We start from the raw sequence: 72,089 nt of genomic DNA, 5'->3' as shown, positions 1-72,089 counted from the left end.
ATCCACATGAATGCCAGGACCCAATGTTTCCCAGCAGAACATTGCCCAGAGCATCACACTGCCTCTGCCGGCTTGCCTTCTTCCCATAGTGCATCCTGGTGCCATCTCTTCCCCAGGTAAATGACGCACATGCACCCATTCAGCCACATGATGTAAAAGAAAAATTGATTCATCAGACTAGGCCACCTTCTTCCATTGCTCCTTGGTCCAGTTCTGATGCTCACGTGCCCATTATAAACACTTTCAATGGGGGACAGGGGTCATCATGGGTACTCTGACCAGTCTGCAGCTACACAGCCCCATATGCAGCAAGCTGTGATGCACTGTGTGCTCTGACACCTGTCTATCATAGCCAGCATTACCTTTTTCAGCAATTTGAGCTACAGTAGCTCTTCTGTGGGATCAGACCAGGTGGGCTAGCCTTCACTCCCCACGTGCATCAATGAGCCTTGGGCGCCCATGACCCTGTTGCCAGTTCACCAGTTGTCCTTCCTTGGATCACTTTTGGTAGGTACTGACCACTGCATACCAGGAACACCCCACAAGACCTGCCGTTTTGGAGAGGCTCTGACCCAGTCGTCTAGCCATCACAATTTGGCCCTTGTCAAAGTTGCTCAGATCCTTACGCTTGTCCATTTTTCCTGCTTCCAATACATCAACTTCAAGAACTGACTGTTCACTTGCTGCCTAATATATCCCACCCCTTGACAAGTGGCATTGTAACAAGATAATCAACGTTATTCACTTACCTGTCAGTAGTTTTAATGTTTTGGCTGATAATTTTGAGTTAAGCATCAGGCACAGACAGGGCTAAAAAGGACCTTGTGCTCGAGCCTCTGTGTCCTGCCGCTCCACAAATGCCTTGAAGTCACTCTGCTTACTGTTTTTTTTTTTGGGGGGGGTCATATCTTACGCATCAAAGACAATATATTCATAGAAAAAGCATCCCATTTTAAAAGAGGCGCTATAAAGATGTCAGTGTTGTATGGTTGTGTCAGTATCCCTCTAAAATATCTGTACGCTATCCTGTTTAGCAGCCTTACCTTTAGACACTGTCTGGTACTGATAAGGCCCAGAAAAGTAATGAATCAGGGGTAGAATTACAGCAGTGAATGACAATATCAGACTCCCGCATCCAACAACACGAGGCCTGTGGACGCGACTGCCAAAGTAGCTCACAAACAACACAAGCACAACATTGGCTATTTGAGGGAGGTACATGAATACAGGACATTACAATTTCCCCTAAGCTTCTTTCTGTTGAGAGTCACTGTGTTTCCTTCCTTTTACTGTGTTTCAGTGCAGTATGCGTTTGTAATTTCAGCAGTTCCCAACAGGTGGTGGTGTAAAGTACCTCGTGTAAAGAAGGGATGATCCCCAAGGTTGTGCTGCTGAAGTTGAAGCATCCCTCTATAGTGGAGATGCATCTAGAAAGATGGGGTTGGTAAAGCATGCAGACAGACAACAGGACACTGCTACATGGCATGAAGACCTGGAATAGTTGGGGGGGGGGGCAGACCAGAGAAATGGGAGTAGGAAAAGAGAAAGGAAAGAAAGGAGAAAGAGAGACCTTGACAGGTGATAGATGAGATGAAAGAGAAAGAGAGAGAATCAGATGCATCCTTTGTTTGTTTGACTGGTTTGTTCTCTGATATCATAGAAGAGTGACTGTTTCCTAGCTCAGTAAATATTGTGGTCTGTTTTCTGCAACCATTTAGCCCCAAACTGCACATTCTGCACATTTTGTGAAAAGACCCAAACTGCAAACAGTAGCAGTGAGCATTTGGCAAAATGCTTGTGTTTTGCAGAAACACTGAAACGCTGTGTTTTGTATTTTGCATTTTACTTCAGCAACTGCACAATTTCCAGAACTCAGCATTGTTAAAGTCTGCAACGACAATACTAATCAATGATGAGCAAGGAGGGCTCAGATACTGTAAAAGCAATCAAATATGATTTCAAACATCAACCTGGCTTCTACCTCGGGGTTGTGTATGTTTGAGTTTGTGTTGCGTACAATGAGAATAAGATTTGAACGTGTACCCAAAATCAAGAGTTAAACAATTCCGTTTTCATTTTCACACTAAAACTTGAGATGAGAAGATGAATTTACCTTCATGTTGTGAGAAGACCAAGGACTTTTTGCATGCTTTTTCTTCTCCTCCACACTCCAGAGAAGTTAAACTTCAATTACTTTACATTACTTTTGCACAAGCAGAGTCTATATTTGCACAGTGCTGTACTGTGGGTTTTCAGCCTCAGTCAGATGTAGTCGTGTGCATGGCCATAGGATTTATGTAGGAATAATGTGTACATGAATTCATTATAATCATGTTAATAATTTTGCAGATATTTTAGATTTAATATCCTTTAGTGTTTAGATTTCCCATTTTTGTTGCAGTCATAGCCTTGCTGACATTGAAGCCCAGCAACACGGAATTGTGCACAGGACATACAAGTAAGCAAACCCCTTATTGCATTTTTCTCTTCTCTCTTCACCATACTATGCTGTCACATTACATTCTGCATGGGAAAAAAATAAAATAAAACTGTACAAACAAAGGTGAAAATAATCTATAACCACTTATTTATTTGGAATACATAATCAGCTCCTTTCAAACAGTCGTGCCAGTACACCAGAGGAATATGTCCTCACAGTCCAGGAATTTCATTCACCACCATTTGTCACAAAAAGCAACAGCATATTATAATTTTTAATGCAAAAATATCAAAATAAAATCGCTGCTTTAAACCACAGACTAATGCTCAAAGTCAAACAGCTCTGCCTCCTTTTCTTTCCAAAAGGCAAAGCTGCGATCAATGTATTTACATATCTCATCATTGTTAAAAGAGGAGACATCCGTGTCGCCCCCACAATCATCTGGAGCCGCCATTTGAACGACGACTTTGGGAACAAGTCTGGTCTCCGGGGACAAAGACGATGAAGACGGACAGCGGCATTCTCTGGATTCTCCAAAGAAGCACGTTTTGATGTCTTCGAAGCCATCACACCACTTCCGCCTCCCTGCCTGAATGTCCTGGAGAACAGCTTTGTGGAAGTCCCTGACCGTCTCCCAAGCAAAACTGCTGACATGGTCAAAGACCTCGAAGCAGAGGAGATGCCTCATCTTCCGCTCCTCAGGCGACAGCTCCTGCTCCAATATATGGAAGTATCCCAACATGAAGAGGTCAAGGGTCAAGCTGTCGTGGGTTACTGCCACACCGTCCACCTCTGGCAGGAACTGCTCTGGCGAGTAGGTGATATGCGGCGATGGGGCTGTGCCTTTGCGGCCCGGTCTGACATTCTTCCAAGAGTGAAGCATCCGGTCCACAGCAGTTCTTTGGCGACAGAATCGAAACATGGACGTTATTGTCTGCTGCGGCCCCAATGGTGTCACTGCCTCCTCACCCCGTCTCAGTCGAGCTGCTCTCATTGTAATGGCATATGCAGATTTTTTCCAGTGGCTGAGAAACAGGACGACGATACGCTCCTTCCTCAAGCTGGTGGTCTCCATCACGGTTGTGGCTGCCTTGGCAGGATCGTGGCAGCTCGTTTCACAGCCTGAGCCTGTGTTAGTGAATTGCTTGTTCAATTTGGGATCTTTTCTTTCTATCCCATTCCCCATCTCTTCAACTCCTTTAATGCCCCGTCTGTGTGAGTCACTGACAAACCCGGCAAAGGGATAAATCCCCCCAACTTGGCCTTCAAAGTTTGATCTGAGGTTTCGAACCGACACCCCAGACTGTTGGATCTCCTTCTCCACCCTCTCCCTCTGTGCTCTACTACTGTAGCTGTTGGTCTCTAACCGGTGGCTAAATGCTGATGCCATCCCAATATGGGGTATCCTACATCCGGCCGGTGAGTTGACCCCCTGAGCTGGCTCCTGCTCTTGGCCAAGGTCAAATCCCAAACCATCCCTTGTACCCTCTGTCAGCCCATTCACCGCGTTACTTTCCCCTTCTGTTTCACCGCCGCTCAGACTTATCAGCAGCCGCGACATATTCCTTACAATCTCTGATACGCGGTTGCACCACGTTGGTAACAGCAATCGTCCATCCTCATCCATCTGTTTTAGGATCTCTTTGTTGAGGGAGATGTTGATGATAGGATCGGGTAAAATGGCCCTAAGCTCCTTGGTCAGCTGGGTCAGTTCCAGTTCGTAGGCCTGGCAGCGCTTCTGGAGTGACAGATTCTCAATCTGTCGCTGGAGGTACACCAGGTCCTCCTCAGTCAGTAGCTCCCCAAAAGGTCCCAGTACTGCATTATGGGATTGGGAGTACTTCCAGCCATCCAGTGGTACACTGTTTGTTATATCCTGGATGGGCAGGGTGGAGGGGGTGGGGTGGGGGGGTATGGGAGATTTGGTGCATAATCATGAAGAGGTTCTTTTTTTTTATCTAGAATCTTATTGTCATCATTGTTATCATTATTGTTATTTAATATTATTATTACAGCAGGGCGTTTTGATTAGTTGACTGAAAATAAAAAAAGTGTAAGCCGGCATCGTAAAGCACAAAACTTATGCATGACAACAGACGTTTGATTCCCAGAGCCCAAATTACGCAAACTTTCTCCAGCATCTGTCTCTTCTTATTTGCCTCATCCTGCTTATTACGGGTGGGTATACAGCCACTCATACTACATATCCATACAGTTTCTGCAAACACCTACACAAACCTAAATGCAACACATACACACACACACACACACACACACACACACACACACACACACACACACACACACACACACACACACACACACACACACACACACACACACTTTTCTTACATATTGATGAAAATCAATACCTGTCTCCTTTGCTCTTCCTCATCGTGTAGCCTGACTTGGAGCTGTCGCACCATCACCTGCCTCTTCCACTCCGCTATAGGGCGACCAGCCTCATCGTGGGTGGGCACCAGGGAGTCAATGTCGGCCAGGATCACATCCACAATGGGTACTTCTACACACTCTTCCTGGTTCTCCGCCCGCTGTCAGCATTTAACAGTGCATTTCAGTCAGATTGTGAGAACAATGTGATTTAGTGGTAAAGACCCCTGCGTCTGGAATGACATGTACTGCTGATGGCCAAAAATCTGATTCAGATCATCCCTCCTGTGTTTCTGCTCTTCAACTTTCTCCCTCCAGTGTCATCTTACCATAGGAAAGAAATATAAAGGGAAGTGAACCGCCTACTCCCCTTGACTGATAATGATAAAGAAACACTATTAAAAAGTCACAGAAAGGTGAATCAGTTCATAACATATATTTTATTAATCCCTGTAGGGAAATTCCACTCTGCATTTAACCCATCCTAGCTGTGTAGCTAGGAGCAGTGGGCAGCCGCCATGGAGCACCCAAGGACCAACTCCAGTTCGGTTTGCCAAGCCTCGGTCAGGGGCACAGACAGGATCATTAACCCAAACGTGCATGTCTTTTTGATGGTGGGGGAAACTGGTGCACCCGGAGGAAGCCCACCGCAGACACGGGGAGAACATGCAAACTCCACACAGAGGACAATCTGGGACGACTCCCAAGGTTGGACAACCCCGGGGTTCGAACCCAGGACCTTCTTGCCATGAGGCGACAGCGCTAACCACTGGGCCACCGTGCCGCCCAAAGAGGAATGATGAAATGTTTCTCTCTCAATAAATGTTGTGTCTAGATGAACTGATTCAACCCTCTGTGATTTCCCTACCTGGATTATTGAGCATGCATAAAGACACTATTAAAAACTGCTGTGTAAAAGTATCAGCCTGTTTTGTTATTTAATGACATGTGAAAGTTGGACCTACACAACTCAAAATGTAATGCCTATGACCATCGGTCTGAGATGTGGGAAAACCTTTTCTATGTTTTTATCACTATTAAATAACACAAACAATCCCTGGGTTGATGATCATGAACTTCATATCCGGCCATGTGTTCAACAACCAAAACATCAAGGTCACATCACAGACATATCCACTACTTCAGTTACAAATGTTGAGGAGCATGATGTTTATTGGTCTGATGTGCACAGCCAAAACAGGGAGTGACTTCATCAAGATTTCAGTGAACGTTAAGTGTCGGTTTGATGAATCATTGCCAATTTTTGGTGGATAAATATTCCAACACGTGAAGTTCCAGCCAACCTCTTCTTTTCATGGCCCAATTTCTCTGCCGAATGCGTTACTTGCCATATCTACTGCCGTCACATAAGTGTTCTGTTTCCTCGACAGCCTTGCTTACCACTTGTCCGGTGAAGACCGCGGTGAAGCCGGCATGCCTCAGAGACTTTATAGACTTCATCCGAGAAAACATAGTGTGGTCGCTCTCCAGAGGCTTTCGGTGGCTGAACGATGTCACCACTGTAAATAAAGGCATCAGTATATTTGTATTCCTGATATGTTGATATTGATACTTAGTCTTAATGAACATCGACATTTGGCAGCATGGCTCAGGAGGTAGAACGGGTTGTCTAGTAATCAGAGGGTCACTGGTTCAATCTCCCAGCTCCTGCAGAGAGCGTGTCGAAGTGTCCTTGAGCAAGACACTGAACCCATAACTGCTCCTGATGAGCAGGTTGGTGCCTTGCAGCTTCCTCCATCAGTGTATGAATGTGTGTGTGTGTGTGTGTGTGTGTGTGTGTGTGTGTGTGTGTGTGTGTGTGTGTGAATGGGTGAATGTGAGGCGTACATTGTAAAGTGCTTTGAGTGGTCGGTAGACTAGAAAAGCGCTACATAAATCCAGTCCATTTACCATCATGTATTTTCCGTAGTTTGTGCATTTTGTTGTGTCAATCTTGCATTGTTTAAATGCTCATTCTGCAAATAATAATGATTTAAATAGTCCCTTTTTGTTCATCTATTCCCATTTATTTTGTTAAGTAGGTTAGTCTGTCGCTATCTTGGCCTTGCTATCATGACTCCTCTTCGACAGCACGGCGGTCTGTTTTCCTAGTAATCACTTCATTTAGGCATCAACTGTGCAGCACATTTGGCTGTTGCTGTTCGTCTTAAAGCTGCGTGCTTTCACTTCTTTCTTTCTCTACTGACATGACGTTATGTTACGCCTGATTGTGATGGACAGGTCGGGGCCCTCTTTGACCATCCTGCATTGGGGCCCGGGCGCTGACTCGTTACGCTTGTGACTACACCTGTATGGAGGCACCTGCATTCATTACGTTTCTCCTCTCAATTTATTCAGGTTTTACCTTTAATTTGTCCCCCGTCTGAATATATACAATAAAATATAGTAAAATAGTCTGTCTGAAAAGACCATTTTCTTACTTCTTTCATTATTTAATAACATAATTTCTACCTGGGTTAGCTCTGTTGCTATTTCCCATGCTTTGTTTGGTAACTTGCTGACCAGAAGAACTGTTTTAGCTGCTCACCTGAGGAGGCAACCTGTACATGCTGGATGGAGCCTGCGCTGTGTTTTATGGAGGCGGTGGAGTTTGCGGGTGAAGAGGTGGCTGGCGGCTGGATGGGGAGTCGAGGCTGTGGGGACACCTCCTTCACTGGCTGCTGGGGACATACACACAGCTGGAGTGAGGCAGGAATCAACAACTGAGTGAATAATACACACGACAAATACAAAAAATGCAGCATAGCTGGAGCATTTCCTGTCTGTTTGTTGAATATTCCAGCGCATTTTCTGATGCTGAAACATTTTGGCTTGTCCTAAAGACCTCACACTGCTCGTAATTAAAGTATCTCAAAAGTACTGCACTGACTTTTACAGAGGCCAGTGTTGAAATGTGAACATGGTGAATGTGATGAGATGAATGATGTTGACATTTTTGTTTTTCTCTTGACCTTTAATGCCAACCCCCCCCCCGCCCCCCAAACTTGCATTAACAACTAGAGTGAAATGTAGGTGTTTTTTTACAGGTGGTCCTTTGTATTGATGGTTGGTCACCTTGCTGATCTCCATGTTGGTTCTGCTGATTTGGACGCTGCTGTTTTTAAGGGGGCAGGACGGGTCGCTGCTGTTCCTGTAGATAGAGAAGACTCATGTTAAAAACACTCAAAACACTATTCCGATGCCTGCCAGCACGGGGATCGCTGGTTCGAAGCCGGTTGTGGGTATGTGTCCCTGGTCGCTGCACTAGCGCCTCCTTTGGTCAGTCGGGGCACCTGTTCAGGGGGGAGGGGGAACTGGGGGGAATAGCGTTGTCCTCCCACGTGCTACGTCCCCCTGGCGAAACTCCTCACTGTCAGGTGAAAAGAAGTGGCTGGTGACTCCACATGTATCGGAGGAGGCATGTGGTGGTCTGCAGAGGGGGTGGAGCAGCGACCGGGATGGCTCGAAGTGGGGTAATTGGCCGGATACAATTGGGGAGAAAAGGGGGGAGGGGGCACTCAAAACACAACATACAACAGCAGGTTTACAGTCATTGATTGTATGAACTATTCAAGAAGTGACTGATTGATTGATTGATTGATTGATTGATTGATTGGTTGGTTGGCTTGTTGATTGATTGACTCATTCATTCATTCATTCATTCATTTTTATTTAACAATTTATTCAATAGTTCATTAGTTGACTTACGCTATGCTTACACCACCCAGATATTATCAACCAATAACAAAAAAAACTGATACCAACATGTTTCGAACAACAGAAACAGGATGAGGAGGATGAGCACAAGTTGCCCCACCTGGAGAGAAACATGACACAGAAAACTCAGCCAGCAGTGAAATGTGTAGGGGACTGAGAGCGAGACCCCCGGAGTGGCCCTCACATAAGCACTTCGGAGAACAGAGCACAAACCACAGCCACATAGGGCACAGAGAAAAACAACAAGGACTGAAACTGGAGCCGGGTCAGCATACCCCCATGGACTTGGAGAGAGATGGGCTGCATGTTAAGAGTTCAATGAGACTTGATATCTTTGCTTCAGGTAACCTTACTGATCCATAGGATTTCCTAACCATCTCGTTATTTTTTAATGGCCTTAGGGCCGCATCGAAAATTACAATTACCTGTCCATGTAAATGAAATGGATATTATTATTTGAGAAGTCAGAGGACATTTAATTGGCAGGCAACTTTGAAAATGTCATGCAACTTGCACTGCACTTTTACCAAGGTTTAAAAAGGCATGCGGTCGTTACATTTCCCACTGAGATATGTTAACCTTATTTAAATCTGGCAAAACTGTGCAGATCAGTACGACAACATGCAACTTTAGACATGTGGATGTGACTCAAGCCAAGCGGTTATTTGTATTTCGTTTACAAAAACTCAATTTTCCACTCACCTGATATGGGCATCATAAATAGTGTTAAGGCTGTCATTTACCCCCCCCCCCACATACACCCCTTTGAACAATGCCTTAACATTTGTTTGTATATACTAGTCTTGCGTAGAGCTGCCATATTCAAACTCAGTCACGAGAAATGTGCACAGCACTTACAAAATGGCTCGGTAGCTGCAGGATCTCCCACTGTGTGACGCTGGCTGAATCCTAAATGTGAAGTTTGAAATAAAAAAACAGGCATCCCAGAAGTTCTGGACAGCTAATAAATGCCAAGACCAAGGAATACCACCACCTGCACCCAAACCTCACATGGGGGGCCTTCTTAGTGTGCATAATTAAAGAGGTGGGATAGGATGACCAGTAACTGGAAGTATAGACGTATGGCACCCTGAATGTATGTGGGGAAACACAAAAGCAGGTGGGGTGGGGGAGTGTGTTTGTGCATACATGTGTGGTGCATGTTTATGTGTGCGGCTTGCAGACCTGTGTGTGTGTGTGTGTGTGTGTGTGTGTGTGTGTGTGTGTGTGTGTGCAAACAATAGTTCGTTATGCTCCCTGTTACATCGGGGCACAGTTTAATGTGTGTAGCCACGGAATAAAGTCCCTTTTTTATTTTTACATGCACTGTTAATAAAGGTCACTTTTTCTTTAAGCGACTGATAAGACGAGGAAACACATCTCCAGGTTTGTGTTGCTGATCTTCCTTCTTGTTGTTTTTGAACCACAGGCAACCATAGGAATCGACTTCCTATCAGAGACGATGTACCTGGAAGACCGAACAGTAGGGGGCTCTGATTGTCTTTCAAAGTTACATGCACACACACATTTATTAATTAAGTAGCGTACTAGCCTTGAGGGCAATTTGGATCCCTGGGTTTTGCTTTGGTATGAAATTGTCTCCTCTAACCTTTAAATTAATATGCTTCATCATTTTGCCTCAAAAACTGGCACAATTATCACCAGGTTGTGTTTCAGGTAGCAACATCCTTGGTTCTGACTGTGTGTGTGTGTGTGTGTGTGTGTGTGTGTGTGTACACGCAAGTTAATTCATATTACAAAGGAAGACAGTAACAGTGCCATGTTCCCTTGTAGCATCTATTGCTGAAGGCTTATGGCCCTGACATATTTGGAATCCCAACGGGACCGACCAAAGGATGTTTGAGTTTACATTTTAAGTGGTGACGACCGAAGAACACAGTAATGTGTAATGTGACATATACTGTATATGTTAAAAGAGGTTTGCAGGGCATCCGGGTAGCATGGCGGTTTATTCCGTTGCCTACCAACACAGGGATCGCCCGTTCGAATCCCCGTGTTACCTCTGGCTTGGTCGGGCGTCTCTGCAGACACAATTGGTCGTGTCTGCGGGTGGGAAGCCGGATGTGGGTATGTGTCCTGGTTGCTGCACTAGCACCTCCCCTGGTCGGTCAGGGCGCCTGTTCAGGAGGGTGGGGGAATAGCGTGATCCTCCCGCATGCTATGTCCCCCTGGCAAAACTCCTCACTGTCATGTGAAACTCCTCACGGTCAGGTGAAACTCCTCACGGTCAGGTGAAAAGAAGCGGCTGGTGACTCCACGTGTATCAGACAAAGCATGTGGTAGTCTGCAGCCCTCCCCGGATTGGCAGAGGGGTTGGAGCAGTGACCAGGACGGCTCAGAAGAGTGGGATAACTGGGCGGGTACAACTGGAGAGCAAAAGGGGGAGGGGGGGAAATATGCGACACGAGCAGGATTCATTTCAACATTTATTTATTTCATTTAATCCATTTTTTTTTCTTGACAATTTTTGTTACGTGTCCACAAACATGAGAAGACACCAGCAGAACTCCAGCACACTCAAAGATAAACATGAGCACTGAAATTAATTCTTCATCACAGGCTGTGTGACCTGTAGTCGTCAAGCAGCTCAAAGCAAGGGTGCTGACCTGGTATCATTTACCGGATCAGCGTTGACCGTCTCCCCTGTACTGACCTGAAATGTGCAAATCTGACCCTAGTTCAGCACTCCTACCACCGAGAGGCCACTTGACACAGTCGCAGGCTAGGTTTCTTATCCAGAACGGTACAAAGAGGAAGAGAGAATAGAGAGTTAATATCATCTGTGTGATAGGACCCAACACGGCAATCTGGTTTTATATACAAGACAGTGCTAAGAGGGACGTTAACCATTTTTCATTACAAGGATCATGGACAGCAATACTTTACAAGCAGCACTTTGTGGGGAAAAGCTGGCGTTACTGGCAAGCGATAAGGCAGGAGGGAGGGACCAAAACAGTACAGTGGAAGACAAATGGATCTGCATGCTTAGACCCAAAACGATACTAGTTAGAAAAGCAGCCAAATCCGTAAAGTAAACAATGCATTTCTCTTTAGATAGCTACAAGCCAGTACACAAAGCGATCATCTCTCAGATTTTTATAGAGTTTAACATTCCACTTTTTCTTAAAGTTATGCACTTGGAGCTTGCCGGTAGGATGCAATTGAAGTCATCAATCTGTTGCTTGGAAACATGAATATGTGATCTGATGCAGTGGTTGACCACTAAAGCGACAATTGCAGTTTCAAAGCAAAATCCTTCCCTTCTGTCGAGTGGGGGACATGGTGCATCTCAGCCCATCCCAGTGTTTCCAACACTTTTCCGGCTTAAAAGAAAAAAATCACATCTAATAAAATGACTTGCGCAGTCTTAAACTTCAATAGATAGTGCAACACATACTGAAATGACCCATCGCCTGCATTACTTCATAAATAAAGCTTTCTATTTGTCCTCTGTTCCAGCAGGCAACATAAAAACAGTGACTTTAAGCATTCTGCAAGACAAAATAAAAGTCCAAATACCAAGGCGACCCGAAAACCTGTTCAAAAATAGTGATAAACAACAGTATGGTGCAATCCCAACCAACCAGAAATAAATTCAGACCAATTTTTTGATAATAAGCTAAGAAATTCTACCCAAATGGGCTATCAATAATTTTAAAATGTTGCATGTTTCAGTCTTCTAAATGTTCACCTCATAACTTCACCTGTTCTACTCATGTGAATCAGCAAGTTTGCATGTACAGTTCTCCACTTTCGATGCTCAACAGGTTGGCTGGCCTGAGGCTTTTGGAGGCTGACTTTTCTTCTCTTGAACCACTTAAGTCATGTTTGGCTATGCAGACTGAGTGGCCTGTTCACCTTAAGCAAACATAAGCAAGACTTGGCTGTTTGACCAAGGCTTTGTTACTGACGCACATGAGGAATCTGGTTTTAAAACACTACAGTGCATTGTAATGTAGTGCATAGGAATATGAGATAATTTAGTGTATTGGATTGGTGTGCTATTGGTTTTGTCTACTTTATGAGAAATTCTACTGTAAGTCATTGTCAATTTATCATTCTAGCATGCAATAGCACACCTATTGATGAGGGAAATAAGCTAAACCTTAACTTCTCTTCCGGTTGTGGGCAATAATGATATGTCTTTTGATCAGAAGTTTGGGTGACCTTTGCGATGCAGAAAACAACACACAACCGAAAACAACTACATATCAACGGGCACAACATTTCTAATTACAGCAAGTTAATCATACTGTACTGGTTTCTGATACACGCACCTGGCTTTAAAATATTTAGTAGCTACAGTACAAAAGCTAAGCAGGGGGTTTCTAATGCTACATGACAATGAGATTATACAGTGCTATGAACAGCATGTTCTCTAACCGACTATTATATGTATTTATTTTATGGCATCATGGATAATATTCACTCTCCAAAACATTGACACAAATCATCAATAGAAAAAGATCTACAGGTTTTACTAGTAGATAAAAGCTCGCTTTAGATATATTTATGCTTAATATTGGGCTTGTGTCAAAAAAAACATGGATAAAATGTGGTGCAAGTGGAAAAGAAAATGTGAGAAACATGGGCAGAATATGAGAATAGGGAGGCACTATCTGGTGCGGGGACATTGCACTTTCACACTCACAATTCAACGATCCTTATCATTAACAAATTATAGGTCCATGATCAGTTGTGCCTTTCTCAGTGTCGTAGCGTATATGATGATGTCATCAGCATATATAATCTGTCTGAACTACGTGAGTTGATCCAGTGCATTTGCTGCTGGAGGAGCAAGATGATAATTTATCTTGAATGTCAATATCACCTAGCCCAACCCCACTTAGCTGCTTATTTGTCCAGTTGTTCTTGAACTAATTCTATGCAGCAGTCTTCCAGGTGTATTTAACGTATAAAAAAATTTGGGGTCAAGCCTAATTGAGTGCTGGTTAGCAAACTAACATTCAACCAATCTTGTTGAAAAACTGCAAATGTTACCACAAGTGCACAGTGAAGGGGTTACAAAACATTCCAGACAATACAGAAATGCTTTGGTTAAAACAACTGAGTAAATGTGAAAAAGACATCAACTCAACATAATAAAGTGCCATGCAACAACACTGGTGAGCGTCTCACCATAAATAAATTGCAATTCAGAAAATGTAAGGATTCATAAAGCATTATGCAATTATGCATAATGCAAACGAAAACAAGGGATATAAGTTGTTCCCACAGGTGGTGGGTTATGTTGCCCTATTTAGCAAACTGATCAGTCAAAGAAAAACCAAATTTTAAAAAGAAGAAATGCTGAAGCCAACAAAAAAAAAAAATCTGTCTAGACCAACAGCTCCTGATCTTTTTGTGTCCAAATGACTGCCACTTGCAACGGCACCTGTCTGCTTTCTGAAACCTCTTTGTTCAACATGTGAAGCGACCACTGTACTCTGAGCTGTATGGTGTGCAGCCAAATCAAAACAAGCTCAATCCTTTGTTGTTTGATGGAGAATGAGTCTGAAGTAAGTCATTGGTTCTCAACCTGAGGGTCGGGACCCCCAAGGGAGTCGTGAATCATTTCCGGGGGCCGCCAGATGGTTGTGGAGAAAAAAATAAAATAACATATTGTAGATTGGGGAATGGTTTTTACATTAAATCGCCTGTACCAGTGATATAATTCACCTTAGAACAGATTTTATTGAATGTGTGTGTGAGAGTCAAAGTGTGTGTGTGTGTGTGTGTGTGTGTGTGTGTGTGTGTGTGTGTGTGTGTGTGTGTGTGTGCGCACGCACGTAAGGTGCTGTTATTTCAATAAATCTAAAAACACTGATTAAAGCCAAAATCGAATTAGTTGTTGTCCTGTCTGTGGGCAAATCAATGGTCTCCCTATGTGAGTTTGGTAGCTTTCCTGTGTTATATTACAGTAATCCCTGAACAGTCTTGGGCAGACAGTTTATGAGTGATCAATGTGTTTGCATCAGGGCATCGTGACAAATGTCTCAGTGCTAGTGGGGGGTGGTGGAGGGGTTGTGAACACCAACCTGATTATTCTGGGGGGGGGGGGGTCACAACTCGAAAAGGTTGAGAACCACTGATGTAAGTAATGTTATCCTCTCTGCACTCAACACTTACAGACACCTATAGAGAGAAACATCTGGTTTGAAGAATACTATACCCTCATTTATAGGAAATCCATGAATGGATGGTTAAGGATTGGGAATCGTATAGGGTTAAATTAAAGGAAAAAAAAGATGGCGGGCAGAGGGAATGACCACATAGTAAACATTAGTTCACTTCTATCTCTCTACAGGGACTTGGTTACTCTATATGCTTTTTGAAACCAGAAAACTACTCACAACTAGTCCCATTGTTAGAGTTAAACTAATTACTGGAGTACAACAGCTAGTCTTTTATATTGTTCTTGTATGTGTAGGACAGGGAGGTACACATCCATGCAGGGCTTGAGGCGACTACTGAGAAAGACAGCAAAAAGGTAGAGGATGGTTTACAATTATTTTGTCTTTTGTGGAGGGGTCATCAAACAGAAGGTTGTTTAAATGGTCTATGCAAAAGTTTGTTTACATGGTCTATGTACATGAGAGTAAGAGTGTCAGTAGAGCTTTCAGATTGTGTAGGTTTGTTCGTCTGATGGCTCCCAACAGGTGGGTTCACCTCTCACATCCTCTGGATCGACTGGGCCGACTTTCTCCTGGAGAGCTTTGACCTGGTGAGAGGGACGCCCCAAAAGAGGAAACAGGATGAGAGAGTAATTTGAATATGATGGAAAAAAGTGAACACGTGAATAAGCGGCATATATTATTGATCCGACAGCAATCACACTGTAAGGATGGTGTTGAGTTTCCATATATCCCAGTGAAGCCAAACTCTCTAAATCTGTAGACGGTATCAACATCAGTAACTGACACATCAGAAAGGGCAGTGATATATGTTACAAGAGAATTTAATGTCCTTGTCACTGTACTCACTTACCTTGTCAACAAGGTAAGTGAAGAGTTTGTCCTCAGTTACTCATAAATTCGGAGTACAATGTGACCTTTGTTCAAAAATGGCTGTGTTCAAATGCACACTAGAAACAGTCACGTTAATTCCTTTGCATGATTTCCATCATTGGGGTAAGGTCCACACCAGAGTCAGCATAACAGGCCTAAGTTATCTAGCTTAATCTTTCAACCTACTGGTGTATGTAAACATTTTAGTAGGGTTTTCTTGGACTTTTTGTAAAAAATGATTAGACATGGTCTACCAGACGTTATTTGTGCAATTCCAAGACTTTAATCACATAATCCAGACCAATTATGAACAGGACCCATTTCTACCTGGGTGCAAGAGTAATTGTTTAACTTTAATTGTGCTACACCATTGCTTTAAACTGATAACTTCCAGTATTCACGGCATGCATGTAAAGACTTAATCAATGCTCTGCAGAACATTTACTGAGAGGTATTGCAGAGTCACTACTACTTACCTGATGGTGCCAGCTAACAGCGGGTTAAAAGCATACAGCCAATCATGCATCTCTTTGTCGTTGTTAGCCTGGAGAAGTATCCCACGATGCTCGGTGCAGACCGCAAATGTGTTGGGAGTCTAGAGATAGCCAGCATGGGGTGTACACAGTTAGTGCGTCAGCAGTAACTGTCAGCCATATGTCAGATAATTGGCATTCAACATGGCATGGATGAGCAGGCATCTGAGTTTTTGCTGCGGTCACTTTGACTATCACAACTCAGAAAATCAGTCTTACCCGGAGTAAGGTCTGCTTATCCTCACTGTATTCCACCTGGGCAGATGACAGGTTGATGACGGCTCTCTCGACACTGTCCCTCTCACTGCGGTACAGGTAGACATAGGGCCGGCGCACCACCACGTAGCGCTTGATCCAACCGCTGGTGTGGGGCTCCAGGAAGTGCAGGTAGCCCTTTTTTGAAACAATGGGGCTGCAAGCAAGATGAAGAGCAAAAATAAAATGAATGAAGCAGAAAAAAAAATCTTTTGAAAACCCCAATTACTTGTGCACCTATTCTAGTCATATTTTCAACGCCAAGAGCACACAATCTTAAGTTTTTGCAGTTTATGATTAAAATGTGTTGGGGTGATTTTTTTTTTTTGTGCTGGTTCAGAGTGGCAGTGAATACTACAGAGGCAGAAACGTTAAAACAGAAAAAAAGAATAAAGCAGAGGAAAGAATTAGGGAGACTAAAATCTATTGTTGACAACTAGGAAAGGGTGTGGGATATTTTTCACAAGACAAGAAGAAATAGTTTAAGTGCAAGTAAAGAAGACGGTTTAAGGGTGTCCAGGTAGCGTAGCGGTCTATTCCGTTGCCTACCAACACGGGGATTACCAGTTCAAATCCCCATGTTACCTCTGGCTTGGTTGGACGTCCCTACAGACACAATTGGCCATGTCTGCGGGTGGGAAGCTGGATATGGGTGTGTCCTGGTTGCTGCACTAGCACCTCCTCTGGTCAGTCGGGGCACCTGTTCAGGGGGGAGGGGGAACTGGGGGAATAGCATGATCCTCCCGCGTGCTATGTCCCTCTGGTGAAACTCCTCACTGTCAGGTGAAAAGAAGTGGCTGACAATTCCACATATATCACAGGAGACATGTGGTAGACTGCAGCCCTTCCCGAATCAGCAGAGGGGGTGGCGCAGCGACTGAGACAGCTTGGAAGAGTGGGGTAATTGGATGGGTACTGTAATGTCCGTAGACGCCTTGTCTTACTGACATAAGAATAATTCAAGAACGAGCCGACTTCGTAGGTTCTTAACTGTGTAGCTTTTACTAGCGTTCATCCAACATACAACCTTCATAACATGCCCGTCTCACTTCCTGTATACGTCACACGCACTGCACGTACACCCGTGAGTAGGTCAAGTTAAACACGTGACCTTTCATTCATTACATCTCCCCCTCTAAGATGATCTTCTAACCTGTATATCACCCCCCTTTTCACAAAAAAAATAAAAAATCCCCCACAGTACACAAGTCCATACGCCTCACAAATCCAGCCGGATTGCAGGCTTGCTCACCCTGCCAGAGCGAGTAACATATGGTGTGGAAGTTGGCATTTCTGCTGCTCGGGACTCATCCGTGTTTCCACTCTCCCCTGGAGTGACATGGTCAGGATCCCTGCTGACAAAGGTGAGTGTTTTAGGTGTGGCCAACAGGTGGCGCCTGTTCCTTCTGTAATGTTCACCTTGAGCTGTCTCCACTATGTAGGATCTGGGAGTGGAGCTCTGACTGTGAACAACTGCTGGCATTGTCCATGTTTTCTGTCCATCAAGTTTGGTGAGTACTGCGTCACCCGAGTTCAGTGGGCGCAGTGTCCGCACGCCGTTCCTGCGGTTGTAGTAGAAAGCCTGCCTCGATTTGGCTGCGGCGTCAGCGGTTTTGATCAGTTCGTCTTTAGGCCAGGCCGGTTTCAGGTTATGCTGCAATGTGGGTAAGGTGGTTCTGAGTCTCCTACCCATGAGCAATTCCGCTGGACTGGCTCCAGTGGAAGAAGAGGGTGTAGCTCTGTATGTCAACAGGGCGAGGAGAGGGTCTTCCTGCCTTAATATGCTTTTGGCTATCTGAACAGCCCTCTCTGCCTGTCCATTACTCTGGGGGTAGTGTGGGCTTGAAGTCACATGGATGAAATCATAATCCTCACTGAACCTCCTCATCTCTTCTGAAACTAGCTGTGGCCCATTATCGCTAACTACAATTTCAGGGATACCAAAACGTGCAAATGTAGCCTTCAGCCTAGCTACAACCTGACTGCTAGTAGTTGTTGGTAGATTTAGGATCTCCAAAAACCTGGAATAATAGTCAGACACTATCAAGTAGTTTTGCTTTTTGTACTCACACAGGTCTATGCCAACTTTCTGCCATGGTCTGGATGGGAGCTCACTTGACATTAAAGGCTCTTTTCTCTGTGTGTTCTTGTGTTCTCTGCAGAATTGACATTGCTGTATCTTTGTTGTAATGTGCTCTGTCATTTTGGGCCACCACACTGACTGGCTAGCTCTCTCTCTGCACTTAACTATCCCCTGGTGCCCGTCGTGTATTCTGTCTAAGATCACCTCCCTCATCTCTGTGGGAATGACGATACGACTGCCTCTGATGACTAAACCATCTACCGCAGATAACTCCCCTCTCACCTGATAAAAGTCTCTGACTGTCTCCGGCACTTTATCGACATACTCAGGCCAGCCGTGTCTGATGAAGCCCAACACTGTCTGGAGCTGCAGATCCCCATCCGTGCTCTGTTTTATCTCCTGCATCCTTTGAGGTGTGGCAGGCACCTGGCACACGATGGCATCAATGTGCGCTGCAACATCATCATGAGAAGCACCATCTCCGTAGCGCTGCTCTGGGCCTCTGGAGAGTGCATCAGCCACAGCTAAAGTTTTGCCTGGTGCGTATTCAGCCACTGCATTGAAACGCATCAGCCTCATTAACAGTCTCTGGCACCTAATGGGCACATTATCCAAGTCTTTGCTCTTCATGAGAGGCACTAGTGGTTTATGATCGGTGACAAGTCTGAAATTGTCAAGCCCAAACAAGTACTTCTCGAACCTTTCACATGCCCAGACGCTGGCTAAGCACTCTTTCTCGATCTGTGCGTACCTTGTCTCTGCGTCACTCAGCCGTCGGGAGCAGTAGGCCACGGGCTTCCAGTGTTCCCCGTGCTGCTGGAGCAGAACGCCTCCCAGCCCGTAGCTGCTGGCATCTGCTGACACCACCGTAGCCTTAGTGACGTCATAAAAGGTGAGTACCGGGGCGGTGGCGAGTGCTGCTTTAAGGTCTTGGAATGCTGTGTTCTGTGCAGGTCCCCACAGCCACTCTGTCGTTGCTTTAAGCAGTCCATAAAGCGGCTGACCTACAGTGGACAGCTCTGGGACGTATTTTGCCAAATAGTTCACCATCCCGAGGAACCTCTTGAGTTCCGTCACGTTCTGGGGCTGAGGAAAGTTCTCTATTCCGGCCACTTTGTCCGGGTCAGGTCTGATGCCTGCCTCGTTGATGATATGACCAAGGAAGCGGACTTGTTTCTGTTTGAACTTGCATTTCGCTTGGTTCAGTTTGAGACCTGCTGTTTCAATGACCCCCAGCGCCTCTGCTAGGCGCCGGTCATGGATTTCCTCAGTCTCTCCATGTATAAGGATGTCATCCATGTACACCTCTGTGCCCTCTAGCCCGGTCAGAGTTTCCGCCATCTTTCTCTGGAAAATCTCTGGAGCACTCGTTATACCAAATGGAAGGCGGCAGAAAGCATACCTCCCAAATGGGGTGATGAAAGTGGTGAGCCCCCTGCTGTCTTCATGCAAGGGGATCTGGTAAAACCCACTTGCTGCATCCAACGTTGTGAAGAACTTTGACCCTGCGAGCCTTGGCATTATTTCCTCCATAGTGGGCAGCACGTATTTCTCACGTTTCACCGCTCGATTCAGCCTCCTGAGGTCAGCGCAGCAGCGAACCTCTTTCTTGTTCGGTTTCAGCACCGGCACCATAGCGGCGCACCATTCTGTGGGCTGAGTCACTTTTTCAATAATGCCCTCATTTTCCATGCGCTGCAGTTCTTTCTTAACCAGTGGTACAAGTGGCAGCGGTATCCGTCTGGCTGTATGCACCGTGTATGGCTGGGCACCCTCCACCAGAGCTATTTTCACTGGGTCTGTTTTCAGCAGTCCACTTGAACCGAAAACTCCACTGACCTCATTCATCCGCTTCACTAGACCCATCTCCACTGCCTCTGGATGACTCAGCAGACAGCTGCCTCTCCCCTTGATCACATACACTGGAAAGGAGTATTGTTTCTCCTTGTAGTTGGTTGTGGCTTGAAACTGTCCTATGCAGCTGATGTTTCCACCTGGGCTTATGAAGCATGTGTCAGGAGGTCCCAGTTTTATGTTTGGCTTCAGCTTTTTAAATGTCCCTTGGTTGATAACAGTAGCGTCAGCCCCCGTGTCAATTTTAAAGGTTATTGGTACATCACTTATTGTTAAACTAACAGTCCAATCTTCCTGACTGCTCTCTTTGCCAACTTCTCCCAGAAAGTACAGCTGTTTAACCTCTTCAGTGACTTCTCTCACCGCTTTAGAGTGACATACACGCTCCCAATGTCCCTTTTTATGACACTTGTTGCACTTACTGTTCGTTGCAGGACACTTCCGCTCATCGGTGTGCTGCGTCTTGCCGCACCTCCCGCATTCATCTACTTTGTTGGTTGCAGGTCTGCTGCCACCATGACGCTGTCCGCCCTTTTTGTTTCGGCGTCCGTCCCGCCGTCGGACAACATTGACGTTAGCCAGCTGGGCCTCTGGTTGGTTAGCTTGGAGGCTGAGCTGCTTTGTTATTGCCTCCGCCTGGCGCACTTGTTCAATGACTTTCACCAGAGTAAGGTCCGCTGTGAGCTGGAACTGACGGGAGAGCACCTTATCTTTTGTGCCCACTACCAGACGATCTCTGATATGTTCATCCCTCTTGTCCCCAAACTCACAGTGTTCAGACAGCTCATACAATGTCCGGATGTACATCTCCGCTGTCTCTCCTGGCTGCTGGCTACGTTGATAGAAGCACGCCCTCTCATGTATGATGTTACGGCGGGGAATAAAGTAGCCGTCGAACTTTTTCAGTACGATATCATAGTCCACTTTATCACCCTCCGCCGCGAAGTCAAACGAGCTGAATATCTTTTCAGCCTCGCTGCCCATTGCATAAATCAGCGAACTCACTTGAATCTCCCCGTCGTCTTTATCCAGCTTTGTCGCGAGCCTGAAGCGCGAAGACCGTTGTTTCCACTCCGGCCATTCAACGGGGCAGTCAAACTTGAATTCACTCGGCGGATTAAACTTCGGCATGACCGCTCGTGTTCCGATACACAGACTATTCTGACACCATGTAATGTCCGTAGACGCCTTGTCTTACTGACATAAGAATAATTCAAGAATGAGCCGACTTCGTAGGTTCTTAACTGTGTAGCTTTTACTAGCGTTCATCCAACATACAACCTTCATAACATGAGTGTCTAACTTCCTGTATACGTCACACGCACTGCACGTACACCCGTGAGTAGGTCAAGTCAAACACGTGACCTTTCATTCATTACAGGTACAACTGGGGAGAAAAGGTTTGGTGGAAGGTTCGGGCCAGAGAAGATGGCATTCTCATTTTACAAAAGAAAATGAGCAGTGACTCTGTAATTCTGACTTAAGTGGTTGAAACACACACTGGGAACATCATAGGAACAAGTGTCCTGACTGTGAGACCACACACCCAAAAAATAATGTGAAATAGCCGTGGGCAGCAGGTCCCATGGCTATTTGATTCTCTCTGTAAGAACTGGATTGATTTATTGACCCTCCAAACCGGAGAAGGAGATTTCACTCTATTTGGCTTAAAAAAAGGTAAAAAAAAATTTAACCTCAGCTATCCTTGAAGATCTGCTAACCTTTTCCCTCCTGTACATTGCTGTGCAGAAACTCCTGCAAAGAAATCCTAAAACATATCACATAAACCAGCCATTCACAAATGTCCCATGGCCCTCTCAAAAATCAGCAGAAAATCCGTGGCCCACCAGCCCATTTTAACACTGCAGTATGATCAATACACAAGAGGGATTTGGCCTGTTTCACTAGCATTACTATTTCATCTACAGAGGCAAGAATTCAAATGAAAATCACATTAAGTCTTGCAAATGAATGAATCCATACATACATCCATACAATCCAGCAACCAACGAATGGCCAGAAAATATTGTTTGGAAATTTAGTGCAAATAGACTGCCACACCCATATCATGTAGTAATCCTGTTTCACACTGGATTTAAGCAGAAACAAATGCATTTTCTGTGAGTTATAGAACTCTGGCATAACAAATCATTTTTTATGGCAGCAGCTGCAATTTCTTATTTCTATTTTGAATTATATTACTTTAAAAGTCGTAAAAACTTTGATTTTTTTTCCCCTCTGGATAAACATTCTTGCATGTATGCATTTTGCAAGTTCTTTATAAAAAAATTTAAAAAAAGACCACTAGTGGACCACAGCCCACACTTTTGGAAATGCTGATAAAAATGGTTCTATGGTTCTTGAATGATAGAGGCCTGCAAACTCGACTGTTTCCTGGAGAATACAAGTTTCATACACATTCCGAGAAACAACCCGATTATGAAAATGCTAAAGCTGTGACCTATAAATCTCTGACCTGACACGAATCTCCTGTATGTCTGGAACGAAGGTGCAACTTCTGAGGGTTTTCTTCCGGTCCACTGGGCTGAAGGGGTCAAGGTCAGGGGTGGATGCCCCTGAACTTGGCTCATTGGGTCTACACAACACAAACAAGCAAAGCTTTATGTTAAAAAGGGACTTGCTGCTTTTTAGTCACAATACAAATTTGCAAAATTGCCTCCTGTAACTTGATTCGTGGGAAAACTGACAATTTTTCTTAATATATTAATCCAAATTAGGCATCCAAATTTTTTCAAGTTGTTCTTCAAAAATGCCCAAGCAACATGTGATAAATTAAAGCACATTCATGGATTTGTTTGATTTTCATTGCACTGAAAACAAATCAAGAAAGCATCATCTGGTCACACCAGTAACTGACCTGAAGTCATAGTGTCCCTCTACCAATGAGGGGCAGGTGGAGGATGGAGTGAGTGTGTTTAGTCCAGAGGAGGATGAGTCTCTCCTTAGCGATGCAGACATCTCAGACAGCTGGAACAAATGCACACAGACACACATACACAAACATGCACACACAGACACAAACACATTCACATCCAAAAAACAAAAAAACAAAAAAAAGCAACAACAAAAAAACACCTCATATAGAGCATAACAAACACACACACACACAAGACAATGCAAACAAGGACAAATACAAACAGACAAAAACATACCAAAGAACAATGAACCACATGCAAACACATACATGCATTGAGAGAAAATTTGAATCAGACAATTTTTTAAAAGTGCAGGTGGTGTAATGCAGACCTTCTCTGGTCAATTATGAGCACACAAATTCTCATTTTGTCTAAGAGCCCCTTGCTGGTTAAAATGTTAAAGGACATGCAGGAGTAGTATCAAGAATGCACAAGCCTTGCATTCTCTAAACAGGAAGGACTGGGGAAGGCAGGAAATAGGTCTGGTAAAGAACAGTGGAAAGGAACAAGGTGGAACAAGATTATTTCAAAGGAAAATAAGAAACAGACAAATGGTGCCTGATACAACAAACTTCGTCCCTCAAAATAGCATTGTGGGCAGTATCAGGAATTTGGTAATATCAATGTTTCGTTTTTTTTTTTTAATTTCTACGTGACAATGCAATAACAGACACATGATCTCTGACTGTTTCCTTCTTAAAAATGTATTGAGTTCGGTCAAAGATCATGGTTTTAAAAGAAATCCCATATATAGGTCATATTTGTCCATAACAAGAAAAAAATGTCTATTTTTATTGGGTTTTTTGCATTACAACCTTCTGAAATATCATGATCCAGGGTTTGACCTTTGAAGGTCACTTGTTGGGGGGTGGGGGGATGTCAGGGTATTAATTATATTTACTGAAAATAGAAATGAGAAACAGACCTAGGTCAAATGTGCTAGTTTGGTAACACCAGATAAGATCATGTTTTAAAACATGGCTAAGGTGATTTATATATAGTATATAAAAAAAAACATGCCAGCTGACTACCAAATACACAACTTCAATTCTGATTTTTCTCTTTTCAGTGTCTTATGTGGCAAACATACCCGTTAGGTACAGAAGGTAGGCTTAAATAGAGGCTAAGCATTATATACGTGGGTACTATTTGGCCCAGGTCTGGATGAAACATAGTTGGAAAAAAAAACAGATGATTGAGGAGCTCTGTGGTGGGCTCAGCGCTTAACGAAAGGATCAACAAATGAATGAATACTGAATAAATTAACAACATGGAGTTAGGGTACTGGGTGAAGGAGTGTGGGACTTGATTAGGCTGTAGAAGTAGAGGAATGTAGGTTCGGTTCAAAAGGTTTAACGGGCCGAGTTAGAGGGCCTAAGCTGGGGCTCACCTTGCTCTCACTGGCACTGCTGCTCACCTGGCTGTAGTCCCTGTTGAAGGTGTGCATCAGCAGACGCAGACACTGGAAGCAGGTAGAAAAAGGGGGAAAATTTGATGGAAGAAGAAAATATTTTTATTCGGAAAGTTAAGGAGGTTCTACATCACAATGCACTACAATTATGCACTTTCTCCGAGATTAAACACCGCAGTATCCCGTCAAAAAAAAAAAAAAAAAAAAGAGCAAAAAGACAAGAGAAAACATGGATACATAGATAGATGTGAAGCACAACTCTTGTGTGACTTTATTGTGAAGAGAATAACTAAGGATCATTGTCTTAAGTTTGTATCTGAAAGTAGGTCTAGCACTGATGGCATATTTTCAACAAGAGTATCTAATGTCACATATCATTTACATAATATGCTGACTGGATGGCTAACATAATTTTGCATAATTTTGTTTGACAGTGCTAAAGTTAGTTCATCTGTATTAGCTAACCCACAAGCCAGAAAGCAAATTGGTGATCAAGCACATCTTGTTTGCATCTCGGTAGATGGTGTTTCTGTGAAATCCTACATCAAATGAAACCATATATGGGCAATACCATATGGTAGAAAAGGGAGATGCTAAGAGAGAATAGTGGTGGGGGGGTGCAGAAAAAATATATATTTGCCAATTTTTTTTACCAGTGAGGATTATAATGTCAATTGAAAAAAATTGCAAAATCCTTCCAACTCTCTCAACAGCATATATTTTTAGATGCTCTAACTCACAAACCTCCTTGGAAGCGTCGCAAACTACCCCCCACCCTCCACCCCTGACTCAGACGCCCCAGACCCCCCATACTGAGTTAGAAGCCAGACTCATGAGGTGCTTCACATTTAAAATTAAAATTAAAGTTTTGATAGCCTCATATTGTAGCTAGGTATTAGCATTCACCTTGGCGGCCAGCTCCCTCTGCCTCTGGTTGGGGCTGTCAAGGGCAGAGCTGCTGGCAGGGCTGTGGCTCAGGATGGGACTCTTGGCAAAGTCGCTGATGTCGTTACTCTTGTAAAGTGCATCCTGTCCTGCCTGCAGGGTTGCTTCCAGCTTCTCCCTCAGCAGCAGGTAGTGCCTGGTCTTCTCCACCTAAAGACACATACGCAGGAAGATGAGGAAAGCATCAGTCAGATATCTGACTCTGACTCTATAGACCTGCTAGCTTTGCAAAGGCAGCCCACAATTTTCACTTCATTCCTTTTTGTCATGCAAGATGACATACAACTGGAGTGCCACATAGCAGGTCAGCCGACGTAGGTATTATGATTAATGTGATCTTTGTAAACATCTCTGATTGAGCTAATTCTATGGCAGCATCACCGCTAACCTCTCCTAGGTCAGCCATTGTTGTCACTTTCAAAATACAGCGCTGTTCATTGTTGACATCATCTAAACTACTCCCTGTAGTTCGCTGACATCTATTGCCTTGTCCACATGTACACAGGTATTTTTTAAAATGTAACTTTTTCTAGGTGTTTTGGCCTTTTTGTTCACATGCAAACTGCATTCTAGGTCACTGAAAATTTAGCTTTCAGAAGATTCCTTCCAGGATGAAGAAGATTTTCAGAACCTCCGTTTTCAGTGTTGACATGTAGACAGGGAAAATTGAGTTTTTGGCTTATTGTTAGCTTTTTTTCAGGATTGGCCAACATGGCTTTAGGGTTGGGGTTATATCACCGCCTGTTGGTTTGGCATGCTCTTGACAGCACATTCATTGTGTTAAGCAGCATGTGTTTTTGTGTTTTCATTTGAACGAAGATTTTTTTTAAACAGTGCTTGTGTGGACGAGATTTTTTTTTTTAAGAATGAAGGAGGAAAAACCCCGTTTTCAAAAATACCCATGTAGGTGTGGGCTAGGCATTACTGACAGGCTTAAACAATTCTCAATGGATGCTTTCCAGACAAATATCTGGCGTAACGAAAACTTGAGCTTGCAAGATTTAGGCTGTCTTAGTGAGGTTTATACTGTGTATCTGCAAGTACTCCCAAGACCTAATCATTGATTTGACAGGTACATCAGCCAATAACCTGCAAAATAATAATATTGACATTCAAGATAACTGCCATTGTAAAGACACACTTTCAAAGTGCCCGCATGCATCATTAGCCAATAAAAATGCAGACTTCTTTCACAGTAGCCAATAAAATCCAGTGTAACAAAGTGCGCTCAAGCATCCCGAGAGGGAATTTATGAGCATGCACGATTTTTATTCAATACAATAAGATAATTTCTTTTCATTGTGCACACACAACGAAATTCCATTTGGTGACTCTCAGACCAGCAACACTAGACAAGGTAAATGATTAAAAAACAAGATAAAAACAAGAACACGCAACATTTAGTTTAAACAAGTGAGGTAGTAAAAATTATTGCGGTAGCAAAAATAATGATGAGACAATAAAAGATAGCAGCGACTTTTCAATAGTGCATGAGATTGCATATAGTTGTCCATATTGCAGCGGCTTTAGTACCGGTTAGTTCTCAGCAGCTATAGGCAGCTATAGGTGTGTGTTTGTGGGGGGGGGGGTTGAGGCTACAGCTCTGGGGAAGAAGCTGTTCCTCAGCCTGTTAGTCTGGGTTTTGATGGTGTGGTCTCTTTTCCCCGATGGCAAGGGAACAAACAGACAGTGACCTGGGTGTGTTGTGTCTTTGCTGATGTTGCTGGCTTTCCTCTGTAGGCAGCCAGCATACACAGCATCCAGGTCCGGGAGCACAACTCCCACAATCCTCTGTGCTGTGTATTTACCACTCTGGCCAAGTCCTTTCTATTCTCTGCTGTGCAGCTGGCATACCCCACTGTGACACATTGACAGAGGATGCTTTCTATTGTGCTTCTGTATAAGCTGACCAGCAGCTGAGAGGGGAGACCAGCTTGTTTAAGTTTCCTGAGGAAGAAAAGCCTCTGTTGTGCTCTTCACCAGGTGGGACGTGTTGAGTGACCATGTGAGTTCTTTGGTTATGTGGATTCCCAGGAATTTGATGTTATCCACAATATGTACTTCTTCACCATCAAAAGGAGGACAAATAGGAGTCAGTCCAAACATTGCGCTGGACGCCAGACAGAGACCTGAAACACCAGGCTGCCCATCCAAAAGTTGGACATATGGCCGTGTTGCACAATGGCCAACAGTTAGGGAAGGCTTAGCCTATATTACCCGCCGCCCCTGATTAATCTCTATTCTCATGACACAGCTTTACCCCAGGGCTCAACCCTCACTCCAACCCCTCACTAGATTCAGAAATTCACCTCCTGCAACAGGCTGAGTTTCTCCAGCTCCCACTGGTGGTCAAGGATGAGGCTGTCACTGCGGGGCCTCCAGCCAGCCAAGTTCTCCTCTCCTCGGACATAGGCCACGGAGGTGTCCAGCACACGCCTGCGACGACGCTGCATGCCTAGAAGGAGATAATACAAACAGAACAAGACTGATAAATGAATCTTTATACTGTTAGGGGAGAAATAAAGCAGGGATGATAAAAAAATAAATATTGAAAAGAGAATAAACACTTTGTAGTTTAAGTTGAAAAGTTGCTCCTCAATTTCATTTGTCTTTATCTGGTTATCTTTTTTATTGGTGCATTTTTTTGTTTGATTTTTTTTCTCTCACCTGGACTTCCGTTGTCTGCCACATGGCAGAGGCTGACCTCATAGACTCCAGTGACACGATTACTAAGAAGAGAGAAGAGACCAAAACATGTCCTACTACTACTACTACTACTTTCGGCTGCTCCCGTTAGGGGTCACCACAGCGGATCATCTGTTTCCATTTTTTAGACCAAAACATGTCCATTGTTCTTAAATAGCAGAGCTAACTTCATATTAACTGGCATAACAGACTGCCAATCATACAAATCAAGTTTGTAATATAATTACTCGTAATACAGAATAAGTCGAACATTTAAACTTTACTTATCCATGAAAGGTTGCGAGGAGTACCTCTCCGAGGGCCTGAAACAGCCAGTGCTGAAAAGGTTCCTGATGGAGCGGGAGGCTGGTAGCTTAGCATCACGGGAGTAAAACACCATGCAGAAGTCTTTGGTGATCACCGTTGGCTGGGTGCAGTTCTCCATCTAAATAACAGGAAAAAAATTTGAGTTTCCTTTATTAATCCCCTTGGGGAAATTCAGTTGCTGCAAATTAACCCATCCAAGCTGTGATCTGTGTAGCTAGGAGCAGTGGGCTGCTGCCTTCATGCAGCACCCGGGGACCAACTCCAGTTCTTTTCCCATTGCCTTGGTCGGGGGCACAGACAGGAGTATTAACCCTAACATGCATGTCTTTTTGATGGTGGGGGAAACCGGAGCACCCGGAGAAAACTCACCGCAGACACGGGGAGAACATGCAAACTCCACACAGAGGACAACCTGGGATGACCCCCAAGGTTGGACAACCCTGGGGTTCGAACCCAGGACCTTCTTGCTGTGAGGCGACAGCAGTAACCACTGGGCCACCGTGCCGCCCATATGAAAAGAAATGAAATATACTATGCCATCTTTGTATGTATGCTAACTATTTGGTTAATTTGTAGGTTCACTGATCTTTGCTAAATTATAGTATATCTTAAGAACGTTTGTTTTCAGCTCTTCAAATATTGAGTCAATTAAAATTATTCAATCAGATTTTCAATCGTCCACTTATTGGATAACATCACAGAAGAGCAAACAAGAGTGAAGTAGGTGTCATGCATATGACTAGTCATTTGTACCGGTACTACCTCAAGGTAAGCAGAGAGGGTGATGTAGATCCTCTCTCCATAGGGAGTAACTCTGTTCAGAAGGAGGGAATTGTGCATGGAGCTATCCCATGCTGCCTCAAACCGGTAGAAAGTCCTGAAGGGGAAGAGAGGTTATAATGTTTTTTTTTCTCTTTTTAATGAAAAAAGTATAATTCTTGCAAAAAGACCTGAAAATGAGGCTATTTTTTCTGCAAAAAAAGATAAGTTGAAAAAAATGGTCAGGATTATACCTATGGTCAATTCCCAAGGACACACTGTCGTTAACAAAGACAAAAAAGGCCAGAAGTTAGAGATTTTAACATTGACTGCATTAGTTTAAGCTCAATAAAAACAATAAATGCATCAAATCAAATTTTGAAAAAAATGTATTACACAAAGCTGCGAGAAGCTTTCTAACTGTTGTTTAGGTATAAACTAAAGTGACCTGTCAGGTTACAAAAAGGTGTGTAAATAGAATGGAAGAAAAAAAACTGGTTCAACTGCTGACAATGTAAAACAGCAAATTACTGTGCACTACCACAGAGAGAGGAAACAAAGCAAGGTGCATACTTGTCCTCATGTTTTGGCCAGAAGTATCCTGAAGACAAGATATTGAGGGAGAGAATATTTGGGTCTATGATGGTCTCATCTGCCTCTGGGGAGTTTCTGATGCGACCTGGGGTCAAAACAAGTCAAAATGAGATAGTTCTGGGAGAACGCCATCCAGATATTTTCAAAAATAAATTTCAGAGTTTTTACAGAAGGAGATTTTGATTTGATTTGAAGTTTTTTTTACCGCTGTTGTCAAATCCCTATCATGAGCCAGTAATACTATATTTGCTATCAGAGTGCCGTTGGATGCTCTTGGTGGTCCTGCAGTACTCACCAACCACCAACTCTTTCACTTCCTTCCATTCGATATCATTTCCTGTTTCGTGTGCTATGGTTACAGTGATCCTCCGCTGAATGCCCTGTCAAGACCAGATGACATAACTTGGAGGAAGTGGGTTTGGACCAAAAGGCGTTAAACGTTTATACAATGAAAAACTAATTTCAAATCTGACTCAAGCAAAAAATAATTAAAGTTAGAATCTGTAATGCTGGTGAATACTGGATACGCGTTACTGAAATGGAAATATGTTAAAACCAAAAGAGGATTCACAGGTGATGCTGCATTTGCAGAATCTTTACAGTGCAAGAAAGTGACCACTTGATTTCCCCCCATCTTCGTGAAATATGAAGGTCAAATATTTAGAGGAAGCGTGGTGTCTTATTGCCTTTTTCATGTGTTTATGGTGTTAAAACAGGTTTCCAAGGATGTACATCATACCATTTGAACGTTGGAGAATTTTCCAAGGATGTTCATAGAGTAAGATGGCAACAATTTTTAAATCTAGACTAAAAGCTCCTAATTTATAACTGTACATTATCTTACATAGATTCTGCAAAAGCTGATCAATATACTCCTGAACAACAGAAAATGTTTTTTAGTTGGACATAGGGAGACAGGGCGTTCGTTACCTGATGCAAGAGGAATGTTCCATGACAGGGCATACCACCTCTGTGGTCCACAACAGCTGGTATATAGCTAAAGATAGGAAAGACAGAAAACGAATCAGCAGGTTCACCAGTTATACCTTCTTTTTTTTTTATTTGATTTTTTCCCCTTTTTTTTCTTCTTCACCAATTGTATTTGGCCAATTATCCCACTCTTCCGAGCCATCCTGGTCGCTGCTCCAACCCCTCTGCCGATCTCGGTAGGGCTGCAGACTACCACATGCCTCCTCCGATACAAGCGGAGTCACCAGCTGCTTCTTTTCACCTGACAGTGAGGAGTTGCACCGGGGCGACGTAGCACATGGGAGGAGCATGCTGTTCCCACCAGTTCCCCCCCCAAACAGGCGACCCCGACCGATCAGAGGAGACGCTAGTGCAGCGATCAGGACACATACCCACATCCGGCTTCCCACCTGCAGACACAGCCAATTGTGCCTGTAGGGACACCCAACCAACCTGGAGGTAACACAGGGATTCGAACCGGCGATCCCTGTGTTGGTAGGCAACAGAACAGACTGCCACGCTACCCAGACGCCCTATAGCATTACCTTTTATATTTGTAATAAATGGACAAAAGTAGCTTGTGTTTAAGAGCTGTATGCTCCAATCTTGCTAGTTACACAAAAAAAAAAAAGCCACATAAAAGTTACAACTCACTCTCCATTGGCCTCCAGTTCACAGATTTCAAAGAAAACCATCAGGTCATACTTGGCTTGACAAGGTCCTGCAGTGGAGCGAGTCAGGGTGTTCAGCTTGGTGGCTGGCACTGTGGTAATGAGAGATCAAAACCAGGGTCAGAATCAGAAAACTTAATTACCCATCACATGGAAAAATGGATATGAGACAAGCGAAATTTTATGAGAAAATGATTACAAAACAGACAACAAAAAGAAAAGAACAGGTTAGAATAAAACCAAAAGGAATGGACAAGACAGACCAGAATAAAAATGGAATTTGCCGTTATTAGCATTAGAATTCGTGTCACTCTGTTCACTCAAGTCATTCACATACAGCATATAACATAATTTAATGTGTACACTGGATCGCTATATCTACTGATTTTTTTATGAATAAATTACAGTTTTAAGAGATACTATACAAATGAAAGCGAGCAAGTGAAAAGTCCCATTTACACCACTGACCTGGTTTGGATAAGGGCATTACCCTGGGAAACTGCCTCCGGGAGGGTCTCATCAAACTATGAGAGAAGAAAAACAAAAACCAAAAGTGAAAATATTGAAGAATGAAATTGTCTTTTCTTTGACGCAAACAAAACCTGGTTACTAATCCACTAGAGAGGGAAAGGGGAAACTCCGCTCTGACCTGATCAGGTCTTTGCAGAGAGGAGGGAAAGGCTGTTTCTGGTAATGGCCGAACACCTCAAAGACAATGGGCTGAGTCTTGATGTACTCCACAAATGACTTTGTAACCTCCACCTTGATCTGACAGAGAGCAGAGAAGAAAGTGAATGACATTTGGAGGGCTAAACCGTGAATCACATCCTAAACATCACCTTGAACTGTAAATATGATCAAGTAACCTGGGAATAGAAATTACATATAACAGTGATGTCATGATGCTGTCTATATGGCTCCTACTGTACACCAATAATAAAAAAAAGAAAAGATGAACACAAGTTAGTTTGGGGAAAAGGCCTTTCGAGATGGTGCCAAGTAAAACCCCACACTACTAACCTAGGAAGGAAAATTGACCAGTATTATGACACGGTAATATCAAAATCATAAGTAATAAGTCTTAGTAATGTGTAACAAGATAAGTGACAAGTAGGAGTTTCATGAGAGTAGATGTCAGGGAGGAACCGTCATTGAAGACCTCACTTACATTTTGTACATGGTAGAAGCCCAGAGGTGGTCCCCTCCCTGTGTTCTTCAGTGGCTCAGTGGAAAATGCTTCATCATGGCGATGGATGAAGCTGAAACAGGTAAAACCAATATAATCATTGATCTCGCAGTCTGCATTAAATCAGCACTATGAATAAACTCTAGATAGCAGGCTGATTGCAGCAGGCCACAGCTGCAGCTTTAGCCAGCAAGGAAAGTCCAGCACATCAGTTTCATTGTCCAGTGTGAACCTCAGCAGTTTCAGCCACATGGTGTAACAAACAGCTTAGATTTTATGCATTCTTATTTTTGTCTTTGCTTATTTTCAGTGAATCCAGTGTCACTGCCATTACACACACCTATTGTAACAGAACGACAAATCCATCTCTGGTTACACTGATGCCATTTGAGATGTCCTGTACAGCTAAGTCATGAGGTAACATTCATGTTTTAAGGAGAGGATTACAGATTTCACAAAAAAATGGGGATACTCACAATACATCAGTGTAAATTCTTGACGAAGTGCTGCTGACTCACTTGAACTGGCAAAAGATGTCGGCGTACTCTGCTGAGATGCTGGAGGCCTGTAGCACAGTGACTCTGAAGGTGAACGTGCTGCCAATCTTCAGGTGGGACAGAGCTTTCTCTTGGGACAGATCCACAGGAAGGTCAAGACCCAGGCCGAGCCCCTTCATAGGGTTGTGGGGTGCTTCTGGGGTGGCTAGATGAGACAGAGGTTGAGTGAGACAAGAAAAGGGAGGATGAGTTACACACACAGACACAAAACTGTAACATGAAGACTGAAACAGCTAATCCCCAAAGTTATGAATGGACAGTTTAGGATCAACTTCTGCCCAACTTCTGCTCTGACTTGATATTATCTTTAAAGGGGAAACAGTATCTGCTGATGAAGGACCTGGGACTAACCTGCCCCAATATTAAGCACATTTATAAAAGCACAAAGTACATACTTTTCTATGATGTTGACGACCATGATGATGATATGATCATGATAATAATGGAAGAACAATGTCTTGATGCATGCTCAATAATCCAGGTAAAGAAATCCCAGAAAGTTGAATCAGTTCATCTGGACACAACATTTATTGACAGAAATGTTTCATCACTAATCTAATGCCCCTTTTCCACTACATGGTACCGGCTCAACTCGACTCGACTCGACTCTCGGAGTGTCGTTTTCCATTACCGTAACAGTACCCCCTAAGTGTATCTGGTCTGCAATGATTTTGGTACCTGCTCCAGTTTTTTTTTTTTTTTTAACCTCGACAAGGGGGGTACCAGAAAAGTGGTAACAGTTACCAAAATGCCAATACTTTCCAGTTATGGAAGATGAAAAAGTCAAGTCGAGTTGAGCGGGTACCATGTCATGGAAAAGGGGCATAAGTGACCTCTTCAGTCTCAACTGAATGCAGGTATCCCCACCCTTATAAACAATACAGTGGCATAATGACCGAAACCAATGATTGGTTTCATATGTAAATTGCCATGACCATTAACTAAATTGGTCCATCCCAAGGATCGGGTCCCCTGGCACAAACAGAGCAATATAGTGTACGCTGTTAAGTGCCCGGAGGATTGCCGTGACTTGTACATTGGGGAAACCAAACAGACGCTGGCCAAGAGGATGGCACATCACAGAAGAGCTAACACGTCAGGCCAGAACTCCACAGTCTACACCCATCTACAGGCCAGTGGCCACTCTTTCAAGGATGAGGATGTGCACATCCTTGATAGAGAGTTTTTTACTGGCCCAGCTAAGAACTAGGAGCTATAGACTTGCCAGTGACTGCAGATGATTTCCTCACCTGCACAGGTGTTGTTGTTGACTTCATCAGCAGAAATTGATATCTCTGAATTTTGTCCTTCTCCTTCAACTATTCTCAGCTCCTCCTCGGAGGTGTTGGAGTGGGGCAGACCACTGGGACATGACTCAGTTTGAAACTAAAACAAGACATAACCACACAGATGTAGAAACTACTGTATGTAGACACGGCATTACAGATCTAGTGCAGGCCAAGCATGCATCCAGATTATGTTTTCATAAGCACCAAGCCCCATGTAATAGTACCAATAAGGCCAAAGGTCACAATGGGAAATCCCATTTCAACCCTTTTTTGGATCTACAGTATTTAAACATATAAATGAAATGGATGGGGGAGGCAGTTTTAATATTTTTATATGTGACTTTTAATTTGGTGGGAAGAAATTCAGCCCTCACAAAAGAACAATCACTTGTACTTGATTAATAAAGGCCATTCTATGCATAATGCATCCTAAATGACAAGAAATGTATTTAATTAACTATGACAGCTTTAGTGTAAGACTCATATTGGCAAAGCAACTACCTTCTCAAACTGCTGGTCTTCAAAGGAAATCTTTGCAGTGCCTGACTGCCGTACACCAGAGCCGTAGTCAGGGGCTTCCTCGTCAGCTAGAGAGACAGAAATAGAGGAACAGTCACATCTAAGAGTCTTCCCTTTCTTTGATTTCAAACAGCTCTTGAGCCTTCTTTTAGGAATTTTTATGACAATCTTAAAAAAAAACAGCAAATCCAACCCAAATTTGTACCTGAGATGGCCTGCACAGCCACCCTGAGGAAGCCCTTCACCTCTCCCTTCTCACTGACGATGGCCACGCGGTGTACCAAGGGCACTGGATACAGCAGGTTACTCAAATATACAAATGCCCTGAAGGAAGAAGGGAGAGCGTGAGAAAAGTGTTTCGGGCATTAACAAACCTTTATTATGTAATATTGTAGTATTAATACTGTCCAGCGAAATGCACATACAATGCACATATGGAGAATTTGGTGCTGTTCTTTTTGTTGCATAAAGCTAATGTGTATACACATTCCTTTTAGGCTTGTCAACACTTCAGCGTGGCGGTTAGGGTTAGTGCCAATGTTAAGGCGGTCACTGTGACTGACCTGCCAACGAGTCTAAACCATGGGAAGCGGTCATAGAAGGGATCTCCGCCGGTGAGGGCGTGGTCACAGTCCTCCATAGTGCTGCTGGGCACCTCTGCAGCGCGGTCATACATCTCCCTCATTAGGTCTAGTCTCTGCCTGCAGGGGGCAGTAATTTGGGGGGAAAAAAAGGTCTGAAACAGCCTACTGATGATACATTTTGATGTTGCTATAAGTGTGTCAAGGATGGACACACACACACACACACACACACACACACACACACACACACACACACACACACACACACACACACACACACACACACACACACACATTACAAAATCCCAGTACCTGAGTTTCTCCAGAGTCCAATAATGTGTAGCTCCATTCTTTTGGTCCTGGACTTCTACGGCCACGATGGTCCTGGGGAAAGGTCTTCTCTCCCTCTCTTTGGCCATGCTTGGGGGCAGCAGGTCAGGTGGCAAGGGGGAGTAAAGTGTGTCTGTCAACAAGACAAACTGGAACTGGACCTGGAAATTGCAATGCAATAAGATGCAGGCTTAAATGACACCAGGAACATTGGAAAACATTTTGATATAGCTTGACCAGGTTGGCCCACAGTTAACCCATCTTCCAGTATTAATGGTTGTAAATGTGGAGCAGATATGTCTATGCTAGAATGCCAGACGAATACTCAATGTAACTATGAAAACCAAAAAAAAAAAAGAGAGTATAAAAACAGCTTTTTCCCCTATGCGGTAGATCCTATGAGCCAACTAATTATTCATCCCCAACCGCTCATACTCGCACTCACACTCACACACACACACACACACACACCCTGTGGGTTATTACTCTCTTGCCTCTGGCATCCAGCATCTACTATTCTTTGAAGTGAATAATGTATAATTTGAATACTGAACGACACAGTAGAAAGCCACTATCTCATAATTCTTCTCTGACTGTTTACTTGCAGTACTACAGCTCATATAAAGAATTTTGAACCTCTGATCTGAGGAAAGAATCCCAAACATATTTGTGTGTGTGTGTGTTTACTGCCCCGTCGCTCAGAGGCCCCTGCTGCCGATTGACCCGGTCACGGCTCTTTTCTGTCCTGGCCCCACAGTGGTGGAATGAACTCCCCACTGATGTCAGGACAGCGGAGTCGCTGCCCATCTTTTGGCGCAGGTTGAAAACTCACCTCTTCAAGAACTACTACCCTGTTACTTGCTCTTAGCAATTATTGTATTCACTCATTTAAAAAAAAAAATCTTTCTTACGCTTTTACTTTAGCACTGGTTTGGCTCTTAGATGCTTGTTTAGAGAAAAGATGCACTTATGACCTCTGATGACTAGTAGTTCTCCTGATTTCCTACGTTAAATGCACTTATTGTAAGTCGCTTTGGATAAAAGCGCCGGCTAACTGACTGTAATGTAATGTGTGTGTGTGTGTGTGTAACCCTAACCCTCGCATTACATTCAGCCGGCATTAGCAATGGGATGAGCATCTCCTACATTCGATATTAATTACATTGTGCTCAGTCACCGGGCTATTTCTACCTGCTGCACGTAGAAATAGTGTGAATTAATGTTTTTTCAACCTCTCATCATTTTAAATCCTGTTAGGTTCTTTATAGTCCATGGGTACTAGCATGAGCATGCTACACTTGTCCTCAAGCTGGACTGAACAGCAAACACTCAATGATCAAATGATCAATAATTGTTAAGTGTCAGAAGAGAATTATAACGTACATCATGGTGCTAAAAATTAAGTTTCTTTTATTAATCCCCTTGGGGAAATTCAGTTACTGCAAATTAACCCATCCTAGCTGTGATCTGTGTAGCTAGGAGCAGTGGGCTGCTGCCTTCATGCAGCACCCGGGGACCAACTCCAGTTCTTTTCCCATTGCCTTGGTCGGGGGCACAGACAGGAGTATTAACCCTAACATGCATGACTTTTTGATAGTGGAGGAAACTGGAGCACCCGGAGAAAACCCACCGCAGGCACGGGGAGAACATGCAAACTCCACACAAGATGACCTGGGATGACCCCCAAGGTTGGACAACCCTGGGCTTCGAACCCAGGACCTTCTTGCTGTGAGACGACAGCACTGGACCACCGTGCCATCCATATCATACTATATCATCCAGTTTGTCAAAACTACCATATCTCACAAAAAACATGAAAATTTACAGTAGAATCCTTTGTATTTGAAATATGAAGTAGGTCACTTAAGTTGTTTTAAGACTTCAATTTTGATCCATGCCTGCGGTAAAATATGTGAAAAAATACTGTGAGGCTCAAAGGCTCTGAAATCGTCTCATGAAATAGATTTGTGAAAAAAATAGAAATAACTCACAGGAGTGAATCAAGAAAATCACAACACCGGTGCTTACCTTCTTCTTGAGCTCGACACTGATGGCATTGGCCTCCTTGAGGAAGATGGCATTGCCCCAAAGCAGATCTCTAAGCGAGGTGAACTGGTAGAAACGCCACTTACGAAATGCCCACAAAGCCAACTCAGTCTCACGCTTGGTCCAAGGCACTGGAGCAGAAAATAACACCAGCTAACAAATTAGATTTTTACACTGAGCGGAAACAGCCAGATAGATTTGTTAAGTGGTCAGCAGCCAAACACCATACGGACTTGATTCTTGATTCGAAGGTCACCATTATTGGATATCCTTTCAAGCATAACTCTCCTCCTGGTGGATTGATTTTTTTCTTTTTTACAAGTGTAAAACAAAGTATAAACTACAGCGAAATACTCTTCCACACAATGTAACATGATATTTAATAAGTCAGTGACATTTATTGTCTGACCTTCCTCTTCCGGCTCCTCCTCTTCCTCAGGGGACTCCAGGTATTGAGAATCCACCTGCCTCTGAAGGGCTTCTAGTTTACTCTCATAGTCCTGAGACAGAACATAGCACACAGGACCCATGTCAAAAACACGCTGTATGAGCAGCTCACAAAAACACACTTTTTGTATATTACCCTTAGTGTTGTTGATATTGTTCTGTTTTTGTTGTAGTGGTTATTTACACCTTAGGACATCTGCTGGGTATGCTAATGTGACAGGAGATGAATGCATTGAAACTTTATGCTGCGTGCACACACACACACACACACACACACACACACACACACACACACACACACACACACACACACACACACTCCCTCACCAGTCGCTGCTGTTCCAGGAGGTTACTGGCTTCCTCTCTCTCTTTGCGGTACTGATCCTCCAACTCCTGCAGCCTTAAGGGGACAGAAACACAACACCTTGTTCTACCTAATACCAACAAACTGAAATCCACAGTCTGCAAGATGGGTTTGTGAAATGGTGATTGATTGTTGATGATAACATCTAACAGAATAATACTGCTACTCTAGTGTCACTATTTTCCAGACTTGCTAATTGAGAGTAATTATCATGTTTTGTGTCACACCTCTGCTCCATCTCCTGCTTCATGTCGATGCCCTGTTTCTCCAACAGTTCTCTCTGGGCAAAGGCCCAGTCGACGGGCTCCGCGGGTGTCTCCGCGCATGGTGTTCGTTCCCGCTCCAGGCGGGCCTGCTCCGGGTCATTGAAGCGAAACACGTGGCTCTTGCCCATGATGATGCGGTTCCCTGTGGAGTGCAAAGTTCAAATGTTTGGTGTGTTCCGATATTACTAAGTGTAAATATATGCAGATGAAGGCAGGTGTGGCATCAAAATTTTGATTTATAAATGATATGATAATAACATAATAATGATACAAACCTCAACAAATCTATTCATGAAGGATACATAAAGTGAAACATAAAGGAAATAAGATTTTGTCCTGTCTATTGTGCAGGTTTTGTTTTCTTTTTCACCTGTTTGCCGCCTATAAAATGTCACTGGGGTTCAACATTTACCGGACCGCAGGACAATGGGTGACGTCACTCTCTTCCCATTGACGTACGTCTCTGCTTCTTCACATGGCTCCAGAACAACACTTCCTTTTCGGGGGAATAAAAGTCCAAAATAACAAAAATGTTGAATTTGGCATTCAAACATTTAAAATATGCACATTTTTAAAATGAAAAAAAAGTATACGATATATGGACTTCATGTATGATGTGTATATTTGACTAAGAAGCTATACAAACATAAAGACAGACAAACAAAGCGACAGAAAGTACATATAACCTTTACCTTCTCCCTGGGGGCCTGTGGTGCTGCTGAAGGTACAGTGCTCCTCTTTAATGAAATGACCACTAAGAACAATGTCTTGCCGTGTTTTGGCATCTTCCCGGCCGACCCTGAGGGCAGATAAGATTACATGCGTCACTTTTGACGAGCTAGCTACCTGTTGAAAACTGACAAACTGATTGCTCTTGATATGACAAACACTCTTGGCTATGATATAAACACTATTCACTAAACTAGGATGCCTGTAGGCTGACACACGCATATATCAGCTGACTGCTGACTCTATTATTGGCCTCTTTAGAAGAAAGCATCCGCTAAATGAAAATATGTAATGCAAATCAGGTTAAAGGAATTCCTGTGTATGATATACTATGTAATATGTTAGCCTATCTCTAATACATGATGCTGTGTGGCTACATAACATGCATTTTATATAGTAAAATAAATGTGTACATGCTGGGGATGAAATGTAAGAAATATGGCGAGCCTTACTTCGTGATGCCATCTTTGATGTAATACAGGAGGCACTCAGACATCAGTGGATCCTCATTTAGGTTCACCAGATGAGGTGTCTGACACAAATAGAGGCAGATATCATGTGGTGTGTGTGGTTAATGAAGGAGGGGCAATATATGGCCCTGTATGGCTCAATGAGATGAGTATAGCGCTGACACTACTGGGGTTCAGGGTGCAACTGCAATGGGGGTTGCATGTGTTCAAAATGTACAATATGTCATTATGGTAATATCAGGGAGTATGGAAAAAAGTGGCAAGCTAATGATGTGGTTTATTTGAGATCAGTACTGTGTTGAAATTATGGACATCTGCACATCGGATGACTCTGTATATTGTAGCTGACCTTTTTGGGGGAGAAGACGCCCACAGTACCTCCGTCCTCTCTCATGGCCACTCCCATCTCAGCCAGCAAGGCCTCTCTACAGAGATCAGAGAACAGCTGACAATTGTCCGGCTAGCATAATGACACCGTTGTTGTTCTAGCGTCAAATCTGAGGCTAGCTGTGAGAAGGGCAAAACTTGAAGGGGGTGTAAACTGAGACGGCTTTACTGCTGATGTCTCAAACAGACCATGCATCAGCACTGTTTGCTTAAAAAAATTTCAGGTGGGAATTTAGGGGGAAAAAACACAACAGCACCATTTAAAAAACGAGTTTACGATAGACAAGTAAAGTGGATTTAAGACCTTAATTTTCAGTCCTAAAAATCAGGAATCAGCAATCAGATACATTCATTTGTCAGTGCAACACAAAGAAAAACACACGTCCAAAACCTACAAGAACCCATATATCCAAACTACAAAAAAAAACTACAAAAACATATATCCAACATATCCCAAAAAAATAGAAAATTCACTGTCCAAGAGAGCAAACGCCAGCCAGGATGACTGTTGGAACTGGGTTAACTTGGTTAAAATGCCCTTAAGCTGAAATCAAGGATTTTTCTCCATCGTTAAATAGTTATTTCATCCATCTGGACCACACAGGCAGGTTACATAACATTAACTGGCATCATTGGTTGGAGAAACTCTCCATATACTGGGCAGGATGAACACTGGTGCAGCGGCAAATATGCTCCTACTCAAACAGGAGAAAGGATTTTAAATGTGATAAACGAAGTGGCGATGCTTCTGTTGGACAGGTAATCTACCAATTTTACAATCAGTTAAATTTCAATTGACCTTTCACAAAGTACTGCCCCAGAACGGTGCTTGTCCAATCCTACCTTAGCAATGGTTTCTATGTGAGGGAGGTCCGTCAAGCTTTCAAACACACAGCAAAATGCTGAAACGGTGTGCCTATGGGATCTGCAAATCGGATACTAGATATCTGAAAAGTTTGGAGGGGGTGTCATTTTGTTTCCCTTCCCGAAACCCAGAACGCAAGAAGCGCAATGTTAGAAATAGATTTCACAGTATAGCAGACCCCATGGCTAGCTTAATCCATCCAAAATCAACAAAAATACCTGCCTGCTCCAAGCTAAGCTTGCTACTAGCTATTATTGATAGCTAATACAGCTAACGTATTATTACTGTTACTTTTACCCACACAATTATTATTACCATTATTAACATATCAACGTATTACTGACTAACAAAATAACATTATTAATGTATGTGATGAACATAACCAGCTTAGTCTGCGTCCAGAGATACCTAATTTAATGATAGCTTATGATAGCTAGCCCGAACTCAGCCACTGAGGATGCACAAGCCAGTGCATCCTTAGTGCCGGTCCCAAGCCTGGACAAATGGGGAGGGTTGCGTCAGGAAGAGCATCCGGCGTAAAATCTTTGCCAAATCAAATATGCGGATGATAAATAAGACTTACATGCCGGATCGGTCGAGACCCGGGTTACCAACGACCGCCACCAGTACTGTTAACCAGCAGGGTGTCGGTGGAAACTATGCTACTGTTGGGCGAAGGAGAAGGAGAGGGGGAAAGCATGTCCAGAGGCAGCTAGAGAAGAGGAAGGGTAGGCATGTGGAGGTGAGAGTTGGAACTTTGAATGTTGGCACAATGACTGGTAAAGGGAGAGAGCTGGCTGACATGATGGAAAGAAGAAAGATAGGCATATTGCATGTGCAAGAGACCAGGTGGAAGGGGAGTAAGGCCAGGAGTATCGGAGGTGGGTTCAAACTCTTCTACCATAGTGTGAATGGGAGGAGAAATGGGGTAGGGGTAATTCTGAAGGAAGAGTATGTCAAGAGCGTGCTGGAGGTGAAGAGAGTGTCAGACAGAGTGATGAGTATGAAGCTGGAAATTGAAGGTTTATTGCTGAATGTTATCAGCGCATATGCCCCGCAAGTTGGGTGTGAGATGGATGAAAAAGAAGAATTCTGGAGTGAGTTGGACGACATGGTGGAGAGGGTACCCAAGGAGGAGAGAGTGGTGATTGGAGCGGACTTCAATGGACATGTTGGTGAAGGGAACAGAGGTGATGAGGAGGTGATGGGAAGGTATGGAGTCAAGAAGAGAAATGTGGAAGGCTAGATGGTGGTCGATTTTGCGAAAAGAATGGAAATGGCTGTGGTGAATACATATTTCATGAAGAGGGAGGAACACAGGGTGACGTACAAGAGTGGAGGAAAGTGCAAAGGTGGACTATATCTTATGTAGAAGGCGCGATCTAAAAGGGATTGGAGACTGCAAGCTGGTGACAGGGGAGAACGTAGCTAGGCAGCATCGGATGGTGGTCTGTAGGATGACTTTGGAGACCAAGAAGAGGAAGCGAGTGAAGACACAGCCGAAGATCAAATGGTGGAAGTTGAAGAAGGAAGACTGTTGTGTGGAGTTCAGGCAGGAGTTAAGACAGGCACTGGGTGGTAGTGAAGAGTTGCCAGATGGCTGGACAACCACTGCAGAAATAGTGAGGGAGACAGCTAGGAAGGTACTTAGTGTGTCATCAGGACAGAGGAAGGAAGACAAGGAGACTTGGTGGTGGAATGAGGAAGTACAGCAAATTATACAGAGGAAAAGGTTGGCAAAGAAGAAGTGGGATAGTAAGAGAGATGAAGAAAGTAGACAGGCGTACAAGGAGATGCAGCATAAAGCAAAGAGAGAGGTGGCAAAGGCAAAGCAAAAGGCGTATGGTGAGTTGTATGACAGGTTAGACACTAAGGAAGGAGAAAAGGACCAATTGGCTAGACAGAGGGACCAAGCTGCAAAGGATGTGCAGCAAGTTAGGGCAATCAAGGATAGAGATGGAAATGTGCTGATAAGCGAGGAGAGTGCGCTAAGAAGGTGGAAGGAGTACTTTGAGGGGCTGATGAATGAAGAAAATGAGAGAGAGAGAAGGTTGGATGATGTAGGGATAGTGAATCAGGAAGTTCAGTGGATTAACAAGGAGGAAGTGAGGGCAGCTATGAAGAGGATGAAGAGTGGAAAGGCAGTTGGTCCTGATGACATACCTGGGGAGGCATGGAGATGTTTAGGAGAGATGGCAGTGGAGTTTTTAACTAGATTGTTTAACACAATCCTGGAAAGTGAGAGGATGCCTGAGGAGTGGAGAAGAAGCATACTGGTACCGATTTTCAAGAACAAGGGCGATGTGCAGAACTGTAACAACTACAGAGGTACAAAGTTGATCAGCCACAGCATGAAGATTTGGGAAAGAGTAATAGAAGCTAGGTTAAGAGGAGAGGTGATGATCAGCGAGCAGCAGTATGGTTTCATGCCACAAAAGAGCACCACAGATGCGATGTTTGCTTCGAGAATGTTGATTGAGAAGTATAGAGAAGGCCAGAAAGAGTTGCATTGTGTCTTTGTAGATTTAGAGAAAGCTGATGACAGAGTGCCGAGAGAGGAGGTGTGGTATTGTATGAGGAAGTCAGGAGTTGCAGAGAAGTATGTAGGAGTGGTGCAGGATACGTATGAGGGAAGTGTGACAATGGTGAGGTGTGCGGTTGGAATGACAGATGGGTTCAAGGTGGAGGTCGGATTACATCAAGGATCGGCTCTGAGCCCTTTCTTGTTTGCAATGGTGATGGACAGGTTGACGGACAAGATCAGGCAGGAGTCTCCATGGACGATGATGTTCGCGGATGACATTGTGATCTGTAGCGAGAGTAGGGTGCAAGTTGAGGAGAGCCTGGAGAGGTGGAGGTATGCACTGGAGAGAAGAGGAATGAAAGTCAGTAGGAGCAAGACGAAATACCTATGCGTGAATGAGAGAGAGGACAGTGGAATGGTCAGGATGCAAGGAGTGGAGGTGACAAAGGCATTTGAGTTTAAATACTTGGGGTCAACTGTCCAAAGTAACGGGGAGTGCAGTAGAGAGGTGAAAAAGAGAGTGCAGGCAGGGTGGAGTGGGTGGAGAAGTGTGTCAGGAGTGATTTGCGACAGAAGGGTACCAGCAAGAGTTAAAGGGAAAGTTTACAAGATGGTTGTGAGACCAGCTATGTTATATGGTTTGGAGACAGTGGCACTGACGAAAAGACAGGAGGCGGAGCTGGAGGTGGCAGAGTAGAAGATGCTAAGATTTTCACTGGGAGTAACGAAGAAGGACAGGATTAGGAACGATTATATTAGAGGGACCGCTCAGGTTGGACGGTTTGGAGACAAAGCAAGAGAGGCAAGATTGAGATGGCTTGGACATGTGTGGAGGAGAGATGCTGAATATATTGGGAGAAGGATGCTGAATATGGAGCTGCCAGGCAAGAGGAGAAGAGGAATGCCAAAGAGGAGGTTTATGGATGTGGTGAGGGGAGACATGCAGGTGGCTGGTGTGACAGAGGAAGACGCAGAAGACAGGAAGAAATGGAAACGGATGATCCGCTGTGGCGACCCCTAACGGGAGCAGCTGAAAGTAGTAGTAGTAGTTATGATAGCTAGCCCACTAACATAACTTTGTTATGCTAGTCACAGGTTGGCCAGGTTCCACTTTCATTTCAGAGCATAAAGACCGGCGGGGAGGGTCGGCTGGGATGGTCTCTCGCCAGTCTGACCTCCTCATATCCGGCCTATTTTAAACTTTTCTCCCCCTCTGTGAGCTCCAGGTGGGGACCGGTCGTTCGGAAAAGTCATCCCGCCCACGGGGGCATCTCGTTTGCCTTATTTTGTTGAAAATACCGGTTCTGGTCTGAAGGTAAAAAAAAAATTTTTTAAATCATGTGGCGGTTCCCCCGGCCCCGGGGCATGTCCCTGGCCGCCCTGCGACCCCCCAGTAGCCCATACAGTACCCCCGAAAAAGCCTGGATAAAAGAACGCTATGGGGAACCTTGGCCAAAATCAACACTATAATACGGTGATGTTGACCATGGATTATCAAAAATATACCAATAATAGCTGAAATATGTAACTTACCCTACAGTGCAAGAGAACAATTGGTCCACAATGTGTTTCAGAATTAGTTGATGGGGTTTCTCATTCTTTGATTGCGACCGGTAAGCTTTACGCTCAATTACAGTCACACCCGGCAGCCCGGAGTCCACGCAAGTCAGTTTTACTTTTAAAATTCTGAATGTATCCCGCCACCGCATACTGTAACCCCTTCTGCCTTTCACGGGATGATATTAAGGATGAATTACTCCAAAATACATTACTTATTTTCTCTGGGAATGTGCGGATTTCTTCCTTCATGTTTTGGTGTTTTCCGGCTACTTCCTGGATGGTTCTGAAATGCTTGAAGGGCATAGCAACAGTAACTAAGGGGGGAGGGACTTTGCAAAAGGTCAATTACAGTACAACAGTGTTCCTATGTAGTTTGATGTGGTTTGTAATATATTAGACTGTGTTAGCTTTGGTCTGAGAATGCCATTTTTACAAGGGTGGGAACTGTTTACTGCTGAACTGACAGCACACAAGCGACGATGGCTGCTACACCTTGTTTGTAGTTCTCACTGCAGGAGGGAGTGGCGGACAGATTGGGGGGAAATCACAGATTCAAGCTTTAATTTTCTGACCAACCTCTCCATACGAATGGCCTCAGTACGTCGCAGCTTCTCTTCCCAAGTCTCGTTGAGCTCGGCGATGATTTTCTCAGTTTCCTGTTGGTGAGAGGAAGGCACATTTCTGAAAAACTATAACTTACTTGACATTGTGGTTTGCTGATTCTTTTACTACAAGGCTCATTTCTCTTATCCATCTTCTCTGCCCCACCCCCAAATCACCTCATATCCTCCCTCCCATGCAACTTTCTCTCCTATCCTGGACCTCTCTCCCATTTCTCCAATAACGTCGCTCTTACCTTAAGCCTCTCAATGGCCTCTTCACTGGCAGGACTAAATATACGGTCGTGGAGGTTGGTGATGGACCCAGCCCGACTGGACAAGGCTGAGAGGGAGGGGGAGGGGCTCATTCCCGTCATGGCATTGGTCACTGTGGAGACATCACCCCTTTGATTGACAGCCTGGCGATTATTCACAAAGTTCTTGTAATCGCACAGGTCTGCCAGAGAGAGAGGCGTTGCGTGGAGGAGAGCAAGAGAGAGGGACGGAAGGACGAAAGGAAGGAAGGAAGGAAGGAAGGAAGGAAGGAAGGAAGGAAGGAAGGAAGGAAGGAAGGAAGGAAGGAAGGAAGGAAGGAAGGAAGGAAGGAAGGAAGGAAGGAAGGAAGGAAGGAAGGAAGGAAGGAAGGAAGGAAGGAAGGAGTGTATGCCGGGAAATTACAGCGAGACATTGGGGACAAATAAGTACACGCAGAGGAATGGATAAAAAGGAAAAAGGGAAAATGGGGAGGAGTACAAAAAAAAGAAGAGAAAGCTCAAAGTAATCATAGAGGCAGAGAAATGTTTGCTTACCAAAGCCATAGCAGAGAGAGTAAAAACAGCAACTCAAATCAATGTGATGCCATTTGAATTGAAAGGTAGGGGAACAGGTGCATTTTTTTTTACACTAAAATGCACTGTGCATACACACACACACACACACACACACACACTCAGCGAGCTCACAAGCACTTATGTGGCTAATCAGAAGCACACAAAAAAAAGGGGGAAAAAAGTGTCCATCAATACATTACACAGGCCACAATACAGCCAGAGGTTTATGGACTCTCTTATGTGTGGCTTTGTCAAAGCGGCGAGGGGGAAGTTGAGCACCAAGCCTCTGGCCAAACAGCTCAAGTCTGATGCAAGCGCAATTATGCACCCGACTCGCTTTCAGTTAGCTCCCACATGCAGAGAACCCAATTTCCAGCTATCTAAAATGGTTTCCTTCTGGGCAGTCCTTTCTTTTCTGCTTGCCAGTGTTGTGAATAGAAAACACGGCAGCAGTCTAGCAACGAAGCCTTTGGACCAGGTTATCCAAGGTTAAATTCACATTCAGATTTGGCTCCTTCTCTCGACTTGTCCGCTTTGCAGGACTTTAATCGAAACTGATCGAGGAGACTAAGCTTACACTGTGTCTGTTAACTGTCAACACACAAGCCTTTCAAAAGAAACACGGCCCCATTTTTTTAGAAAGATTACAAGTATTTTATGGTCAGACTGCCCAGCAAAATGAAGAAATATTACTATCAAAACTAAAACTAACAGAAAGAGTAAAAAGGCCATTTTGGAGAAATTTCTGAGAAAAGAATCAGAGCATACTGCAACAAGATTTACTCAGATGGAAAAATACTTTTTGTTTAGCTCTAAATGAGTCACCTTTTCTTTTTTGTCATATCATTATTGATTTGCATTTCTGACTTTGCAAGGTTTGATAGTTAGGTCTCTGCTGTGGTGAATGCTGGCTTGGGATTAATTTCAATTAGGTGCAAAGCGCAAGCTGGTCAGAATGATACACACATTTCAAACCAGTGATGGCAGGATCGGGGCATCGATACGCTGATAGGACAAAGGAGAGATAAGATAGACTGTGTGTGAGATACATCGACACTCCTCATTAAATACTATCACCCCACTTTTTTTAATGTGCAAGACAAAATGGGGCTGCAATAAACGTTGATGTGTACCTGTATGCCTGTGTATGCCTGTGTGCATGCATGTGTGTGTGTGTGTGTGTGTGTGTGTGTGTGTGTGTGTGTGTGTGCGCATTTATGTAGGCATTGAGCATGTGTGTGTGTATGTGTGCTTTCAAAAGCCTCTGATATGCAAATATATGCAAATATATGCATATATATATATATACATACACACACACGTATACATTATATGTATATATAGAGAGAGAGCGCACACACAGACACACATATATGCATATATATATATATATACAGCATACACTACCGTTCAAAAGTTTGGGATCACCCAAACAATTTTGTGTTTTCCATGAAAAGTCACACTTATTCACCACCATATGTTGTGAAATGAATAGAAAATAGAGTCAAGACATTGACAAGGTTAGAAATAATGATTTGTATTTGAAATAAGATTTTTTTTACATCAAACTTTGCTTTCGTCAAAGAATCCTCCATTTGCAGCAATTACAGCATTGCAGACCTTTGGCATTCTAGCTGTTAATTTGTTGAGGTAATCTGGAGAAATTGCACCCCACGCTTCCAGAAGCAGCTCCCACAAGTTGGATTGGTTGGATGGGCACTTCTTTGAGCAGATTGAGTTTCTGGAGCATCACATTTGTGGGGTCAATTAAACGCTCAAAATGGCCAGAAAAAGAGAACTTTCATCTGAAACTCGACAGTCTATTCTTGTTCTTAGAAATGAAGGCTATTCCATGCGAGAAATTGCTAAGAAATTGAAGATTTCCTACACCGGTGTGTACTACTCCCTTCAGAGGACAGCACAAACAGGCTCTAACAGGTACTATTTAATGAAGATGCCAGTTGGGGACCTGTGAGGCGTCTGTTTCTCAAACTAGAGACTCTAATGTACTTATCTTCTTGCTCAGTTGTGCAACGCGGCCTCCCACTTCTTTTTCTACTCTGGTTAGAGCCTGTTTGTGCTGTCCTCTGAAGGGAGTAGTACACACTGGTGTAGGAAATCTTCAATTTCTTAGCAATTTCTCGCATGGAATAGCCTTCATTTCTAAGAACAAGAATAGACTGTCGAGTTTCAGATGAAAGTTCTCTTTTTCTGGCCATTTTGAGCGTTTAATTGACCCCACAAATGTGATGCTCCAGAAACTCAATCTGCTCAAAGAAGTGCCCATCCAACCAATCCAACTTGTGGGAGCTGCTTCTGGAAGCGTGGGGTGCAATTTCTCCAGATTACCTCAACAAATTAACAGCTAGAATGCCAAAGGTCTGCAATGCTGTAATTGCTGCAAATGGAGGATTCTTTGACGAAAGCAAAATTTGATGTAAAAAAAATCTTATTTCAAATACAAATCATTATTTCTAACCTTGTCAATGTCTTGACTCTATTTTCTATTCATTTCACAACATATGGTGATGAATAAGTGTGACTTTTCATGGAAAACACAAAATTGTTTGGGTGATCCCAAACTTTTGAACGGTAGTGTATATAGGTACACTTTTTGTACATTTTGTCTGTGTGTGTGTGTGTGTGTGTGTGTGTGTCTGTGTGTGTGTGTGTGTGTGTGTGTGAGATGATGTCTTTCCCAGTGAAATGCTCACTCTCTATGATGTCTCCTAGTCCTTGTGCATACAAGAGTTCTTTGAGGCGAGACACTTCCTCCTTCAACTCACGAACCAGACGGTTGTTGGGGTCCTCGTTGATAACGGCATTACAGCGGATCTGCTTGGCACGGTCGGCATACCTGGGAGAGCCAAGAGCCACAAGAGGGAAGTATCGAGAAAAGAGAAAGAATGCTTTTTGACAACAAAAATACAATCAAGGAATTATTGTCGCTAAGTCTCAAAGTTGAAAGACAGACGATGGGTTTCTTGTGCACTTTTTTGGGGGGATTTTTCCCCCCCTTTTTCTCCCCAATTGTACCTGGCCAATCATCCCGCTCTCCGAGCCATCCTGGTTGCTGCTCCACCCCCTATGCCCATCAGGGGAGGGCTGCAGACTACCGCATGCCTCCTCAGATACATGTGGAGTCACCAGCCGCTTCTTTTCACCTGACAGTGAGGAGTTTCGCCAGGGGGACGTAGCGCTTGGGAGGATCACGCTATTCCCCCAGTCCCCCCCCCCCGAACAGGCGCCCCGACCGACCAGAGAAGGCATTAGTGCAGCAACCAGGACACATACCCACATCTGGCTTCTCACCCGCAGACATGGCCAATTGTGTCTGTAGGGACACCCGATCAAGCCGGCAGTAACACAGGGATTCAGACGGGTGATCCCCAATTTGGTAGGCAACGGAATAGACCGCCATGCCACCCGGATGCCCCCTCTTGTGCACTTTTGATAAGACGCCAGTGTGATGCATAAAATGGTACGTGGAGCTTCAAGGGGTCAAAAGTTAGTGCAACATTTTTAAATGGGTTTAGACACAAATGAGGATAACAGATAGATTCAAACCATTCACATTATGAGGGAAACTAGCACCTTTATATCTTCCATGGGTAATATGTAAAATAAACTTCTCTGATAATATAATTTAGATTTGTAGGTTAACAGTAAATTTTGTAAGATAAGACAATAAATTCCTCCAGACAAACACTTATTTTAATTATCGACCCCCAAAGAGACCATCCTATATCTGATTTACATGTTTTTAAGAGGAGAGGTCATCTCTATGATTACTTTCACACCTGAGAGTACTGAGGGTCTCGTCATAGTTAATGTCTGCAGGGCTGAGGGCCGCCACCATGGCTGTACGAGAGTTGCCACCTGACAGAGAGGAGGAGAGATGACTCATTAAACAGGCCTTCATTATGAACCAGCCAATTATTTCCTTCATCTACTTGATGAGAAGAAATCAGATTTAAAAAAAAAGATTATCAAGTTATCAAGTAGTAGTAAGACTAGAGGTGATTAAGTCTTCAAATCCACATAGAAAACTTGAATAAAATGAAACAAGAGAAGTGCAGAGAAGTAAAAAAAGAAAACTAAGGATTATTTTTATTCATCCATACCCAAGTTTTCCCTCAGCAGCCATGTTAGAACTGAGTCTCTGTATGGAATGAAACTCTCCACCTTCTTCTTTTTCTTATTCTGGATATTAAAAAACCAATTGACAGTGTACAGCCTTGCAGATCCCCTTGATGAAAACACACTGAGCATGACAAAAAAATGAAATGCTTCACATATTCATTCATCGACCACCAATACTTTGCATCACTCACCTTATTTGGTGCAGAGTCCTGAAAGCAGAGATGTGACAGCACTTGTTAGAAGTGCAATTAAAAAATTTCAGTTAATAAATATTTTTGTCGAGGACTTTAAAGGATTCTTACCACTTCGGCTAAAGCTGAAATTACTTTCCCAAGTGTGGTCAAAGATTTGTTGATATTTGCACCCTCCTGGAAATACGCAGAATACAAAGTTAAGCACATGAATAATTTATACATTCAATAATGAGTCAATTGTTGACATTAATAAAGATAACTACTAACTTACAGTTAATAGTGATAAAAGTTTACAATTACTATTGCTATCGTTAATGAATAATTAATGAATACTATTACAACTAGCACCACTACTTCTGGAAATAATAGTTGTTCTACTACAAGAACAATAACAATGATAATAATAAGAATAAAACAACAATTGAAAAATAATAATAATGATAGTAATAAAATTAACAATAACAATATAAAGATTTAAAGAAATTCTCAAAGCACAATTGACCTTTCACAAAGTCCCGCCCCCCTTAGTTACTGTTGCTATGCCCGTCAAGCATTTCGGAACTATCCAGGAAGTAGCCGGAAAACACCAAAACATGAAGGAAGAAATCAGCGCATTGTGTGGGTAAAAGTAACAGTAATGACACGTTAGCTGTATTAGCTATCAATAATAGCTAGTAGCAAGCTTAGCTTGGAGCAGACAGGTATTTTCGTTGATTTTGGATGGATTAAGCAGGCCATGGGGTCTGCTATACTGCAAAATCTATTGCCGACATTGCGCTTCTTGCGTTCTGGGTTTCGGGAAGGGAAAGAAAATTACACCCCCCTCCAAACTTTTCAGATATCTAGTATCCGATTTGCAGATCCCATAGGCACACCATTTCAGCATTTTGTTGTGTGTTTGAAAGCTTGACAGACCGTTGCTAAGGTAGGATTGGACAAGCACCATTCTGGGGCGGTACTTTGCGAAAGGTCAATTAGAAAATATGTGTGGGGTGTTAAAAATTCAACACTTGACACATTAAAATGCAAAGCAAAATAGTCTCTTTCCACTATATTCGGTCAAACAAAGCAGAAAAACTACAACAATATTACCTTCAGTCTGGTTCCTTTAGCTCCTGTTGAGTCGGCCCTCTCACTGCCAGCCAAGTCCACAAGACTGATTTTGCTGACCTGTAATAATTAACAATGTTGGTAATGTAAAACACACACACACACACACACACACACACACACACACACACACACACACACACACACACACACACACACACACACACACACACACACACACACACACACGAGAGCTAACACAACTATCCCCCAGACATTGGAACAGGAAACCATAGTGAGACAAAAGTGTGGCTCTAGGTCAATACAATAGGCCTCCACCCACTCATAGAAGATCTTAAAAGACACTACAGTCATGCAGCCTCCATTCTACAGCTACTGTGTCGCACCAGTGTTGAGTTCCAGCATTACAATATGAGATATTCATTCCTGTTGCTGATTAGTTCACCTGGTTCCTTTCACAGCACTGCAGTGTCCTTGTTACAAGGCATCTTCTCCTACCTGTTTAGTTAATGCCCTCTTTGTCGCCGCTGAACCCAGTGGCTGAAATTTGCAGCAACATGCATTTGGTGGGTCACGGACCCGTGCGTTTTCAATTTCTTTACCTTCTCAGAGGTGTTGTCCGTCTCCGTGTCATATTTCTTTTGGGTGAAAATTATGTTGAAGACAGCGTGGGAGCGGCTGCTGGTCTCGTTCATGTTTGTCGCTGCCACCGTCCTGACAGAAAGATAGAGGACCTTCATGCGGCATGTTACTTTGCAAATTTCCCGTATTTCTCTCTACATACCCGTTACCTACTCCAATGCATCCCATCCAAATCAGACATTTGTCTGACACCTTTAAGTATTTATGTATTCCTATCTAATTGTTTATTCATCTAGTGGTTTACTAATTAGTACAATCCACTGTCTCTATATAGCAGTACATTAAATTGTGTGGTCTGAACACATCCCAACATCCATCTGCACTGTGTGTCATCCACAGCTGGCCAAGCTCATTTCATTACCTAGCCTTGTTTCCAGAGTCCATCAGGTCCTGAATGTCGTTGTAGGAGGTGACAGCCAGTTTGGACAGGTCCTCTACATAGGGGCCCATCAGAGGATGCTCTCTGACACGAAGGTTTCCTTTGTTCTTGGGGTTCAGCAGGTCACGCACACGCTCACAGTAGATTTCCATGTAACTCACCTTGGGAGGTAGATGGTACAATGACCTTGTGAGTTATTCATAACTGCTGTTGCTAATGGAGTGACTGTAGAATTTTTTTTAAAACAAGCTACCAACCAACCAACCAATCAATCAGTCAATGAAGTTGCCTTTTATATAGCACTTTTCTAGCTGCAACAGCAATCAAATGAACCAAGTAAAAAAGTACATGAACTAAAATATAACCATAACCAACTAAATTAGAGGCATTTTCTACTAATTAACAGGGAGAAATAGACAATTTTCTTCAATTCCATCAGAATTTGCCTCTCCAAAAGTATGCTGCCTAAAAATGAAGGTTTGCATTTTTTAGCATTGGAGCATTGTTTTGCAGCCCCTTGTATGTCTTTTCTTTTCTTTTTTTTCTTCCTTTTTTCCCCCCTTTTTTTCCCCAGTAGTATCTGGCCAATCAGCCCTCTCTCTGAGCCATCCTGGTCACTGCTCCACCCCCTCTGCCGATCTGGGGAGGGCTGCAGACTACCACATGCTTCCTCCGATACATGTGGAGTTGCCAGCCACTTCTTTTCACCAAACAGTGAGGAGTTTCCCCCAAGGGGGATGTAGTGCATGGGAGGATCACGCTATTCCCCCCAGTTCCCCCTCACCCCTGAACAGGCGCCCGACCAACCAGGAGGAGCTAGTGCAGTGACCAGGACACATGCCCACATCTGGCTTCCCTCCCGCAGACATGGCCAATTGTGTCTGTAGGGGACACCTGACCAAGCCGGAGGTAACACAGGGATTTGAATCGGAGATCCTCGTGTTGGTAGGCAATGGAATAGACCGCAACACCACCCGGACACCCTCTTGTATATGTCTTTTCCACTTGGCCTCTCACAATCATGCCGATTCACGAATGCGATCTTTTCCTACTGCTTTAACGTCATTTAATCTGAGCTACATTTGGATAAGGAAGCTCACTGAATGCACACATGTGAAAAAAGAAAGTATTTTAGTGACAGCAATCAGTTTGACTCACCTCCACAGAGTAAGACATGCTGTTGTCATTGTTGCTGTCGTTGATCTTGGTGAAAAGGTCCTCACACAGCTAGAGAACACACAGTTTGGATCAATATGATAGTGGTCACTGTTTAAGAATATATATTTTTTAAACAAATGCATTCAATGTGACAGAACACACTACAAATTAATTGTTTAATGTCCTTGTCAACAGGATTACCTACACATGGTGTTTGTTGTAAATTACATCTGTAATCATTAGAAAACTTTGTTCATTGTCTCATATGTTACCAGAGGTATAATTCCTTGCTGGTCCTTTTCTTGTCGTCCCATCATGGTGTAGCTTTTCCCAGCTCCGGTCTGGCCATAAGCAAAAATACACACATTGTAGCCTTCAAAGGCATGAAGCAGCATCTCCTCCCCGATGTCCTTGTACACCTGCATCTGGGATGCATAGTTGATGTCCTCGGGCTGAGAAAGTGAAGGGTTGGATTGAAAAAAAAAAAAGATAAACCAAACATCAGTATATCCTGTTGAATAATCTGAAATTCTTGTATTTGTAAAAAAAAAAAAAAAGGGGGGGGGGAACAGATTTGGAAGAAAAGTCACATTTACATATTGAAAAAAGTGGACATCTCTCGGGAATTAATCTATGTGGTTTGGGTATGGGGTAAATCAATAATGTGGCTAAAAATATCGAATAAGTGTTTAGACAGTGTAGTAAAATAGCAAGATTTAGACAAATATATGAACACATTTGATCATATTTTTACTTGTTGCAGATGTAACAGACATTTACACATGTGTGTAACTGCTCATTTGATAAATACAGTGCACCCGGAAAGTATTCACACCCCTTCACTTTCCCCACATTTTGTTATGTTACAGCCTTATTCCAAAATGGATTAAATTCATTTTTTTCTCTCATCAATCTATACACAATACCCCATAACGACAAAGTGAAAAAGGTTTTGTAGAAATTTTTGTAAATTTATTAAAAATAAAAAACTGAAATATTGCATGTACATAAGTATTCACACCCTTTGCTATGACACTCAAAATTGAGCTCAGGTTCATCCTGTTTCCACTGATCATCCTTAGATGTTTCTACATCTTGATTGGAGTCCACCTCTAGTAAATTCAATTGATTGGACATGATTTGGAAAGGCACACACCTGTCTATATAAGGTCCCACTGTTGACAGTGCATGTCAGAGCAGAAACCAAGCCATGAATTCAAAGGAATTGTCTGTGGACCTCCGAGACAGGATTGCATCGAGGCACTAATCTGGGGAAGGGTACAAAAAAATTTCTACAGCTTGGAAGGTCCCGAAGAGCACAGTGGTCTCCATCGTTCATAAATGGAAGAAGTTTGGATCCACCAGGACTCTTCCTAGAGCTGGCCGCCCAGCCAAACTGAGCAATCGGGGAAGAAGGGCCTTGGTCAGGGAGGTGACCAAGAACCCGATGGTCACTCTGACAGAGCTCCAGCGTTCCTCTGTGGAGATGGGAGAACCTTCCAGAAGGACAACCATCTCTGCAGCACTCCACCAATCAGGCCTTTATGGTAGAGTGGCCAGACGGAAGCCTCTGCTCAGTAAAAGGCACATGATAGCCCGCTTGGAGTTTGCCAGAAAGCACCTAAAGGACTCTCAGACCATGAGAAACAAGATTCTCTGGTCTGATGAAACCAAGATTGAACTCTTTGGCCTTGAATGCCAAACGTCACGTCTGGAGGAAACCAGGCACCTCTCATCACCTTGCTAATACCATCCCTACAGTGAAGCATGGTGGTGGCAGCATCATGCTGTGGGGATGTTTTTCAGCGGCAGGAACTGGGAGACTAGTCAGGATTGAGGGAAAGATGAATGGAGCAAAGTACAGAGAGATCCTTGATGAAAACCTGCTCCAGAGCGCTCAGGACCTGGGGCGAAGGTTTACCTTTCAACACGACAATAACCCTAAGCACACAGCCAAGACAACGAAGGAGTGGCTTCGGGACAAGTCTGTGAATGTCCTTGAGTGGCCCAGCCAGAGCCCAGACTTGAACCCCATTGAACATCTCTGGAAAGACCTGAAAATAGCTGTGCAGCGACGCTCCCCATCTAACCTGACAGAGCTCGAGAGGATCTGCAGAGAAAAATGGGAGAAATACCCCAAATATAGGTGTGCCAAGCTTGTAGCTCCCTACCCAAGATGACTTGAGGCTGTAATCACTGCCAAGGGTACCTCAACCAAGTACTGAGTAAAGGGTGTGAATACTTATGTACATGCAATATTTCAGCTTTTTATTTTTAATAAATTTGCAAACATTTCTACAAAACCTTTTTCACTTTATCATTATGGGGTATTGTATGTAGATTGATGAGAAAAAAAGAAATTAAATCCATTTTGGAATAAGGCTGTAACATAACAAAATGTGGGGAAAGTGAAGGGGTGTGAATACTTTCCGGATGCACTGTAGGTATGCCAAGCTTGTAGCTTCATACTCAAGAAGACTTGAGGCTGTAATCGCTGCCAAGGGTGCCTCAACCAAGTACTGAGTAAAGGGTGTGAATACTTATGTACACGCAATATTTCAGTTTTCTATTTTTAATAAATTTGCAAAAATTTCTACAAAACCTTTTTCGCTTTGTCATTATGGGGTATTGTATGTAGATTGATGAGAAAAAAAGGAATTTAATCCATTTAGGAATAAGGCTGTAACCTAACAAAATGTGGGGAAAGTGAAGGGGTGTGAATACTTTCCGGATGCACTATATATCAAGGTAAGATACTAACCTGCTGAAGGTGGTGGAAACAAAGTAAAAGCAGGACTATTCATTGCAAAATGTCAATGTACATCATAAGTAAAACTTACCGTTGTGTGTGACCAGTAGGAGAAGTCAAAGTTGAAGCTCTTGTTCTCTTTTGGTTGTTTCGGGTTCAGGATTGCTAAAATATAACACAAAGGATAACTTTAATAATAACAGCTTCATTTATATATCACTTTTCTTAACAATGTTACAAGTGCTTTACAAAAGAAATAAAACCAGACAAGGCAAAGAGGAGACTAAGACCAAAGGACATGAGCAAAGAAGAGGTAAAAACAATAAATGAATAAGAACAAATAGGAATAAAAATAAAAACAGTATAAATAAATAAAAGCAAATATTAAACACTTCTAAAAGCTTTCACAAAGAGAAAAGTCTTAAGAAGGGATGCATGCACAATAATCTAGGTAAGAAAATCAAAGGAGGTTGAATCAGTTCATCTGGATACATTTATTGACAGATATGTTTCATCACTCAACCAAGTGAGTTGGCAGGCCAGTGGCCATTCTTTCAAGGATAAGGATGTGCACATCCTTGATAGGGAGGAACAGTGGTTTGAACGGGGAGTCAAAGAGGCCATCTATGTTAAGAGGGAACGACCATCCCTGAACCGGGGGGGGGGGGCACCTAGACTGAAGATGTCACTTAGTTGAGTGATGAAAAGTATCTGTCAATAAACATATCCAGATGAACTGATTCAACCTTCTTTGATTTTAAGATGAGATTTAAAAGAAGCTAGAGACTTAATGTTTCTGAGTTCAATAGGAAGAGAGTTCCATAATGTGGGGGCTCTAACAGCTAAGGCCCCATCACCCTTTGTGACAAACCACAACCTGGTAATAACCAGCAGGGCTTCATCTGTAAATCTTAATAGTCGAGAGGGCGTATACCAGGTCAATAAATCAGAGATGTATTTAGGAGCAAGACTGTTTAAAGCCTTAAAAGTGAGCAATAACATTTTAAAATCAATTTGAAATCTAACAGGGAGCCAGTGTAGGAAGGCAAGCACAGGAGTGATATGGTCATACCAACTGGAGACGGTGGAGGGAGCCCTGACTGACACCCGAGTGACACCCAAGTAAAGTACATTGCAATAATCAAGCCAAGAATAGATAAAAGCGTGTATAACTTTTTGTAGATCAGCAATTGATAAAAAATGGCCTAATTTTAGAAATTATCTTGAGCTGGGGAAAACATGACTGAACAACATTTTTGACTTGATTATCAAAACAGAGGTTAGCATCAAATATTACCCCTAGATTCCTAGCAGTCTGCTTAAGACAATTTGACAGAACACCAAGATTAGTACCAAAAGGGTTGATGGAATCTGGGGGACCAAACAGAATGACCTCAGACTTATCATCAATTAAATTTAAGAAAATGATGAGACATCCAGGATTTACTTTTAGAGAGGCAAGTTGTGAAATTTGCTAGGCTGCTAGGATCTGTGGGTTTTAGTGGCATGAATAACTGTATGTCATCGGCATAAAAACACATCATGATTTTGAATAACCTGGCCAAAAGGCAGCATGTATATAGAACACAGAAGGGGGACAAAAACTGAGCCTTGAGGGACACCACACCACCCCAAGAAGTTCAGGTACCAGAATATACAAATCCAAAGGGTGATTATCATGTGAAACCAGAGATTCCCAAATTAAATACTGTGTCCGATGACATATTTTCATAAGATACAAATGGTTGAGGCCATGATTTAGGAGAAGTCCAAAAGACCAAATGGCTTGATTTGTTGTGTTTAACTCATTTTATTTTATTTTTCTCTCTTTTTTTCCTTCCATTTCATTTGTTGATGTTGCTGTTGTACTATAGTTTCCCACTAATTGTTCTCAGTTAGTCACATAAAGTTGAATCAGTTCATATGGACTAAACGGTTATTGTTTCATCACTCATCTAAGTGACCTCTTCAGTCTGGAGAGGTCACATAGATGAGTGATGAAACAATAAACATTGTATCTAGAAGAACTGATTCAACTTTCTGTGATTTTCTTACCTGGATTACCAAGCATGCATAAAGACTGTTCTGAGTTAGATTCAGCTTTAACTCTTCACCTGTTTGTTGCTAATATTATGTTATTGTTATCACTTTTATTTATTTCTTTTTTTTTCTCTTCGATAAAATTTTAAGAAGGTTTTGAAGAATCTTTCTGGATTTTTCTTGATCATATGCAGTCATGGTTTCTCTCTCTGGGCCTCAGGATTGGTGCCATACCGAATTTACTGCAACGCCCAGTGTGGGCTATTCAAATGCAACAGCGTCGAAGATGTCCCACTGAGTATCCAGGCAAGAATGATACTGGACAGTATGTACTCATCCAGGAAAAGATGGTCTAACCACAATGCAGCCAAGTAAAAGTAGATCTCCAATGATGGAAAAAATGTGATTCCTCTTATTTAAAGCTTGTCCAGTTAACGAGTTGGACTGATAAGAGCTTAATCTGTGGCCTCCTCCACACATAGTGAGAATGAGGTCATCGAAACACCGACAGGCACAGAGCCCCGGCAGAATGCCACACATTCTCTCTCTCTCTCTCTCTCTCTCTCTCTCTCTCTCTCTCTCTCTCTCTCTCTCTCTCTCTCTCTCTCTCTCTCTCTCTCTCTCTCTCTCTCTCTCTCTCTCTCTCTCTCTCTCTCTCTCTCTCTCTCTCTCTCTCTCTCTCTCTCTCTCTCTCGCTCTCTCTATCTCTCTCACAAAAATACACAATATCGTCAAGTGACCCTTGCGTCCAGACTCGGTCAGAAACAAGGCCTCCTTTTGGTCTCTGTGTATCACGTGATGAGAGATGCAAGCTCTGGAGGTCACAACATCCTACGCATACTGACAGGCTTCAGTAGTTGGCCCTAACAGGAGCCTTTGTTTGGCTCCCTGGCAAAGCCCTAGCCACCAATATGCCCTGCATTTTACTATCCTATCGCTGCAAGACATCCGCTAGACCACTGATATGGATGAAATGCCAAATTTGCTTCAATATAGGTCATAAAGATATGATCAAAATTGCACCACAATGTCATCGGGTTACTGATTTCAGTATGTTTCACTCTGAATACATGGGTGAATTCCCAAAGAGGAAGCCTGTCTATGGTGCCCCACCTTAGTCATAAGGTTGCAACCAGGGTTATATCAATTATTTATATGAGCATGTGTTATTCTGCTTGGCAGACTGTAAAATATTCCAATTGGGAAACAGATTTAAAATGTGGATGATCAGGGTGGAATAAACCATGTACATCTTGGTCAGACAGCCAGATCTCTGTAATTTAACATAAATTATGTTTAAAGATACAATCTTTAAAAACAATATTACATGCAAACAAATTATGTCACATTGCTGCTGAATTTAGGACAACTGCCAATCCGCAAATAGCCAAAGCACTAATGCTTTTATAGGATGGTTGCTGTCTGATAGGACTTTTCCAGACGAATGATACAGCACATAATGTTTTATGTCCTCACCAAAGCAGTCAAATGTGGGAAAATAAGGCATGTCGCAACAAAGTTGAAGAAGTCGCTGTGGCTAACAAGCAGATAAGGCAAACTTCCTTAACGGAAGAGAAGACCTTTACTTGACAGCAGTGGCTAAAACTCAGGTTCAACCTTTTTTTTCCATTAGACAGCAGGGAAAGGGTTCTCTGTTTCATCTCAAATTAATCTCTGGGTTTTGGAGTGGTCAAACACCAGTGCAGTTTGTTGAACAACGTGCCTCAAATTAAATCAATAAAGGAATTCAGTCATCTTAGCCATTATAGTATTTTCAGCATTTGCAACATACATCATGGGTTATGGCACAATTTGTACTACATTTTATTTCACTGAATACATTGCTATATTGCTCCTATACTGGTATAAGAACAATATTGGGCCTCATTCATCAATCGTTTGTTCGTACATACAAATTTGTTCTTACACACCCATGAAATCTTTAGCCCTGAAGTTTGTCTCAGAGGTCAATGTAGAACCTGGGTAACCCTAGAATTTAGAGACCAATTGGCTAACACTAATGTCTTTGCGAGCCTGGGTGATTGCTCATTGCAAAAGGTAGACAATAGATGTTAGGGGGAAGGAATTATAGTGCTGCATGATTAATCTTATCGCAGCAGCTATGTCAGCCTGTACAAGTATATAACCACAACAGGCTGCGATTTAATTAAAATGCACCCATGGGCGTGAACGTCTGTTGTGTGCAGTCTGCATATCTACGCCCATAATTAAGAGATGACCAATCAGTCTGTTTGGGCAGTGAAGCGTGTGCAGGCTATGGCCACATGACTTCCGGTGTGCCGTGTGCAGGCCGGAAAGAAGGAAAAATGGATACCGACGACAACAAACAGGTTAACGCTGATGAACTGGTTGCGGGGGGAAAAAAACGCGACCTCTGGCAATATTTTGGATTCGAGCTCTGCGATATTGAGCAGAAAGAGATACTGTGTAAAACATACCAAATGAAAATCGCTACATGTCGCGGCAACGCAAATTTTTATTATTTGTATATGTATAAATGTGTTTATTATATCGCAATCGCAATATTGTCCACAATAATGGCAATATGACTTTTTCACCAAATCGTGCAGCACTATAAACATCAAGCCATATCGTGGGCCACAAACTCTCATGAGTGTGCAAGAACAAATTTGTACGTACGAACGATTGACGATAATGTCTGCTGTCTGACGGTACCCTGCCAGATCCTCATAGTGTGTGAATCCCTCTGTAATCCCACCTCTCATACTCACTTGTGGTGTTTCCTGACATCTGAATGATGCATTTGCTGTCTTTCCCGATCTCTCTGGAGTTGAAAGGTCTGACCCTCACCGCCACCTTCACTGATGCCCCCGCCATGCTGACGATGAAGGAGGAGCGCTCTGGCTACCAGAGGGGGTGAGGGGGAGTCTGTCAGGGGGGCTGGAAAGCCGTGTTGCCAGGCAGACACACCTGGTCACCTGGAACAGAAACGTTAGCAATGGTTGAGAGCAGAGCGGTCGAGTTATGGATGGGAACTTAGTTTGTTTTTTTTTTACAAAAAAAAATTAAGCAAAATGTGAAAAACCAATTGGCCTTACAGAAGAGCTGCAATCATGCCAAAAGGGTGCTCCATGGTGCTGGGTATACACCTATATACTTATAATAACAGAGAAAAAAGACCCAGCTACTTGGTTTGTAGGGACAAAAAGGTAAAATGCCTTCAATACATCAGGCATCCATCACATAAGGTGAGGGCAAGACATCAAAACATGTCAGCTATTCAAATTATTTTCAGCATGTTAAATTGAGCTTAAATTACCGGAAGTCATTTTATCTTCTTTTCTTTTTTTTTTGTCCTACAAGCTTATTGGTTCTTAAATACAAATGAAACCAACTTCAATTTGTATAATTTAAGTCTATGGACCTACATGTGCAGGATTTTGCTGTTTGAGACAGAATATATAGTGGCTTAAACTCCAGAAAGACTTATTTACAACATTAAACACATGTCAACTTATCTAATATTACGTGTAGTGGTTAAGTCTGGCCGTTTCAAACAGGTTGGCCAATTAATTCTCCTGCAACGGTCTCTTCACTTCAGTCAATCGCAATGTTAATCGATAACTCTGAATACATTTAAAACGTAGCCTGTGATTTAAAATAACATGTGTCGTGGTACGATGAGACGTCATCACACACATATGACGTATTGGGTCTGTGTGGGAGCATCATCGGTAAGATGGCTGCTTATATTTCACGGTATGATATCCTTTTAACCCGTCTGTGGAGACGGAAATAGAAATGCCGACCACCTGTCTTGACTTGGCATGAAGCATATTTCATTCACAGGCAGGTGGTGTGTCAGGTTTGGTGAGCAACACCACAGATCCGCCTCTCATCCATTTTCTCAAAGGTAGACGATGAAACATGATTCTTCGCGACCTTAGTTAGGTAGCTCGTTAGTTCGTCCACATTGGCGGTAAAACGACGAGGATCGGACATGGTTTACGACCAGAAATCGTGGGAGGCCCACACACACACACACACACACACACACACACACACACAACCACATAAATATAATCAAGTGTAGACGAGGAGGTGAAGCCCTCTGGCCCATGTAAATATTGTCACCTCCATCTTGTGCTTGCCTGCCGCACCTCAAAGGCAGCGCAGGCCGCTGCTCCGTCCTGTATACACACACACACACACACACACACACACACACACACACACACACACACACACACACACACACACACACACACACAGCACCTCCTAACACTCCTTTTACACCGCCAGTCGGTGACAAACCCGTTTTTTTGTTTTTGTTTTTTTAATGACACAATGGCATATTGTTCGACAAAACACACTACCGTGCCGTGGTTATTTTCGTGTTTGTGTGTGCGTGCGTGTGTGTGTGCGTGCGTGCGTGTGCGTGCGTGTTTATCCAATTAATAACGAACGATTGCAACCATCAAAATTTGTCGGGATGGACTAAGCTAGAAACCGGTCACATGACGACGCAAGCTCGTAAATACAGCATGCTGACACAGTGCCATTTTACATCCTTGTTTATCGCACCGCGGATGAGAGAGAGAGGGGGGGACAGAGGGGCCTCGCCGTCGTCACCCAAAACTGTCCAGCCTCACTGTATATAACCCAGCTAGTACCTCTGCTGCGTCAAGCCACGAAAACAACATCTCGTCGTCGGGAAGGAAAAGGTTTATCTTACCTAACCACTTCAGACACGACGGCCAGAGAGAGAGACGAAGAACCAACCCTCCGCCGAGGTAGCGGCAACGTCTTCCCGCAGGAGCCCCCTTTTTCTTGATTTCTTCCCTGGCAGCCTGTATGTATTTTCCTTCTCTGGCTCCTGGATCAGCTCACAGCCTCCCCTGGCGCATCCATGCGTGGAGAATCCGCCCCTGACGAGACGGACGAGTTTGGTAGAGAGAGAGAGATGGGGGGGGGGCAGAGAGAGCGAGAGACGCCGCAGGTTCAGCAGGGGTGGGTGGGCACGAGTCTTGAATACAGTGCGTCAATCAGCGCAAAAGAGGAGGAGAGCACGAAAGGGAGGGGGTAAAGGGACAAATGGATGGATGGATGCACGGATGGGATAGGATGCAGGCGCAGAGAGCGGCTTACCATTGGTCAGACAGGAAAATGGCCGAGCACGGTGGGCCAGGGATGCTGGGAAGATGTGATGACATCAGCAGCAGCATCATCTGAGTGAGAGGCAAGCTGCCAGGCAAAGCGATGCAGCAGCACGCAGAAAGAGCTGGATGGAGGGAGGGAGAGAGAGAGAGAGAGAGAGAGAGAGAGAGAGAGAGAGAGAGAGAGAGAGAGAGAGAGAGAGAGAGAGAGAGAGAGAGAGGAGTGGGAGAAAGAGCTGGCTATGGAGAGAGCACAATAGCGAAGCCGGAGGTTGATCATGCATTGGAAAGAGACAAACAACTAAAGCGGGCTGCACTGCGATGAGAAATCAGGGGCAGGAATGGAAGGATGGAGAGAGAGAGAGAGTTGATGCAGAAAAAAGAGAGAAATGGATTCAGTAACAAACGGAGGGAGAGGAAAGTGAAAGAGAGAGACTTGAGAGTGAGACATACAGAGAGGTTAGGTAAGACTTAAAGGAGGGTGACACATTAATGTAAAGGTGGACTGAAATCAGTAACCAGATTTAAGTTTGCGTGTGTGTGAAAACACTGAACAGTTTGTAAATGATGACTGATGTTGTGTTTTGTTTCACTGCTCACAATTGTCTCGAGAACTGTGGGGGGGGGGGACTTGTCCTCATCAATATTCATGAGTTGACCTTTGAGTGACAAGCCATGGTTGCTGATAAAGGTTGGTATTTCATAAGTTTAATGATTTGATCTGTATGTAAATGAGCGTGTCTAATGACGTCATGAGTACCAGGGGAAAAAAGATCAACTAAGAAAAACTGGGAGCTCTTTTAAAAAGAAAATGAATTCTACCTTTTTTACTTTATTCTGTAGAGAGAGACATTAAAAAAATGGTGATTAAGGTAATAAGAGATGTCAGACAATATTACCGCTTCAATTTCGGTCTAACTTCAAAGTGTCAATGATTGTTACAATACTGTATCAGTGATTGTTTAAAGTTTCAGTAGCCATGTCCAGATTACATCGGTTGATAAACAGATCCAACAGAGATCTGAGATGAACTTTGAAAATCACTGTGGCCGGTCACAACATACAGCCTGTCGGGGCTCTGCTGATGAATACGACAGCTGGGCTCCTGTGTCATGAAGAGGACAGCTGGGCTCCTGTCTGATGACACAAAGATATTTTGTCATTCAAATCGCACTGCTCTGCTCTGCAGATGATGCTGTCATGTAAACCAATGTGCAAGCCCATCTACTTCTGAATGACAAACATCCACATGATTTTCAGATCAGACGAATATCTTCACAGCGGACGCGTAGCTGTGGGTGGGTCTAGGTGGGCCTGGACCCACCCATTTGACACTCAGGTATTGTGTTTAGAAATTACGTCAGGACACAGCGCTGTCGCTCGACACAACCTCTGCGTTGCATTGTTTATTCAGACTGACACAGCGTCACAGGCAGGCAGACCCGATCAAACGACCCAGAGCCCGCAGGCATTACCAATCGATCCCAGCACAATAGAGTAGCGCCAAATCAAATGCAGCACTGTCGATGTGCTTAGACATATCAGGCCCACCCAATCAGAAAGCGTCCCTTTTTTTCGCTGGCTCAAGCAGTCAATGAATACTGTTTCAATTATCTAAATACGCAGCCAGTAAAGAAATAAAACAATCTTGTTTCTTGCTTCTTTATAAATCAGATTGTTGGAGCGGCAGCGCATTAAGCAAATGCCAGATTGCGAGCAGCCCCCCCTTCTTTCACTCAGTGTACAGCCGCGCCATTGCAGAGGAACAGAGACCTACTGCTACTGTAGCTTAAACAAAAAGTCATGGTGAAACAAAGCTGTTTGCTTAATTTAATAACAAAAAACATGTCGTGAGCAGGAGGAGTGGGAGGAAGAGACGCCTGCTCCTGTGCCAGTTTCTCGACAAGTGTTTAGTAACAACACACATATGTGGCTGCCTGCCGATTCAGCCTTTCCCCGTCCCCAGCAGCATGTGACAAGGCTCTCGATTCTCCGACGACATCCACCCCTCCGTGCCAAAGTACAGGCACCTGCAGCCGTGCACCCGGAAAAGCCAATCTAAATATTTTAAATGCCCAAGAATGAATATAAAGCGTATTTTACTCGTCTTCATCTGTTCCAGGCTCGGCTCGGCCCAGCACTGAGGACATACAAGCCCCATCAGACTCGTCCACTGTAGATGAACCTGCGACCCAGCCCAAACGCAGTTCATTCCCAGTGACCACTGTCGCAGGCTACGCTGGGAGTTTTTCTGCCCGGTGGCATGTCACTATTTACCCCGACACTGAGGGCAGACTCATGAAAACTGGCTTCAGGACTGGACACGTCTGTCCCAGTTTTGTGTTAAACGCGAGCGTAGCGGGGCACGTGCTACAGTGCCGGGCAGAACCCAAGGATACAAGCGAAGCCATCAGCCTGGACGGTCAAACATCATCAACCAGTCGAACAACGACGCTGGCAGCAGGGCCTTCGCAGATGTCATGACCCGCTCCAGATCCTGGGTCCTGTTTTGTCTTTTTCACATTTCCCCAGTGTTTTCTCTTTGTTTTGTTTTATTTTTTCGGTATTAATGTTTGTCTCTCGTTTCATATGGCTCTTCCTGTGTGAGTACCAGTCCCGCCCTAATGTGTACCACCTGTGTGCCATAGACCACTGCACTTCCGCTTTCGAACGTTAGAGCGGGGGGAGCTAGAGGGGGATAGAAGCCGGCAAGTTTGAACACGGTTTAAATGGCTAACTATGTCGCTACGTTGGCTGCTGTGGACAAGAACCGATATTTGGGGAAAATTCGCAGTATCGGTGGCCAGTGTCCTTTCAATTGAACAGGGGAATGGGTTAATAACCCCACTCATGCATTACACCCTGAAATGATAAAAGGCAAAAATTAAATCACACATCATGACCTAGAGCAGCCATGGGGAAAAGACGTAGGAACTAGGCTACATTTTCAACAAATGTTTGCATTTTATTCAATTATTACTTTTTACTTGATTACACATGACTGCATACAATGATGCATGATATACTACTCAATAAGGATGACAATAATAATGTGATAGCAATGTTTGCATTTTAACTGGGTAAGGGAGACCGGGGTAGTTACCCCTTGTTTCTAGGAAAGATAAACAAAATTGAGCATGTGACCAAATATTCAGGGGGGAGGGACCATTTTATGATTTTTAATGGATAAAAATACATATGGGTTTGAAGAATGTGATCCCATTCAGACAGGTTTAGCTAACTGTGGAATTCCATATAGCCACCGGCTCAACCTGCGCCAGACCAAACTGTTCCAGGGAGGGAGAGAGAGGGGAAGGGGAGGAGGTGAGGGAGGGGCCAGAGCGGGTCTTAGAAAATATGAGTGGAGGAGGGAAGGCAAGGGGAGGGGAAGAGGGAGATGAATCAACCTACCCCGCAACTGAGTTTCACATCTACGAATATTTGGGTTGTTTTTCTTGTTAACAGTACAGTCCACCACACAGCAACTTACGGCTAGGCTGCGTATCTAATACAGTGCGGCTTGGCGGCTTGGGTTTTCTATCCCCCTCTCCTGGCGTCCTGTTGTCAAGGTACCCGGAAGTGTTCCGGTGGTCTATTGTCCCGTCCCAAATTACGCGCGGTCATTTTGACCGGTCATGTTAGGTAGAGCTTATAACTTTTTTTATTGTGCAATTGATCTAAAACTCATTTTCATGCAAATATAGACAATTTCAGGAACATTCAGGGAAAAGCAGGTCTTTTTTTTTTGTTTCGCAAAGTTATACTTTGAAAATCCAAAACGGTCAAAAGGACCGCCTCGGTAATAGACCTCGTTTTATTCTGTGCAAAACAAGACGTCCATCAACTGATCTCTAACTATGACCCTGAAATGAAACGGCGACGGGAGGAATTAACTAGAAACCGGAAACGTACGAGCCCCGACATCCAGACTGAGATACTGAAAATCGCAGTATCGCTATACCCGCAAAATAAATATGGATGTGCATGACAAGACAGTTACGTGCTATGCAGTTTTTTTCTTAACTTCACATATGTTGTATTGTCAAGTGGTGGTAAAATAACAGGCTCATTGGCCAATAATACAAAACTTTTATTGGGAAGCTGACATGACTCTCTGTGTGTGTGTGTGTGTGTGTGTGTGTGTGTGTGTGTGTGTGTGTGTGTGTGTGTGTGTGTGGCCGCCGAGTCCGGGGATATTCAAATTTCGTATTTAACATTAATGAGCATGTTGATGCCGGTGTACCTCTATCCATAGATAATGATTAATGATGCTATTGCATCTGCCAGCTCTGTGTGTGTGTGTGTGTGTGTGTGTGTGTGTGTGTGTGTTTGTGTGTGTGTGTGTGTGTGTGTGTGTGTGTGGCCGCCATGCCAGGCTATATAATGCTGTTAATGTTTGTCTTGGTGCGTGTACCATTAGCTCTGATGATGTGTAAGGCTTGCATGATTAAACTGTGTTGCATTCAGGCAAGTATAGTCATAACTGCCTATTAATGGTTAACGTTTGTGTTTCAGAACCTATTAAGTATGATTGGTCTTGGACGGGCTAGGCCCCCCCCTGATTTTCTCTGTGCCCACCCCCATACTGTGGTTTCTGCCTACGCCACTGCTTCGTAGTAGTCTGCGTAGTCAGGGCCAAGCTGCAAAGCTGCCTTCAGAAGGCAAAAGAGATGCTGAATCACCATCTGCTGGAAAGCTAGCTAAAGTACATTGCAAGGTTTAACAACCCTGCAGCTCTCACTGTGAGCCACAATGCTGTCTCTGCTACGTGAAACACTCCGGCTTTAAGATTAACATTGCACACTGTATGGGAATACTGATGTATTGTATTTCTAGCTGGGGAGCTACATTTACTTGAAACGTCAGGCCAAGATAATAACGGGTCTCTCGATCAATCTAACTTTATTTACACGTCGCAATTTGTTCAAAAACAAAGTTGGCATGGTGGACTACCTTGCTGGTATTGCAACGCTGAGGTTCGGCGGTCCAACCCTGGCGCCGCCAGCAGCTCAGACAGCCGTCACAGGGGACATGCGGTGCAATGTTCGGTAGACTAGAAAAGCGCTGTGTAAGATGCGGTCCATATACCCCTTATCACTCCTGGCTGGGGAACCTGCAGGAGCATTAAGGCCCACCACTAGCAACTACAGGCGGCGTGCTGGCCTGTACAGTTGTGGGGGAGTCTTGGGGAAGTTGAGGGGATCTGAGCCTCTGCACAGTTTATGCTGTCTTGGACAAAGCTGCCGCTGGCAGGTGAAACATTAAAGGTCGGCAGCTCCATCGTGGGCGGTGCCTTGTCAGTGGTTTTCACTTTGCAACAATGCGCTTGGACACAGGTGGACTTGAAATCAACCTGGGGTCACCTTTGATGCCCTTTGACCTGAGGTAGTTAATACAAAGTGGAAGTGAATATCTACCAAATAAGCATTTTTTATTTATTTATCCCCCCTCCCCCCAATTGTACCCGTCCAATTACCTCACTATTCCGAGCCGCCCCGATCTCTGCTCCACCCCCTCTGCCGATCCGGGGAGGGCTGTAGACTACCACACGCCTCCTCCGATACATGTGGAGTCGCCAGCCGCTTCTTTTCACCTGACAGTGAGGAGTTTCACCGGGGGGGGCGTAGCACGTGGGAGGATCACGCTATTCCCCCCAGTTCCCCCTCCCAAGCAGGCGCCCCGACAGAGCAGAGGAGGCGCTAGAGCAGCGACCAGGACACACACCCCCACGTACAGCTTCCCACCCGCAGACACGGCCTGTACGTGTCTGTAGGGACGCCCGACCCAGCCGGAGGTAACACGGGGATTCGAACCGGCGATCCCCGTGTTGGTAGGCAATGGAATAGACCACTATGCTACCCGGATGCCCCAATAAGTAATTTTCAGGTTTTTAAGTTCAATATAATGCTGAAGGTGTCCAAACGATGTTTCATTTTGAAATGGAGAGTAAAAACAAACCATCCAGATTCACTGTAGTTTAACTTCACTTTGCAACACCAACACAAGAACTCATCAGTGGGGGTGAGTGTTGGTAAAGTAAAGACAGATATGCTGGGGCTGGACATAACACAGGTAAGAGAGGGGTGAAAGCCTCAACATGTGTATGTTAGTGGTTACTGTAGGGATGGAGCGGGGGGGGGGGTGCGTGTGCATACAACAAAATAAAAGCATCCCTCGGGATCCGCTTTCTGCTTTAGGAACAGTTAAGCAAAGGAAGTCTGCAAATCTGAGCACTCTGCCAGGACACGTTTATCCTGTCAAGTCCCCCCAGCCCACCGGGGATCAAGATTGGGGACACAAAGCGACAAACCCATGTTTACGTCCAAGCGGGCTGGTGGTGCTTTTAGACTGATAGGCAGGCGTTCTGCCAAGGACAATGCTCACAGATAACAGGAAACACCGCTTCCAACTTCATAAGGCCTAAAGCGGTCCAATCTATACGTCCTTCACAGGTTAACGCCACATAACAATAGAATGACTAGCAGGCTGGAGTCAATGGGTGGTTGGGTGTTTCCCTACAATGTGGGGGTGCAATTGTAAAGCACCACTTTGGCACACTCATCAACAGCCTTTTCTTTTTTTTACAGTTGCCTTCCTTTATTGTTGATTGTTTTTTGTTTTGTTTTTTATTTCTGTGTTGTCGTTTTTTTTTTGTTGTTTTGTTTTTTGTTGGGGGGGGTCTCCTTTTAATCCCCAACTGTACTTGGCCAGTTACCCCACTCTTCCGAGCTGTCCCGGTCGTGCTCCACCCCCCTCTGCCGATCCGGGGAGGGCTGCAGACTACCACAGGCCTCCTCCGATTCATGTGGAGTCACCAGCCGCTTCTTTTCACCTGACAACGAGGAGTTTCGCCAGGGGGACGTAGCGCGTGGGAGGATCACGCTATTCCCCCCAGTTCCCCCCTCCCCAAGCAGGCGCCCCGACCGACCAGAGGAGGCGCTAGCACAGCGACCAGGACACATATCCACATCCGGCTTCCCACCCGCAGACACGGCCTGTCTGCAGGGACGCCCGAACAAGCCGGGGATTCGAACCGGCGAGCCCCGTGTTGGGCGGCAACAGAACAGACTGCCACGCCACTCGGACGTTGATTGTGGATTGTTATGATATCACCCAGCAAAGATCAGGTGTCCGTCTTCCCTCTCCCACCCAACCTCCCCCTCCAGTTCTCCCGTCCATGGAGGGAATTTTGAGTTTTCCCCTCTATGCAGTGCAAAGGCCAGTGAGAAGTAAATAACACTGAGACCCCCCCCCCCCGCCTTCCATCTATTTACCAGTCAGTGTAATTATTGACGGGGCACGGAGCAGCACGGCGAGCCTGTGGCCCCGCTGGGACATAAAAGTCAAGTTAAAAGCTGACAAAAACAAGAGAGTCAAAAACAAGAGAATCAAACGCACACACACACACACACACACACACACATA

At 43.8% G+C, this 72,089-nt stretch overlaps 2 protein-coding genes across 2 annotated transcripts; both read right to left on the bottom strand.

Annotated features, from left to right (window-relative positions):
- Positions 1-2,759: 2,759 nt before the first annotated feature.
- On the bottom strand, positions 2,760-8,854 carry espnlb (espin like b). The gene is made up of 7 exons (XM_056293856.1): positions 8,733-8,854; positions 7,907-7,982; positions 7,380-7,512; positions 6,221-6,351; positions 4,813-4,983; positions 3,953-4,316; positions 2,760-3,877 (listed from the first exon to the last, which is right to left on the bottom strand). Exons 1-7 carry the CDS (start codon positions 8,852-8,854, stop codon positions 2,760-2,762), a joined length of 2,115 nt encoding a protein of 704 aa, XP_056149831.1.
- A 6,185-nt stretch (positions 8,855-15,039) lies between these two features.
- On the bottom strand, positions 15,040-62,467 carry kif1ab (kinesin family member 1Ab). The gene is made up of 47 exons (XM_056293287.1): positions 62,280-62,467; positions 57,578-57,651; positions 55,010-55,189; positions 54,738-54,806; positions 53,562-53,740; positions 53,161-53,272; positions 52,580-52,657; positions 51,596-51,661; positions 51,485-51,502; positions 51,275-51,353; positions 50,951-51,029; positions 49,865-50,007; positions 46,578-46,777; positions 46,298-46,377; positions 40,735-40,810; positions 40,368-40,447; positions 39,879-39,985; positions 39,599-39,682; positions 39,148-39,328; positions 38,884-38,956; positions 38,519-38,609; positions 38,092-38,240; positions 36,046-36,224; positions 35,713-35,850; positions 35,355-35,473; positions 35,132-35,217; positions 34,592-34,727; positions 33,303-33,474; positions 32,767-32,857; positions 32,248-32,366; positions 32,067-32,122; positions 31,582-31,690; positions 30,889-30,955; positions 30,254-30,338; positions 29,938-30,043; positions 29,619-29,642; positions 29,368-29,482; positions 28,590-28,723; positions 28,261-28,322; positions 27,903-28,048; positions 25,555-25,743; positions 24,628-24,699; positions 23,180-23,289; positions 22,778-22,897; positions 16,329-16,521; positions 16,053-16,171; positions 15,040-15,290 (listed from the first exon to the last, which is right to left on the bottom strand). Exons 1-47 carry the CDS (start codon positions 62,383-62,385, stop codon positions 15,242-15,244), a joined length of 5,100 nt encoding a protein of 1,699 aa, XP_056149262.1. The 5' UTR covers positions 62,386-62,467; the 3' UTR covers positions 15,040-15,241.
- Positions 62,468-72,089: the final 9,622 nt, after the last annotated feature.

Source organism: Lampris incognitus, chromosome 14 (genome assembly GCF_029633865.1).
Source record: "Lampris incognitus isolate fLamInc1 chromosome 14, fLamInc1.hap2, whole genome shotgun sequence".
In the NCBI taxonomy this organism is placed as follows: domain Eukaryota; kingdom Metazoa; phylum Chordata; class Actinopteri; order Lampriformes; family Lampridae; genus Lampris; species Lampris incognitus.
This window is presented reverse-complemented; position numbering and strand designations above follow the sequence as displayed.

What these genes read in the sequence shown, in the direction of transcription:
- espnlb (XM_056293856.1), bottom strand. Translation starts at nt 8,854, where the DNA reads ATGCAGCCCATCTCTCTCCAAGTCCATGGGGGTATGCTGACCCGGCTC. An exon ending in CTGTTCTCCGAAGTGCTTAT is followed by an intron (nt 7,983 to 8,732) that starts GTGAGGGCCACT and finishes CTCTATCTACAG; the next exon opens with GAACAGCAGCGACCCGTCCT. An exon ending in TGTACAGGTTGCCTCCTCAG is followed by an intron (nt 6,352 to 7,379) that starts GTGAGCAGCTAA and finishes CTTTATTTACAG; the next exon opens with TGGTGACATCGTTCAGCCAC.
- kif1ab (XM_056293287.1), bottom strand. Translation starts at nt 62,385, where the DNA reads ATGGCGGGGGCATCAGTGAAGGTGGCGGTGAGGGTCAGACCTTTCAAC. An exon ending in GCTGCTGAGGGAAAACTTGG is followed by an intron (nt 51,030 to 51,274) that starts GTATGGATGAAT and finishes CCTCTCTGTCAG; the next exon opens with GTGGCAACTCTCGTACAGCC. An exon ending in TGTTTCAGGCCCTCGGAGAG is followed by an intron (nt 28,323 to 28,589) that starts GTACTCCTCGCA and finishes CTCTCTTCTTAG; the next exon opens with TAATCGTGTCACTGGAGTCT.